The sequence below is a fragment of the Callorhinchus milii genome, unplaced genomic scaffold (genome assembly GCF_018977255.1).
Source record: "Callorhinchus milii isolate IMCB2004 unplaced genomic scaffold, IMCB_Cmil_1.0 Scaffold15, whole genome shotgun sequence".
Lineage (NCBI taxonomy): Eukaryota > Metazoa > Chordata > Chondrichthyes > Chimaeriformes > Callorhinchidae > Callorhinchus > Callorhinchus milii.
This window is the reverse complement of record NW_024704756.1, coordinates 6,992,075-7,064,163: the sequence shown is the minus strand read 5'-3', so window position 1 is coordinate 7,064,163 and position 72,089 is coordinate 6,992,075.

The window sequence follows — 72,089 nt, the reverse complement described above, 5'->3', positions numbered from 1 at the left end:
GCTCTAATGCAATCAGACCACATTTGTAACCAAAACTAATGGTATTGATTTATATTCTAATTAATTGTCCTCACGTGGACATTCTCTTCCACTAATCGTGTACAATCATGTACAAACCACTTCACATTCTGGCATCTCCCTACCTCTCCAACCTGCTTACACCCAACTCCACTACCCGCCTTCTTCATTCAGCTGTCTCCAGCATCCCACAAGTCCCTGGTCTCCTCTGCTCCACCATTTGTGCCTGTGCTTTCAGCTACTAAGCCTCAAACTATGGAACCCTCTTCCTCAGTCCCTCCACCTTGCCACCTCCTTACTTGTCTTGAGATCACATCTGAAGACCTTTCCTTTTCAATCGTGTCTACCATCATCTCCCACCTCTTTGGCTCAGTGTCAAGCTCCGTCACTGTTAAGTTCTCCGAGACACAACTCCATGTGAAGAGTGCTGTATATATACATATACATATACATATACATATACATATACATATACATATACACATACATATACATATACATATACATATACATATACATATACATACATCTATAGGCTTTTAAAATACTAGCTTTGCATCTTCTTTATTTGTTCTCTCTTCTATAGTTTTCATCCTTGGTCCTGTCATGCCCGTAAAGCTTTGGTCTTTCACCAACTTCTTATATATTTTTTAAGAATTGACATTATGGTGCCTGAACATGTATTTCCCTGGTGGTATTTATTGGCTATTAAGGTTGAATCCATGTCCCCCAGTAACACAGTAGGTTAAAAAATATTTGTTCAGTGTACAGGGTACAATTAGCCTGATCGTAGGGAAGGAATATTGCTGATAGCTGCTGGAGTTCAAAAAGCCACAGAATCTATTGGTCTGTGGACATAAGCAATGCAAACTGACGTCTAGGCACAGAGGGAGCTTGGCTGTGCAGTTACAAAGCAAACAACCATTGGGCGGAACAGAAGCAAAAGTATATGTATGGTAGGTAGCATTGATGGAAACAATACATTTGTGTGTCCTGTCAGTTCAGGGACACTCAGACATTAATACATTTGTTTATTTTGCTTTGTAAATACTTACGTTTTAAGACAAAATTGTCTTTGCAGACTAAAGATAAAACAGAGTTTTGGACCTATTGTTAGCCAAGAGTAGTAGAAGCTTTGTTCTGTGTTCTGTGATTTGCTATAGACTGCCTGACCTTTTTTTTAATCGCTCAACTAAAGGCTACAGTATTCAACATCCCAAATATCTTGGGTTAAATTTTTAAAAAAAGTTTATTTCTGTCTTAAATTGGAAATAATCATCAGCCTGGCCCTGATTTGTTTGTGCTTTGATGTTATCATTAAGGCTGCCTTTAAGATAGAAGATTTTCAAACACCATCATTATTTAGGATTTGACAAGAAAAGAACATTAATGCTTTCTTTTCTGGATCATTTAACTGTATACTCTTCAGAGATTGAACTAAAGTCACCTCGTAAAATATAAAAGGAATTGTTACACCTGTGATGAGCAATCCTGCAAGCGATAAAGCCTGCAGAGGTTTGAGTTGTCAAAAACAAAATTATCATTTATCATTTATACAAAGGTCATGAGCATTATGTTTCAAGCCTGTAAAATTACCAGAGAAAAAATGATTAATCTCTCCTGGGCATGCGCAATCATATAAATGAAGTATTTTCTCTCTGGGCTCAAATCTTACTTTTGCTGGTCACTGAGAGGCTTAAGTCATCTTCAAAGCACAGCAGCAATTTCAAAGGAACAGCATTGTAAGTTTTTGCCTAAAAATTCATGTAAGCCTCTACTTTCTTGTTTAAACAAGCAAAGCCCAAAAACTAATATGCAGATTTTCATATATATCTGGCTTCATTCTTACTATAAAAATGTAAATGATTGATTCTTAAAGACCCTAATCTTTTATTTATCATATTACACTAAGCAATTCCATCTGTTACTTGGAATATATATTTTTTTGCAAAGATCTGAAATTAAAGGAGTATTCCTCCCTAGTTCTGCTAAACCACAAATAGATTTAAATCAATCTTCATTGGTATTCTCAATGTATGCGGCTTTGTGAGAGACCTTAACAAAGATCTATAGTTTTTGCTAGAACATAAAATACTCATCACTAAGCTGTTCCAGTGTCTAATAATTTGTGCATTAAAGGATCTGTTTGAAACAGAATGCTCATAATCCAGCAGTAATGGACACAAAACTGGCAGTATTATTCTGAGTGGGCCAGAGGGTAGATTAGGTAAGAAACAGAAATGTGACAGGTACAGGAGGGCTGCTGTATTGAGGTTGTGCTTAAGGAATATTGTTGAAGGCAGAATGGAGGTAGTATAATTCTATCCTTGTGCTAGGAATATGTAGTAGCGGTGAAAATAAATTATATTTTGAAGTGTCTGTGTTCCTTATATTTCCAGCATTTTACTAAAGTTTGAAGCTCTAAGATTTTATTCTCATTGACTTTGTGTTAGAGCTGCTTTTCATCAGTCTTGCAAATGACCACAGACAGACCATGCGTTCTTCTCACAACTCCATGTTGCTTAACACTCTTTGGTTTGTATATAATTGGAAACCTATTATCAGAAACGGTCTTTACCACAAAATCCCTTAGTAAGGAAACAAGATAAATACACTGACAGTAAACCTGCCAAAATGCCACTTTATTTTACAGTAAAAGTAATCCTTGCATTTGATAATTGAGGGGATGTCCCAAAGCATTTCACAGAATATACTTTAAAGAGCAGTAACTGTGTTTTTTGTAAGAATAAGAAAACCAATGTTTTAGTCTATCCTGAGAACACACTCCTAGCAATTAAATATTTTACTGGATATTTGTAAATGTTCCTCTTTTTCCCAATCAAGAGTATTGGTATACATGTTCACTTCTGCTGTTGCTGATTCTATCTCATTATTGTAGGAACCCATATCATAAAAGCTTAATTATAATGTACTGTGGTCATGCCATTGAAATAAATTATGTTGTCAAGACCATAATACAGACTGTATTCATTCGCAGTGGGACACTGCTTGTCTGAAGGACTCTTAGATATTGGTTCAAGCTTCTAAGTTTCTACGTGACCGTCTTTCAGATGACATATTAAACTACAACAACAAGATTTCATTTATAGAGCACCTTTCACATCGGGAGGACATCCCAATGCGCTGACAGTTGGGTCAGGACCCGAGCAGGGGGGAAATGGTCAGGGTGAGGGGAGGAAAGGGAGGGAGCGAGGAGGAGGTAGAGAGTCGAGAGGGGAGCTGAAGGCACGGTCGAAGAGAAAGGTCTTGAGACCGACCTTGAAGGAGGAAAGGGAGGAAGCAAGGTGAAGGCACTGGGGGATGGAGTTCCAAAACTAGGCTGCTTCCTCAGTGGTCGATGTTAAAGATCCCAATGACACACATGAGAATATTTTAGAGATCTGGTCAGCAATCCTCCAGATTAGTTGATTATTCATCTCATAGCTTTTTGTGGAACTTTGCCATGCATATGTTGGTGCATTGGCCTACAAAAGTAATCCCTATATTTGACAGTAATTAGTTCTGAAGCACTTTAAGACTCTTCAATGTGATAAGGTGCTATAAAAATGCAAGCACTTTCTTTGAACAGTTTTGATGAGAGATGCAACAAAACACTGACAGATCACCCCACTTGCACAGTCCTAACTCTCAACAGTACTTGACTCCTTAATTAACTTGCCACTTATCTAATAACTCTCCTCACTGCCTAGTCCACTGTATTTATCCTTCCATCTAATAAATGCAACTTAAACTGCCACCAAGAACATCAGAAATCCAAATTAAATCACTCAAATTATGTTCTACAAAGATCCAGGGAATTCTGGATTTAGATGTGATCCATTCAGCCAGGTACAATTTATTCCCAGAAATGGTGCCAGGCATTTTTTCCTGCCAAACTATAGAAATACAAGTTGTGTGGGTTCCTTCACCCATAAACTGTAATGGCATTTCTGCAACATCAAGCCTAGTAGTATTAATCATACCTGAAAGAGCTTGTGTATTCCACTGAGTGCTCCCTTTTATTTATAGTACAGATTATTTCTTGGGCCATGGAAAACAAGGGAACCTTATCCAATTCATTTAGATTTGTTTGCGGTTGTGATCAATGCCATTAGCATTTGCTTGACAGCGATATTGGGGATCTAACCTGGAGTATTTTTCAATGGGTTCTCCGTAATAAGTATTACTATTTGAATTTCTGTTAGTCCTCTCTGGAAATTCCAATAAATTGGTGTGACTTATTTCCAGTCGTTGGAAGAAACGCCTGTTTGCTCAAATCAGATTCCTTATTAAAAAAGTAAACTCACATTAATTTCTTACAAGAAATGACATTAAGACATGTCGCAAATTAAACCCCAACAGCTAAAACATGATGAATGTCCTAAGTCTCAAACTCTGTCTCTGCCAAAGTCCCTAAGTGTATTTCACTTTCAAAATTAGATATGACATGGCTAATTATTTTCACTGATGTAACCCCATCGATATACTAATAGAATCAGGAAGCACAACATCATCAGCAGTCTTGGTTGCAACTATCTGGGACAAGTGCACTATTGTTGGGATTTGATCCATACTATTAATTAGTAGGCAATCTTATTGGGGAGTTTTAATATAAAATTTTAATCTTTAGAGTTAAACAACAGTATATGGTTACCTTTTAATTTAAATAATTGCCATGGGTATTCTTCCCTCCTTGGAATTGGCCCCTGTAATAATGCATTTTAACATTTTCTTTCTTTGTTTCCAAGGGGATTTATTTTCACATTTCCCCGAGCCACAATGCGGTCATGCTCTCGATGAAGAAATCATCTCTGCTTTATGCAGCAGTAAGACTGAACCCTTGTTCCTCTCTCCTCTCTGAATGCATTATTATTAATATAATTCTAAAATGCTGGGACAATCTCACTTGTTATGTAAACCTGGACTTTGGATAGACGTTTAGCAATTTTTTCAGAAGGATCTTTTATTCTGCTCTGAATTGAGAGCTGACATTTTATAATCAGGTGTGCATTTGGAATAGGAATGATCTTTACGCTGAAACTTATATTGGAAATGTCAATTTGCAAAAGTTAAATGTAATTTTAATGCTCCCGGAAATTAGATTGCGGTCTGTACTAATTCTCTAATTGGTTCCTGAAACAAGAAAGCAGTTAAACTTTACTGTGTCTTTGGAGTGTATAAATGTTTAATAATCAAATTTTTACAGATGATAATATAGGACTAACTAGGCATCCAATTTCTGCGGTGCGCCAGTATCCTACAGCATTTTGATGTCAGTATGGGAGAGGGTCTTGATACATTAAGGAGCTTAATGATAACAAATTTTGTGGGACAAATGATATTACCTTGTGTGCTGGCAGAAGTCAGTGTGGAAATTGGTGGGGAGCTGACTATTATAATGGAAGAATTACTAAACTGGTAAGTTTCCACAAAGCTAGAAGCAAGGTACTTATATTTAAAAAGAGTGATTAACAGGTAAAATAATGTGTGGTTTAGCCCAGAGCCGGGTGAGTATCTGCACAGTAATATACAAGAAGAAAAGAACCAGAGCATTTTTTGAAAAGGAAGATCATGCCTGACAAAATTCCTTGACTTATTTGAGGATGTTAAAGATAAAGTGGATAGTAACATTCCCTGATATATTTTATTTAGACTTTCAGAAAGGCTGTTGAAAAAGTTCCACATAATTAAACTGAAAGCCTCATGAATCCAGGATAGAGAATGAGTCTGGGTAGGAAATTGGTTAAAAATAGGCAACGGAGAGTACTTTTTTGAGGGATATAATATTGAATAGTGGCGAGGTGTTGTTCAAAAGGTTTAGTGTTTGACTCTTGCTTATTGCTTCTAATATACATTGAATTACAGTACTTGGGTACAAAGCATTCCAGAACGCTATCCTGCGTAAAGGGTGCTATATCAATGCAAGTTGTTGATGTACTACAAACTACTGTCAGATGGCCTGATTTGCCAATGATAGAAAACTAATGGGAACAGTATAGGCACGAGATGCAGCAAAAGATTGGCAAAAAGATTTAGATCAGTTATGCTGTCAATTGGGCAGATATATTGGGCAAACTCATGGCTAGTGACGTTTAGCATTGATAAGTGTAATGCATTGTATTAAAATTGTGGAACATAAGTATTCAGTGAATAGTGTCACATTAGAGCAGTGAGATTTGAATAGGGACTAATTAGTGAATATGTGACTTTCAATGTACAGAAAATACGGTGAAGCAATTGAAAAAAGCAACAGTAGAATATCGGTGTAACCAAAGTTATGATAAGCCTTTAAAATGTACTCATCAAGTGATGGTAATACTCGGTTTATACTGCTGGGAGCAATGCAAAGTCACTTCCAGCAGTGGAGTCATTTTGGCCAGAAAGCCTGATTTATATTTTCTGTTCCAAATTGCCTTGGCTGATGCTAAGGCAGGTCTGCACATGTGCTAAACAGCGATAGCTTTGTAATGCGACTAAAAGAGCACAGAAATTGACTGGAAATCTTTAATAACATTAAAAGTGGCCCCTTTCAAATAATAATAATCCTTGCATTTGATATAGCGCCTTATCACGTCTTTGAGACGTCTCAAAGCGCTTCACAGAATATACTGTCAAGTAAATTGACAAAATGTTTTTGCATAATAACTAACTATAAATTGTTAATTTTTTGCTGAGTGAAGGTTGTTCGGATTTGCACCCCTGCCTTTAAGCTGAATAGTTGCAGATGAAAGTCCCAGTGAAACCATCTCCTCAGGTGCTATTGAGCCTGCCTCAAATCCTGTACTGTATTTTTATGGCAACTCCATGTGATTTTCATAGAGAACTTGATGTTTAAGGTATGGTTTCCATGCCATAAAAAGATGGACTTACATTGAAAAAGGTACAAAACATAACATGACTGAGATGCCAAGTCTTGAGGAGGTGAACTACGAAAAAGATTAGAGAAGCTTAAGCACCACAGTTTAGAGAGAAGGCAATTGAAGGAAAAAATATTACTGCAGAATATAAAAAGTAAATAGTGCAGATAAGGTAAGCCCAAACTATTACTTGCAAATAAGCCAAGAAAGCAGGATCAGAGGACACAAATAAAATTAGTGAATAGAACATTTAGATGAGAAATCCAGTAATAATTTGGGAATTAACCAGCAAGGCCAAATTGGAAGCCAAACATTAAGTTTTTTTCAAAGTACAATTAGATGATATGATGGGAAAGTTAATGTACTTGAGGGATGAGTGAATGTATGAATGAGTTAATGGATGAATGGGCAACTGGTGAATTGTGTATGGGTGAATGGTCTTTTCTCATTCTATCGCTGCTTATGTTTTCAAAGGCAGTTTTCAGTTGTCAATATTTCAATTTAATGTGCACATACACAGGGAACCTTAATGGGTTTGCTATCTTATAAAACAAATTACTGAGTAACATTCATTCCTTAACTCAGAAGATTGAGAAGTGATTGAATTGTTGAAGACCATACCCTTGACAACAGTTTCATGGGTAAATTATTTTCTGCAACATAATAATCATTGATATTATCCATGGTCAACAGTGATTTGACCATACTCAGACCATTGTCAATAGACAATTCATTTATACAACACAAATCATGGTATTGAGAACATAGAAAAACACATTGAAATATTTTACAATACAAATTACAATACAAATTTATATTGATAAAGTGCCTTCCAGGTCAGGAGGATGTACTAAGTAGTTGTTTTCTGAGCTTGTGTATGGTGAGCCTTCATTAATGGTGTCAGTCTTGCTCTGCTGGAGTCTGAAGGTTGTGGGTTCAAACCCCACATTGGGACTTTGAGCTGGGCTGATACTGCAATACAGGGCTAGGGGAGTGTTGCATTGCCAGAAGTGCCATCCTTCAGATGAGATGACCTGGGCCCCGCCTGTCTGTTCAAGTGGATGTTAGAGATCCCAACGGTACTATTCAAAAAGGAAGAGAGATTGTCCCAGTGTTCTGGCTAACAATGCTTCAATAAAATTGATCATTCACTTCATGAGTTTTTGCAGGACACAAATAAACTGCGCTGTGCACCAACAAATATGTAGTTACTACATTTCACAGCAATTGCTGTGAATGTTTTGAGGTGCTTCAACGATAAGATACAGTACTATATCAAATGCAAGGATTATTAATGTAGCAGTGCCCATCTGCAGTAGTCAATATTCACCCTAATATTCATGCAGAGATTGAAATAAATAGTGATAAAATAAATACTGTAGGTTTATTTCGGAGGTGAAATCAGTGAAGCTAAATTTAAGTTGATACCAAATTAACAAGTTACCAGTCTAATTAGTTATCAAAGCCTTTATGGCAAACAAGCTAAAGTCAATGTGAGAGAACTATAGAAAAAATGATTCACTTATTCAAAAGGTAAGGTGTTTTGATCCAAAATCAAACTTTGTTTACATATGGTAACATAAGCCAAAGTGGTCAACAGTGGTTAAGCAGAGGCACAAAGATGGACAAATCATTGTAGACTACAAATAGAACTCCTTCACGCAATTGTGGTTAACTTTCAGAATGACATAGGTTACTCATTCACATTTAATTCCAGAGAGACTCCACATGGTAATAACAGAATTACGACTGTGTCAGATTAGCTCTGTTAGCAACAAATTGCACAAAGATGAATTAGACATGATTCAAACTGGGCACGATGGATGGAATTGCATCCTCTCTACCCATGATGGAACAGCTTGCTAATGCATGACATGTCAAGGAATGAGCAGAATGAAAACTAACTGCGGTATCAAGCTTCATATATATAAAAAAGACTAACTGTGTGACAAAAATAAATCACTTAATGAGGACAACAAGGAAAATATAGTTTACATTTGTTTTTCACTTTGTGCATTATGTTCTCAATTTACCAATGATAATATGTTATTTATTCATTTATTGATCTAAGTCTAGTCAGTACAAATGTAACACATCATGTTGTAGAAATAATCTTAAATTATACTGTTATTATAAACATAAAAGAGCACTTTTAAATAAATTACTGGGATACAGAATACACCATTTTACAGCTGCTTCAATTCTGTAGCCACTCCTGATATGAGTACAAGATCACTTGAAAACTATATATATAATAGGAGTGTGAAAAACAAACTATTCAAAGTCTCATCATAACAACTGAACATTTTCAGTGTTATTTTACAGATTGAATTAAATAAGTAGAAAAGTTCACATGTGCATTGGAAAATATTAAATGACATATCTTTCAAAACTGATCTAATAAATAAAACGCAAAAAACTGCAGATGCTGGAAATCTGAAACAAAAACAGAAGTTGCTGGGAACACTCATCAGGTAAGGCAGCATCTTTGGAGAAAGGGAAGTGAGTCAACGTTTCGGGTCCACTACCCTTCGTCAGATAAATAAACCATTTCTAATATTGAGTTAGTAGTAAACTCTGCATGATTTATTCAAGTGGTATTTGATCTGATATAGTGTTTTCCAAAGGTTTGTCTGTATTGTGGTCAGATATGCAGTTGTGACTTCTGAGACAATACATGTAATGTTTACACTATCCAAAGCAAAGTACACACTGTCCAAAACAAGGTATATTAAAAGTATAAACTGCCCAAATCGTCCTCAATGCAATATGATACCACTTTGCCTCAATAGAATAGCAAAGAATATTTGAGGTGGCTTATATTGCTTTCATGTTGTTGGAGGTGAATCTGTTGCTTGGAAAGTACCTCCTATACTGTTCAGAGTTTGTGAGCTGAGGCAAAGTGTCAGGGTGATGCCAACAACGAGTTGGGTTTGAGCAATCACAGAATCATAGAATTGTACAGCACAGATGGAGGCTGTTCGGCCCATCGTACCTGTGACGGTTCTTTGAAAGAGCTAACGACTGGTCCCACTACCCTACTCTTACCTCATAGCCCTGCATGTTTTTCCTTTTTAAGTACCTATCTAATTCCCCATTGAAAGCTATTATGAAATCTGCTTCCACCACTCTTTCAGACAATGAATTCCACACCGTAACAACTCTCTGGGTAAAAAAAAATGTTTAATCTCCCCTCTGGTTCTTTTGCCAATTATCTTAAATCTGTGTTCTCTGGTGTTCACCTGCCCACCAGAGGAAACAGTTTCTCCCTATCTGCTCTCCTCCTTTGAATATGTCATTAAAGGGGCTGAAGGGGTGTGAGTTAATGATTAGGTGATCAAATCTGTCAGCCAGTGTGGAAAATTAGTCAGTTAATGTGAAAGCAAGTTTGATCCAGAGACTAAAGCTGAATGCAGAGCTGAGTCAGGTGGCTAATATGAGTGAAACTTGGACAAGTGAATTATATTGATAGTTCAAGATGAAGGAACAGTGTGAGAGGACAGGAGCAGCAGCAATAAGTTGAATTCTTGCCAGCATCAGACGAATAGTCCAGATGGATAAATACAACCATTTTCCTATTTATTGCCCACATATGATGCAGAGATAAGGCTATGCAGATTGCGTGCAATATCACCAACTCCCAACTACCACAACAACAACAACAACAACAAGATTCCATTTATAAAGCGCCTTTCACGTCAGGAGGACATCCCAAGGCGCTGCACAGTTGGGTCATGACCCGAGCAGGAGGAAATGGTCAGGGTGAGGGGAGGGAAGGGAGGGAGCGAGGAGGGGGAAATGGTCAGGGTGAGGGGAGGGAAGGGAGGGAGCGAGGAGGGGGAAAAGAGTCGAGAGGGGAGCTGAAGGCTCGGTCAAAGAGAAAGGTTTTGAGACCGGCCTTGAAGGAGGAAAGGGAGGAGGCAAGGCGAAGGCACTGGGGGATAGAGTTCCAGAGCCTCGGGGCTGAGAGGCTGAAGGCCCGACCACCGATGGTAGGGCGGTTGGGGCGGGGGACGTGGAGCAGACCGGAGCCGGAGGAACGGAGGGTACGGGCAGGTAGGTAGGGGGATAGTTGGTTGGAGAGGTAGGAGGGAGCAAGGCCGTGAATGGCCTTGTAGGTGAGGATGAGGATCTTGAAATCAATCCTCTGGGGGATGGGAAGCCAGTGGAGGTGAGCGAGGGTGGGAGTGATGTGGTCGTGAAGCCTGGTACGGGACAGTACACGAGCTGCAGAGTTCTGAATGACCTGCAGCTTGTGGAGGGAGGTGGCGGGAAGGCCGGCGAGGAGAGAGTTCCCATAGTCCAGCCTTGAGGTGACAAAGGCGTGGACCAGGGTTTCAGCAGCGTGAGGGGTGAGGTAGTGCCGTAGTCTGGCGATGTTCCGGAGGTGATGGAAGGCGGTGCCAGTTGTGGTGCGGATGTGAGGGAGAAAGGACAGCTCAGGGTCGAACAAAACGCCGAGGTTCCTGACTGGCTTTGAGAGGTGGAGAGTGCAGCCTTGGATGCTGATGGTGTCAGCGCCTGAGGTGCGGAGGCGCTGACGTGAGCCAATCAGGAGGGCCTCGGTTTTTCGCACGTTGAGCTGAAGAAAGTTGTCTCTCGTCCAGGACTCCATGTCGGACAGGCAGCTGTCAGGTCATCGGGGGTCGTGGAGTTGAGAGTAGAGGAGGAAAGGTAGAGTTGGGTGTCATCCGCATACATGCGGAAGTTAACTCCATGTCTGCGGATGATGTCACCGAGGGGGAGCATGTAGAGGGTGAAGAGGAGGGGACCGAGGACAGAGCCCTGAGGGACACCACATGAGACAGTGCGGGGGGTAGAGGAGAAGCCATTTATCGAGACAAAGTGAAGACGGTGAGAAAGGTACGACCTAAACCACTCAAGGACAGTGCCTTGAAGGTCATTTGAGTGACATTAGGAAACTATCACTACAGAAATATTAATAACATCAATGCTGACAGTCTGTTCCTTTTCATTTCAGTGGGAATTGTTCACGTTATTGACAGCTAAACTGTGTCTAGACATTAATAATATATAAAAATGGGAATACGAGTGAGTAAAATTAAATCATTTCTTTTTATTGAAAGGAATAAAAAGGAGAGACTTGTAAGTAACAGCAAATTTGTGTATGATGCCAATTGATATTATAGCAAATACAATTTCTAATGTATGGTGGGCACAGACAAGGAGATTGACTCTTGCAGCTGTGTGTATTCATTCTTATGTATCGTTGATCAGTTTAAGAAAAACAACAACAACAACAACAAGATTCCACTTATAGAGCGCCTTTCACGTCAGGAGGACGTCCCAAGGCGCTGCACAGTTGGGTCATGACCCGAGCAGGGGGGAAATGGTCAGGGTGAGGGGAGGGAAGGGAGGGAGAGAGGAGGGGGGAAATGGTCAGGGTGAGGGGAGGGAAGGGAGGGAGCGAGGAGGAGGAAGAGAGTCGAGAGGGGAGCTGAAGGCTCGGTGTAAAACACCAGTGTAAAACAAACTTTGATTACATATGACCTTTGTGTAAATAAACTGCATGCCTAACCAGTTCTTGTATCATGTATACATTACACAGAAATGAAGCAAAATTGAATGGTTCTTCTGAATCACTGTGCACCATCTCTTGGGAGCGTGATATATTGTGATGCTTGCGACAGAACAAGTTGGTGCCCTTTTGGTATCTGCCAGCAAATAGTAAATGACATGTATTGTTTGTTGGTCTTAGTGATCCTCAAAGTCATTGACTTCATCAGTTTGTCCACATCAGTTTGTATACTCATATGAAAAAAAACCTCACACAGCCATTCAGAAAGACAAATCTCTCGATAATAAGATATTGATTTAATATGGATTAAGCAGCATGAGGACAGAGTGCAGTAGGACTGAGCAGGCTGAACAGAGTTGATGATGGGCTCACAAAGCATAACGTAAGATATTCTTTCCAAATATGTACGGCCATTTGTTGCATTCAATCAACCTAATTATAATCTTGCTGTATGCATCAGGCATTTCTCCTCTTGTATCTGCTAGTTGCATTGCCTTTAAGATTCACGTTGAGTTACAAATATGGCAGAAGGGCAAGATGTGCCTGATAATAAAAGAAAACTTTGCAAACCGTAGAGTAAGTGGATCAATGATGGGTCTCTGCCCTGGTTAGGTGCACTTTGATGTCTGTAAAACATATTTTTTTAATATGGCACAGTACAATAAAAGTGTTGCGTTAAACATTGATCACTCATAAATTTGTAACACTAATGCACAGTCCCTGTTTGAGCATTGCAGGTGCTGTCAGACTTCTCAAGCTGTAATTGTCTAAGCTCCTGCACTAATGGAAACCAAAATGTTCACAATTGACCCCAGTGGTCTGCAGCTTCTGGGAACCATGTAGATGACTAGGATTTCTGAAATAAAATGGTAAAACTTGGTCCTCAATTTCTTCTTTCTGCTAACTCTTTTTTTCTTATTTTTCATCATCTCCTATGTTTATATCAACTTCAAGGGGTTACCAGTGCTGACGAGCTAACACGTGACTCACCGATGCCAACATAATGGACTAAAATCTTGCTCTCTGTAAGCATAAAGAATCTTTTGCCCGTAACTAAACAAACCATTAGTGTGGCATTCTGTGTATTTCGTCACGGTGGTATATTGCCAGCACTGAGTTTAGCCATCCAATGAAATAAAGCATAATAATGCAAATTAAATAACGTAACTACTAAAAATAACCCACTTGACCTTTGTTAATCAGTGTGAAAGTGGTGTGCGAAAAACAAACTAATATGTAATCCACGCCTTTTTTATATTCAATGCCAACAATCTCGCAACAGACAAGGGGCTGAAATCAAAAAAAATCTTTGATCAGAAGGTATTTATCATATCGTCCTAATGGCTTAATCAATTCACAGGATTCACCGTAAAATGTAGTGACTGTACTCCTAGACTGTGAGCACAGTGCCAAACTGTTTGAAAATGAAGCTCCATTAACAATCCGTTTTCTACATAGGAAACAAACCTCATCCATGTAGCTCAGAAGTGTCTCAAATGTGATGATAATCATGTTGGGTGCATTGTGAAACACCTGCAATTTCCCCATACGTTCACAGCCCCAAAATTAACCACTAACTGAGTTTTATGCAGTCCTGTCAAAATAGCATTTTTTCTCACTTTTTATTTGTGAACCTATTAAGCAAATCAGTTATGCATCTAAGCACTTAGTGGTGAGAAAGCTTGTGACCTTTTAAACTGGAATTAGCAAAAAGTAGCACATGTCATAAAATATCCTAAAATTTGACAGGCAAATGCTTTATACCTTTACCACCGAAACTGACGGACTGACTCCCCAAAAGGGCTCGGGATTTTCATGGAAGAAAGGGGATATGTCGCCTGCTCCCGGGTGGAAGAGCCCCAGTTAGTGGTTATGCCCATAAGGCTGATGTGTGGCTGTGGGAAGGGTAAATGATGGCTCCTTACTCTGCAGGTAGATTGGGGGCAGGGGGGGGGGGGAGTTGAGCCTCTCTAGCCCTAGCCATGAGGGGACCAATTCATGAGGGATTTGTGTGCATTTTAAAACAAATCTTCAACAAGTGGCACATTTCCTAAATAGCCAGTCCAATTTCCCAAATAATTTCCTGAATGATGATTTCCCAAATAGCCAGTCCGGTCCTGACCACCCACATCATGAGTTCCTTGTTGCATAAAACAACCCTCAAATTCCGAGCTGTCTTAGCCTGTAATATTATTTTATCTTAAGATTTGAAAACATGACAAATTCTTAAATTGACTCTTAATTGGGACACAAGTTTCTACAGTCCTTAACTATGGACTTTGACATTAAGATTGAACTTGAGAATTTTTCACGATTTTGCTTGATCTTAAACTTTAAGACAAAATAGTCTTGCAGGCAAAGACTGTGTGAAATTTCAGGCCTCTAAAAGGCAGCTTGGATTTCACTATAACCCATAATAAATCTCCACAGTTCTATAAATCACTGCAGTTGTATATATTTAGCAGAATACCTATGGGAGATTTGGGACTATTCATTAGTCTTAACAGTAGATGATGCATTGAACCTTAATTCAATTGTGACATTTAGTGGACTTGTTTAACACATACAGACACAAACACACAAACACTTGCAGAAAATAGGAGCTTGGCGTATTTTAATAAAGTTCAACCCTTAATGGTTTGATTAATGTTTTATTCATGTCTCCTAAATCCATTCAATTTTGGGTTCACCTCAACGCAACTTGTAATTGTATCAAGTATGATTCATATGAAAATAGCCATAGCACTATAACTGGAAATAACATTACTGGGACAGGACTTTAACCATGGTGGTTAGTATAGAAATGATTCCAGTAAATATGAATGATTTCTTCCTTTTAACACATGGTAGAAGTTTTTTCAATACTTTGAGAGAATCACTTAGAGGAGGATTTTTACTTGCCCTGTGGGCTTATGATGTGAGATGCTCGGCAATTATTGTACAATACAATTTACGTGTATAAAGTACCTTTCATGTCGGGGGGACATCTCAAAGTGTTTGACACTGTTTTCTACAATACTTGCGTTCGTTCCCTTTTCCTCTCCTTTCCTTTGGTTCCCTTTTCTCCCTGAATATTTTTGGAGTCCCATAGCGTAGTGGTTAGCATCCTTTGGTCGACGCTTTCCGGGGGCAATGAACCCTTAGAACGGTCATTGAATCCATGACTGTTTATGAGACACTGCTGTGTGCAATTGGCTGCACTTTTATGAATAGTCAATTCACTTTACAATATATTCTGTGCAACGCCTTGAGACGTCTCAATGATGTGATAAGCCGCTATATCAAATGCAGGGATTATTATTATTATATTCTACATTAATAGTCTACAGAAAAAGATTCCATTCAGTTTTAATCATGGCAGAGACAACAGACTTGTTTATATATAATTTACACATACCAGCATCCAATATCCCTTATTCGCCTCCTTCTAATGCGCATACAGTCCTACGGTGCAAGATTACTACAGCAACAACACATCATTAAATGTAAAACATAATAGCTGCACTCTAAGATCACTGAAGGTTGTGGCACTAACACTGACTGTGGGGCGGGGTGTTAAAGAATGGGTTAAGGAACGATATTAATTATTAGACTAGTTTAGTGATCAGGTATTTAGGTATCCCCTGCATTTGTTTGATTTCAAGAATCACTATGATTAAATATCTATGGTAGATTTGTCCATGATATAAGAGCAATTTTACACAGTATATTGTTCTTTTCTCATCTCTTTACAACCTCCTCCCAGGAACTCTGTAAATGATGATCTGGTTTGCGAGGATGTATCATAGAATGGCACAGGGAATATCTTTTCACCCCCCCCCCAACTCACCCTCTCATCATTGCTCCTGTAACCAAGCATGAGGTGGTACTATCAGGACAAAAATGGGAGAGAAAAGGGGAGGAAAAACAGACTGTCCCTTGCAGCACTTTCATCCCAATGGTATTGTGCGCAAGAGACGCAGGGAATCATTTTGAGATGAATGACTTTATTGCTTTTGTATGTTTCCAAAAATGTAACAATGTTTGCTAATTGCTTCACTTGAATAGTGTCTCCACAACAGTTTTAACCTGACCTCTGAAATAAGACTGTCAAGTAACACATTTGTGGTAAAAATAAGCCTGAGAGCAGATTTTCCGCCTCTGAGTAGATTTTCTAGTTTGTAGTTTCTTGTGTGGTTGCCAAGGAATAGGCAGGACCATCAATTCCTCTTCAATTGGTGATTGGGTGAATCTATCATAGTTTCCATATGATACATTCAGATTGATGATAGATTTAAATCCTCATAGAACTTCCATTGAGTGTAACGTAAAGCATTACTTATCTTGCACGAGCTATGCTATTACTTTGCACAATGCTGCTCCTGACGTTATAATATTATAATGGGGATACTCTGATGGTCTATGGCACTATGGCACGAGACCAGGTCAGATAGAATAGATGAGGAAGGATATATATTCTGGAGCTTTTTCTTGGTGACCTTTGGAGATTGAGGAGTATTCACCCAGAACCTTCCCTCTGGCAATTAAATTAAAGTTCATGATAAGGGAGATAGTATGAAACCTGAAAGCTCGCTTGGAGACTGAGGTTAAACAGTCCAAACTGTGAGCTGTACCCAGACCTCCAGCAATGCATCCTCAATGCTCCACCTCTAGAACTATTGCTAGGCTGTCCGCCAAGATTTTGTTGTAAAAAAAATATTAGTTATATTTCTCTCTTTTTTGCTGTATATTTTAGAATAAAAAAGGGTTGTCTAAATGATTGGTTTATTTACATTGCTGCCTGAAAAGGGGAGGCAGAGGCAGAGTGAAAGAAGGAAATAAGCATAATACTGCTTTGGCTTATAAAGTCTGCGTTAGATGCGAGTGTTTGAATACTGCTCTATTCCAACTGGTAGTGAACGGGGAATTGTAAAACAGATTGCAGCATGGTTTCCCTATTCTATCTCCCTATCATTTGTTTGTTTGTTTGTTTATTTATTTATTTATTATAATTCTATATTTGTTTCCGTACAGTTGCACACACATCACGACTTATGAAAAGATCACAAGGCCAATCGGGTATCTGATATGTGCGGAATCCCATCAGCATGCATAAGAGTATCCAAACCAGAATGAGAGTTGTATATATGTATGCCACCAATACTTGGAAGTTTCTATGTGTCTGGATTAGAATGTGCCCTCTCGCCCTGGAGGGATGCACAATGCTTACCTGATTCTGGAGCGCATCCGGCATAAATTGGTGAGAGCCAATGCTTGGAGGCGCCAGAGTGTGTAGAACTTAATTTTGTTTGGATACTCTTAAGTATGTTGATGGATTTCTGCATATGTCAGTTACCTGGCTGAGCCCCCCCAAAAACTGTTAATTACTATCTGGATAAAGAAATTGCTCTTCGTAATCCCGAACCTTCTCCCTCTTGTTCTGTTGATTTCTGTTGTATCAAACAGTAACGACAGAGACAATGAAAATCTGACAATTCTTCAGAACCTTTGTTCAATGGTTACCTGCTGAAACTAAAAGCCTGAGGGTAATGTATGCATGGAAAATCCCTCATTAACAACAGATTTGCAATGTTTTAAACAAGATTACAATTCATGGCATAGGTCTGCGATGGCTTTGCTGCCAAGGCATAAATGAAATTGCAGTTGTGCCAATTCTAAATAGTTGATTCTTTGTCACTAAATTATGTTGAAACAACATTGCCTCCTCTTCCAGATTCTCCTTCTTCACTGTTCCCTCTGCTTGCTCCAAGGCATGGGTTGCCAAAACAAGCACTCCACCTCCATGACTAGCAAGGCTAAAAGTGATTGTGAACATCCAGTGGTTAAGGTTAGTTCAGTATTGCCTGTTGCACACTGAAATTGAACTGGATTTGATGCTGAACATAGTTGTTCAGATTTCCTCTGTAATAGGAACCAGCTGCTTATTGGTTTATATTGTTTATCTTTATTAGTAGTATTAGTTAATTTCATGTTTTTTTTTCTGTCATAACCTATCACCACGGCATTCAATTATGTGTAGAAATTTTTCAGTTTTATTACATCAAAGCAACCTTAACGCTGGCTTCCTACATACAGCTGGCAGGATTATTTCACTCAAAATGAACTCTTCCTGAGTAAATGCATTTGCATAGTATCAGTCCTAAAAACATTCACTGTTAACAGTTAATAAAATATTCTGTGTTGCTCTAAAGGGAAATTTAACTGGTTAAGCTGAGAGCACAAAGCAGCAGCTCACTCTCCTGCTCACAGTAACCCTTTACTGTTCTTTTGTAGTTTCTGGTGGGTGCACTTTATAATTTTTCTATGAAAATAATTAATTGTATTTAATCCGCAGCAGTGAAAGCCCATTTGGTTGCAGTGATGGCAGCACACTGCGTTGAGGACTCATCAGAAAAACCCTACTGTGCATTGTCTTAAAATTGCCTATTCCCAAGCCTGATGGCTCCAATATAGCCCATAACTGTAATAGCTTACACAGAGCCATTATTGCATGACTACAAAAGTATCCCAATCAGGAACATCATTGCATGGTTATTGCCTTAACACATACTACAGCACATAGCTTAAAATTCTCTCTTTGCACACATTTAAATGAGGATATACTCGATGAAACATGAAATTAAAAGCAGGAAGATGATTGCATTGCTGTATCCTTAACACAAAAGAATACATAAGTCAAACTAAGAAAACACAGTTTCATATTCAGCAAGCCAAAGAGGCGTCATATGGAGGGAAATTGTTGTGTTCTTACGCTCCTCCAGGATTGAAGAAGGTGGGAGATTACATTCCTCTGATACATCTACGAACAAGATTTGCCTCATGGCCCATTTTCAAACAGTGCCAACACCAAGCCATTTTCAGGAAATACTGTGGCAACTCATTAACGACATTTATCTCATGCTCATTGGCCACTACCCCTTTTTTTTGCCAATGTTGGCACCAAAGTTGCTTTGCCCTCAATTACCTCCACTTGGATACCAACAGCAGAACAACGGTCTTACCTGTGAGAACAGCTGGGAGACTCCAATAGAATTTAATGCCCTCTTCCCACCTATATGATCGTCACAATCTGAAAATCTATCCAAACCTCCCACCTTCAGCATTCGGAGATATAAAAATAATAAAATTGAGCATTATTAACATGTTAACATTTTAAAATATTAGAAGGTACATTACAGCAATAAATTAATATAATGTTATGCAAGATATGGCATTGCAGAGGGTTGTGGTTATGGCTCATTAGTCCGTACTCACCACTAAGCTAAAACATAAAAGGGACGGTAAATATTATACGTCTTTTGTTTTGTGTCACATCTGGGCATAACTCAAAAATGCTGGATAATATACAATACAATACAAAATTACATTACATTAGTATGCAATATTTCTTAATTGGTTCCTTAATAAAAAACTCTCTTCCATAATGTGTCTGGCAGGAATTTCCATTTATGCGATTCGGATTCCTTATTAAGAAATACCTCAAATTTAACATAATTGTATTTACTTACGTTTTTAAAGAATGCATAATATTATAAATTTGTGGCATTTTTTAACGTTCCTTGTGATATTTCACAAGGAACACAATTTGAAAGACTGAAAATTTGAGCACTTTATTCTTGGCTGGGAATAAACCAAAAATCCTATCCCAGCAACCTTTATCCTCAATTCCCATATCCACTAAACCACACTGGCAATTGTCATGTGTTTTGTGTTCTCCCTTTGGACCTGCTTCTCATAGTGAAGAAGGATTAATTCATGTTTTGAACATGAGTTGTCATTGCAATGTGGAAATCTTTATTTTGAGCTTCACTGTAACCATACAGAACTAGGATTTTATGCTCAGGCAAAACAATCATATTCCAATTCGTACACTATCAGAATTCTGATATGAGGAAGACTGTTCTCAGTGTATAGTGTACTGAAACCATCACTGTGTAGTGTATGAATATTTCTAATTTAAATTTTAACACGATTTATATCTGTATTGATTTCAGTAGACCATGCGCATAACCCATGGATTTCATGCAGCATGAATTCCTCACATGTGTTTCTCCAGAGTTAATTTTTTTTTAGCTTCCTGAAAGCTCCTTAGAATTCTTTCAATTGCCATCCTCCCTGTTTCCCCTTGTGACTATTTTACAAAAGGTCAAAAACATTTTAATCCACTTTGCAACAAGGCTCATTTATAATGGGGAAAACTATCCTGGAAATAGCACATGAGGGAGGAGATACAAGACAACTTGTAGGTCAATGTCTCCAGAGATCTGACAAAAACGTGTTTCTGTTAAAAGCTTTGGAAATGAGTACAGTCATCAACCTGACACAGCAAATAGCAAATTGCGGAGAAAAAAAATCAAAGTCACAAGCGTATTTGAAATATTGCATTTTAAAATAAAGAGTCAGCTTTAAATTTCACTCATATTCAGAAAAAAAATGGATTAATTGTTCATTCATGTCACTGTCTGTGTGGGATGTTGCTGGTGAAGATTAAGTTGACCTGCTTGCCTGCTTGCATGCTACTCTCCAAAGCAAGTCATTATATGAACTGTGTGAGGTGTGTTGACATGATAAGCTGCTGCACTAAAGGTAAGGTTATATGGGATGAAAGTTGCGACCAGCGAAGTGTTAACTGCACATTATTGNAAAAAATGTATTGACTGGTCTCAATGTGAATGCGACTCCCTGACTCCATCTCAATCGATGGGCTCATTGGGCAGCTGGATGGAATCGAGTAGCTATATGCTTAATTCAACAAAAAGTAGAGTTAAATTGGGGTTCCTCTTAAGTTAAGTGCATGGTACGTCATCTAACACGTCACAAATCACGGTTTTCACTCTTCTATAAGAATATTTTTTGAAACTGAAATAACTGAAAGAGTTGAGGTGCAGTTTAACAATTTTAAAACAAATATTAATCTTTGCATTTGATAATGTCTTATTGCATCGTTGAGTCATCTCAAACCGTTTCACAGAATATACTGTAAAGCACTGTGTATTTACTGTGTAATATGTACTGTGTATTTACATCAGGGGTTTTAGGGGTTATTATCCCCAGAAAAGCGATCTGTCAATCGACTAACAACCGGGTTCCTACTTACTGCTAGATAAGCAGAGGAGTGTGGAGCATGGAAACTTGCCCAACATTTCGCCCTGCTGGGAATAGAACCCAGGTCTCTTGCTTGCAAGGCGAGTTATCTAACTACTTTTATAGTAATAAAATAGGTAGCACTTATCACATTGTTGCTTATAGAACAGAGATGGCACAGGTTAGATGCGACATTTGCCTATATAGCAATGTTCACTTCACTTTTAATCAACTCAATTTTGTAAAGTGCTTTGGGATGTCCATTTTACATGAAAGATGTATATAAATGCAAGTTATTATTTTGATTATAAAATAACTCATATGAACTTTCTACATTCAACATTTTTGCTATTTAACTAAATTACATGGACTCTCTTCAAACACTGCGCATATTATACCACATCACTAGTCTATTGCCGCCCAAGACGTTGTAGTGACCAGAAATTGGGGTGAAAGTGTCAACAGTTAATGCAGACATTTGAGCGGTTACATCTAGATGTTAACACACATTTTCAGAGAGGCTACATGTTGGAGCGATTGAACTTAAAAGTGTTTTAATATTTTAAAAAACAAGAAAATGTAGAGTTCACAATACTAACCTGAGGCTGGATTGGTGGTTCAGTCAAACAGTTGACTACAAAGTAATGTAAAGTCATGGATCCAGTAGCCAAAATCAAATTGCTAATTGCTTTTATCAAAATGAAATAGGGAAAAACAAAAACAATTGTGTATAACATTGATTTACTTAAAATATATATTCAACTGCCTGCATTAATATGATAAATATAGGGCTGATTTTACTGCTGTCAACTACCCACAGGATTTAATGTTCATCTCACTACCCTAAAGCATACTTAGATTTATTGGAATAAACTGACTACTGGGATGGACTTTGTTGGGTAGTGCATTTACTGACTTGAGGAAAGAAGTGTTCAGTACAAGGGAGGAATCATGTCTCGGGATGTGAAAGTGTACATGAGGATATGTTGTTCAATTTTAATTTCCAGTTGACAATGCACTGTAGAGAATTGTTCCCTTGGTACCTTATGCTGCTGCTCATGTGTCTGAAACACAGATCAAATGTAATCAACAGTTACAAAAAGAAAAATAGAATTCGCCAACACAGGCATAATGTCAAATTTCTCCAGCCTTATTTCCCTAATTGACGCTTCCTACTCTTCTGCTCTGGCTAGGTATCGTTGACTGGATAGAGAGACATATCTGTTCCTATACATCCAGCGAACCACTTTAGGTTTGGCACAGAGAGGTTTGGATAAAGAAAACTTCAAACAATTTCAGCTCTTCCTCCCAGAATATCAGAACTTCTTCACATTACGACATAAAGCAGTTTCTTAAGTCCATTCTCAATTGGTCTTGTCTCCTTTTGTGGTAACTCATTCACTCTTTTCTCTGACATGATCTAAAGTCTGAGGGCATTCTTGCTCCTCACATTTATGTCTCAGTTTTTGATAGTTTTTTATGAGCAGTGTTTTTCTTCTCACCTTTCTCATTTCCCCAGCCACGGATGAAATATTGATTTCTTTTCAGTATTGTCTTAAGCAAAGGTTTAATTGAAGGTCAGCAAGTGCCTTCCTGCCAGATACACTGTCTACAATACATTATCTTTGTTTAACAGAGGTTACCCAATAAACTCATACAATTGTGGTTTGAGCCTTACTGTAGGGATTACAGTTACAGAATTTAGCAAGTAATCCTTGAGAAGCTTGACCTGTAGGTATAGGGCACAAGGATCATACAGTTTTACTCAGATTGTATTGAGCGTTTTGGATGCAGAAGAAACTATTGGTGTTTGAAGATCAAAATTAATTTCATTTACTGTTGTGAGAATTATAATCCTTTATTCGTGATCATGTAGAAATAGACCAAGGGGTGACATACCCATTAATATTTACATTTTTCCAATAAGCCTTTTTTTAATAAGTATTTAGCACTTGTACCATCAAGTATGTTACTAATAAAAAGCTGCTATTTGATGAATGTTGTGCTTACATAAAGGAAGAATGATTGCATTGTTTCATGAAGTGAATTGAAGAGAGTGGGAAAAAAATGAGAATATGTGTTGAGTGGACTTAACTGGTGTTTAAACCCGTCATGTTGGTCCATTTGACATCTCTCTTTATCTCTGTCATTTTTCCTTCTAATATAATTTTAGATGAGGTTCTACATTGCTTTGCACACAATATTAATCAATGCAGCTTTTTGCCTTGTCCTGCTATCATCCAAAAGGAACCATCTATCTTGCACTTAATTATCATCAATATACAATACACACAAGCCCATTAACTCAAATAGCTTCTGTGACTGTGATGTTACATTAAGTGTCATATCCCTATACTTTGACAGAATAGATCCCAGACTTCCATGTGACATTATTTAACTGTGGGAAACAATCTTCGAAAATATATTTGATCCATAATTATCCAATGTGCTCTGAGACATCCTCTTCACGTGAAATTTCCACCTTTTTTTGTTTTAACACAGTATATGGATAGACTAAAACTCCTTTTAACAGATCACTAAAATCTAAAAGATTCTGTTAATAAAACATCCGTGAAATCTGCTGTTTGTCCAACATGATGCTGTTAGGTTTTTATAAGACACTGCAATGTGTTAGCACTAAGCCAATCAGACCAAAGGCTCCAGGTTAGCCAATTTTAACGCTGGCAACAGTTGGGTTGTTATAATTGGCTTTAATGCCCTTGGGCTAGCAAAGGAAAATATCAGCCAAGATTCCTGCTCCTTATCACTATTCAATGGCCCCTGCTGAAAAAATGTGTACGTGTGGGTGTCAGGTGAGATCACATTCAGGGCTTGGCTGTCATTTCTTCTACAGCTTGATGATACTTGCATCCCAGCTCACACATGAATAATGATCATGTGGGCAACGTACCAGAGGCTGACAATGGCCTGCAACACAACCATCCCAGAACATGAGTCAGCACCTTCTGGAAAATAGGAGAAAAAATATAGAAGTATCTTTTATAGGGTATACAAATTGCATATTCTGTAGCAAAATTCTTCTTGCTGTCTTCAATAAAATCCAGCCAAGTCTCTTTGGAGAGCAAGATGATCTGATATTACTTGGTCACTTTTATTCTTTTTTTTTGGCATTCGTTGATCAACAAAGAAAAGTTCCACATCTCTTGAATGTACGTGAAATTCACATCATCTTTAACTCTGCAGTTTGATCCAATCGGAGTGCGTAGAAATTATCAGTGAATGTGGGGAAAAGTGATGCATTTAAATTCAAAAGCACTTTTAACACTCTTCAGTACCTAAATTCAATTCCATTTATACTGGTACTCAGAGCAAAAGTGCCACAGGCCAGTTTGGACACAGTTATAAATCATACAGAATTGCCAATATTTACTCTGCTCTTCAAGGGGAAATTCTACTCAGATATAAAAATGAATGAGTTCACTGGGCATATCACTTGTTTTAAGTGCAGATCGAATTGACTAAAATTACGTTTGAACATTGTTATATATATATTGCATAATAGAGAGAAAACATACATATTTGGATTTGTAAGAGAATACAAAATTTAGCAAGGAACATTTAAAGAGTTATTTAACTTGCTATTTAGGAAGTTTAGGGGGGGAGCTTTGCTTACACATAACTCGATAATGATACCATAGAATTCTTTAAATTCATCAAATAATGAGGCTTTATTTAATTATGTTGGTGTTCAAATCATTTATCGAAAGTCAAAGAACTTTGTTAAGAATAAAATATGATCTATAACAGTCATTACTTAACCAGTGTCATATTTTTAATTGTGATTTTGCTATTGGCGCTGTTCCAAATAACAAATTTGATACCATTGAAATGATTTGAGAAATTAAATTAATGAAAATAAATGCATTAGGCTTTTCAGGAGATATTGGTTTATACCTTAATGAAAATCAAATTAGTGCAGTGGAATAGATACAACCCGAATAGAACAAGAAAAATGATTTAGACCAATGCTCATTCACTATGTTCACACACTGTGCCACCTTTATAAATACTCCTTCAATCATGTAGTCTGTTTGTGATTGTGAGCCTCTTCCTCTTTTCTCTCTCTGTATTGCCAAATCAACACAGTCCGCTTCACAGAAAGCTAGAAAGCTATCTTAACTTACATTGAATTAAAGCAGTATCCTGCGAAGTGGCACTCCACAGCCAGCAATCACAATGATGACACTGAAACCTTTCGGCTGGACAACCATTCCCATTGCACTAAAGTCAGTGGGGGTGGTGATGACACTGGGTGAGGGGTGTGGCAGGTGGGTAAGAAATGAAACAGCCTTTTTTGGGGTCAGCTGGGTGTCTAACACGTTCAGAAACCCATCATTGGGCTTAAACCATGCTTAAAAATATGCACACCAAGCTGAGAATTCCATGCATCCAATCTACACATGGGAATCCCAGAGATAGATTGTTGGCATGGAATGCACACTCTCTTCCTGGAAAGACGCATCCTGCTTATAATAATAATCCTTTCTTTTGATATAGCGCTTTTTCACGTCTTCTAGACGTCTCAAAGCGCTTCACAGAATATACTGTAAAGTGAATTGACTGTATATTTGTGGGCGAAGTGCAGCAGTCAATTGCGCACAGCAGTGTCCCACAAACAGTCATGGATTGAAGTGACCAATTTATTATTGTTTTTTTTCTTGGGGGATTATTATTAGGCATGTGGAATAAGGAAACTTGCCCAAGATTCGCCCTGCCGGGAATTGAACCCGGGTCTCTCGCTTGCAAGGCGAGTGCTCTAAGCACTGAGCTACAGGACTCCACCGCTTACCTAATTCTGGAAAGTATTAGGCGCAGGTTAGCAAAAAACAAGGCCTGGAGACTACAAAATATGCATTGAAGTACTGCTAGAGTCTAACCAGCTAAAATTGCATAGCTTGCTATTATTGGTGCTGTCCACTAAGCTTTCCCACTGCTTTGTCCAGCTAGGACCACCCAATCCATAAAGGCTTTGCCTTGCAGCGTTAACGAGGGCTGAGTGGGATGACTTCCCGCCCCCAGTGGCTAGTCTCCCTTACAGGTTGTGCCAATGAGCCAGGCTGTGCTGTCATCAGCAGTGCCCTGGAATACAGTGGACCCGCCTGGCTCAGGAACCGGACTAGTAACCACCACAGAGGGCTGGCTGGATTCCGACATTCCATTGCCAGGCATGTCACCTTGGAGCTAGTTCAGCTCCAAGGAGACCCTGCTTACTTCACCCCCCCCTCCCCCAGGAGGATAGTCAACCTTTCATTATTGACTGGTAATTGCCATGTTTCTTAATAGATATGAAAAATAACACATTCCGAATATGTTAAGAAACATTGCAACTTTTACCCCAATGTCACTTTAAATAACCCATGAGTGTTATCGATTTACTGCTGATGCCACCCACTATTAAATTGCTTTTTTTGGAACTCTTCACTCACTGACATATTCTGATTACATTTATGCTGCACTTTTTTTGGTAAAGGCGCATCATATGTGAATTGAAGTATTTTAATGACCTTGCAGAATGACATTTTTGCTCTCCCAATAAACCTCTCTGAAGGAGATTTCCTTTTGGGCTAAAAAACGAACTTATCAGAATGCAAACTTTAACAGGTTCAGACAAAGCAAAGAAAAATCTAGTCGGGTCTGTTCAATGACTTTGACCCAAGTGACTCGCATTCAGAGACTGTCTGCTTCTAAGGTGTACAGAGTGGCATCTTCATTGTTTCCTTATCATTCTTCAGCAATGGCTTGAAATGAGTACGTTGAATGAAATGCAGGCACCGGTCAATGGACTTGACTTTTCTCAATGACATTCTATTGTTGCCAAGAATTGTCAACTGCAAAGAAAGAACAGGGTTGGTAGGTGTGAGAGGATAGCAATTAAAATAAATCAGGAGCAGAACAGAAGAGCGTGAGAGACATCTTGAAAAGGATGTAAAATGCAAGTGTGACTGTCACATCTGGTTGTTGACTGACTAAGATTTTATATAAGATGTTGTACCATTTAATGAACTGAATAAACATGGATTCATAGTACCGTAACAACGTTATAATAATAATAATAATAATAATCCTTGCATTTGATATAGCACTTTTCATGTCAGGAGGACATCCCAAAGCGCTTCACAGAACACACTGTAAAGTGAATTGACTGTATATTTGTGGGCGAACGCGGCAGCCAATTGCGCACAGCAATGTCCCACAAACAGTCGTAGAATGAAAATGACCAATTTATTATTGTTTTTGGTTTTGGAGGGATTATTATTAGGCGTGTGGAGTAAGGAAACCTGCCCAAGGTTTCGCCCTGACTTGCCTGGAATTGAACTCAGGTCTCTCGCTTGCAAAGCGAGTGCTCTAACCACTGAGCTACAGGACTCCGACCACTGAGCTACAGGACTCCAGGAGCTACGTTAACACTTTACTGGGTAAAGGTAATTCTTCAAAGATACTAGTATTGATCTATATATACAGTGCTCATTACACGCTTTCAATTCAATGCAAAGCATCAGTCACCACAAATTAACTTCAGGTATTGAAGAGAAACCGAAGAGCAATTTTGAAAGCAGAAATTTTAAAAGTGTTACAGAAAATGTTCGAGAATACTTGGTTATTCCCAACGCCCTGGAATGTCTCTTCGACGTGAAGGACACTATGCAAGTGTAATTTGTTGTTGTTATTGCTGTAGTCAGAAGATTGTACGTTCATGTCGAGACTTTGAGTTCATAGTCTAGATTGATTCTCCAGTGCAAAGCTGGAGTTGGGCTGCATTGTGGGAGCTACTGTCTTTCAGATGGGATGCTAAACTGAGGTCGTGTCTTCTGCTCAGGTGGTCGTTAAAGATCCCATGGCACAACTTGAAATTGGAAGGGAGTTTCTCCCATTATTTGTTGCAAATTGGCTGCCAGGTTGTATTTGTATCATCCAGACATTGCTTATGGTGTACGTGGCTTGTATTTCAAATGTAATGTAGCTAAAGATGGTAAAATGTCATAAGTACAGTATGTGGAGATCATCATCACATGAAATTTAAAACCACAATTGTTAAGTCACTTGGGATGATGATTGTAGGTGAAATTCAGTCCATCGAAATGACTAAAATTGACAGAAGACACAGCCATCAATTGGCATTTAATCTCTCAATCTTTCTCTTTCTCCTCCCATCAAAGCAATGTGTAATTCATCTTTGAAATGCTAATATTGCTAATTGCCACAAGTACAACACATCAAGATATCTAGGAGAGAATTCCCCAGGTACCTTAAATCACCACCCTTAAGTATTGAGTCATGCAAGCCTTCATCTGTGGTTGCCAACGCTGCCTTGATAATATCGCTTTAATTTGTGCTCATTGTAGACACCTTGAAAGTTGTTCTCTTTCAAATTTTGTGATTCAGGCTTACCTTAATGGATCCCCAGGTTGATCAGTTGAGATTCCAAGCTTCATTAATTCCATGTACTCAGGTATGCTCATTTTTCTTCCATAATGGATGATCTATGTCATTTCAATTTAAGTCAGTTCAGAATTAACAATAACACACTTCCAAATCTAAGCTTATTTTCTTATCCATACCCAGTTTGCAGTTGCACTCTGAAACACTATAAGGTTGTTAAGAATGGCACAATATTGTGGGGAGAATACTTTTTATTATCTCACTCAGGCACTATTTGAATATTGTTTCTACAATCTTCTGTACACATGTTAGTTTTAGAAATGTATTGGAAACTGAGAAAGGATGGACAGTGTCAGTGCAGGTTGAGGGCACCGTGAAGCCTATTTGTATCATTGGATTATTTATTGGAATTTACTGGTAGAGCAAACATGTGAGATGGGTAACCAGATATTGTATTAGTTAATGGAAGGCTAAGCAGTTGAACTGTGTCAAAAAGCATTGGCTTTAGTCAGGAGTGGGTGAAGAATGAGTGCATGTTCTTACTTGCAGAAGAAGAAACTGCAACCCAGACTCTTGGCTTTGGTAAGTGAACTTATCTGGAAAGGAATTGTGAAGTGTAATTTGTTTGCTAATGGCAGCTGAGGTACAAGCAATTTAAGAGATGCGGAGTATTTTCATAATACTAATAAAATAATAATCCTCATATTTAACATAGCGCCTTTCACATCAAGAGGATGTCTCAAAGTGCTTTACAGGACATGCTGTAAAATTGCTGTGCCTATGTGTTTTGTAGACAAACGCGGCAGTTAGTTTGCATAGAACAATTTCCCACAGACAGCTATGAAGTGAGTGATCAGTTTAATTCTGGGGGAGGATCATTGGCCATTCTTGTCAAACAGTTGATCAGGATATTGTTGCAGATTAACAGGCCATTCTGTACCATGTTGTTTGTACCCGCCTGTCCATTGAACATGGTTGAGTGGAGTACACATGTGGAGCCATTGCCATAAGATTGAGTTAGTTGATCAGCTGGAGAAAAAGGCCAGATAAGTTAGCCACCTCAAGCCAGGTCATCTAGGGACTAAGCTCTTTCTTAAGAGCAAGATAAAGAGTGATTAAATTAGATAGAGATGTAAGCGAAAAAGATATCCGTGGTGAATTCTTTGAATTTGTACTGGTTTTTGACCAGGGTCATACCTGACATGGAAATCAGCATTTAAATTGAAATTTCAAAGAAAATGTGAGGAAGTGTGGGAAATTGTATATGAGAAGAGAAGGGTGGAACTGTATTACCAAGCTTCCATCCCGACTTAATTATTCCCTCAGAATTAACTGTCACTGGGAGGAAAGAAGCTAAGTATTCAAATGCCCCATCAATCTTATTTCTCTGTCAGCTTTAGACACATCATATAAAAACAGTCGCAGAAAATCTACTTATTTGTGGCTCGTGGTGTTAAAATGGGAAAGGATAACAGAAGATTTTTGATTGTGAATAAAATGAGTAGCTGCTGCTGCTGCAAAAGTGCAATTCTACTAATAAATCTAGAAAATAAACCTAACAACAAAACTCTAAACCTAACCTTACTTTTCTTCAGGTGAAATACAAAAGCACCAAAATGAAAAATCATTAGAAATTTAGCAGATCCCCTTCCAGCTCCCCAAAATAAGAATGCACAGATGATAGAAATCATTAATGCCCTGAGTAAATATGAAACATTTAAACTGTTCTTAAGAGATAACTAACAGAAAAATGAGGCTTCAGAAATCTATAATTTGTTTTAAGTTTTCTCTGAAGGATGACTACCTGCTTTATTGCATTTGCGATTTAATTCTCTTGCCATCAGATATTTTTTTGAATTGTTTTTATTGTACACAAATTGACAGAATCGTAATAGATTTTGTGGTAACTATTGCTAAGTTTGCTACATATTGTTTAGTCCTTTATTTTCATTGTGTTCACCAAAGCAATGATCGAATGCCATTCCCATATGTAGCTACTTCTGTTTTAGATCCATGGAACTTGAAAAGCAGAATATCTTTGCATTCAAACATGTAAATAAAAGTTGGCAGCAGTCCAATCTCCTTTTGTGCTTCAAGCTTCAACAGTGATGCAATTAAAACCCTTTCTTTAGTTTACATTCATAGATAATATGAATATTACCCATCTCTATAATTCTTTATAAGTAATCTCTACAGTAAGAGAGCAGGAAGTTTCAAAGCAAAATGCAGCATCTAACTTGACCACTCAAACTTCATAATGAACATTAAGCATTGTTTGTTGATTCTTTTGCTATAAAATTCATAACAACCGTCTTCCCTTATCGCTGCTGCAGCATTCATGAGACTAATTCCAAATCTTATTCAATGTTTATGACTCAAACTAGCTAAACCTTTATGTGTACAATCTGTCATGGAGTTCAGATCTGAGTACAGTTAAGTGTGATTTGGATGAATGGTGGCAAAGCATAGTCCTGGAACTTTTACAAAACAAAGATGAAAAATGAATTCCCATTATAAATAACCGTCATCGCTGATTGACTGCTGCACATTTTGGGAGCTGTTCCAATTATATGGCCATGGATTTCACAAGAACACAAGAGAGATTTGGATAAAGAAAGCTCTTCAGTCCATTTGATCTGATCCTTTCAGAAAAGCAGCCATCCCTTCTTCCTGTTACAGTATCAAGATGCTTCTCAAATAAGCCCAGCGTCCTGGTTCACCTACCCTTCCTGGTGACTTGAAGGCAGCAATCAATTTGCGCACAGCAATGTCCTACAAACAGCCATGAAGTGAATGACCAATTGTATCTGAGGGATTGATGGCTTGAACACCAGAAGAAGCTTCCCTTTCTTTTAAAATAGTGCCATGGGAGCTCAAGGTCCCAATTTGGGGCTAGAACCCAAAAACCTTCTGACTCAGAGTCGAGAATGCTATCAACTGAAATAGGCTGACACCTGATGGCTGACACAAGACATCTAGTTAGCCGAAAGATAAAACCTCAAAACTTTGAACTCACTGTCTAGACTGAACTCGTATTGTCTCATCTGTATAACACAGTCTATGCAGATAAAGCCCTGTTATTAAATGCCCCAGAAATCGTTTCACTAGATATGTTAAATCTAAGCGACTTTCCTACACATTAAGTAGACATTTGTTCCCAATTTACCCTGGGTACCTACTGAACGCTAATTCGATTATTTGTTACTGCTTTGAAATTTAGGCTTTGTTCAGGCCAATGGCTAAATTATCTCACTATAGCTTTGACTTTCGAGGCCGAACAGCATTAAAATCATCAAGTCAATTTTAATTTTAACTGGAAAATGTATTGTTCTTTTCAAATCTCGGTTTGCATTTTTACAGTGAACACATTTCACGGACAATCTATGTTAGTTACTTTGTTATTTGTAGACTACTGTAGCTCAGTGGTTAAGAGCACTTGCCTCACAAGTGAGAAACCTGGGTTTGATCCCCGGACAGGACGAAACGTTGGGCAAGTTTCCTTACTCCACACGCCTGTTTACCTAGCAGTACCCGAACCCAAGAACCCAGTTGTTAGTCGACTGGTGGATCTCTTTTCCGGGGGTAATAATTCCTTCAAAAAAAATGAATAACAACAAATTGATCACTTCAATCCACAACTGTTTGTGGAACACTGCTGTGCGCAATTGGCTGCTGCGTTTTGCCCACAAAATATACAGTTAATTCACTTTACAGTATATTCAGTGAAATGCTTTGAGACATCTTGAAGACGTGATAAGGCACTATATCAAATGCAAGGATTATTATTATTATTATTACCAGCATGTTTAATTGCCTGTTTAAAAAAAAGTAGTTTTGTGCTCAGAGGAAATTGAAGGTAAATACTAAAATAGGAACAAGCGATACAGTATGCAGACCCTTTTTACTTTTGGATGTAATTTGTTTCTGCTTTTCTCCCCTGCTACCTCAATGCCTTTGAACATAACACTTATTGCAATAAATTAAGAACGAGAACATATTACGTGAAAACCTTGGTGCTATTTTGAAATGGTTTTGAAAAAAAGAAACAGCTGTTAAATGTTTTTTTTGGAGGATTCAGTGAATAAACACTTTTGCCTCTATTCTGCTCCTGTTTCGGTTTTATGAGTAAGAAATGAGAAATGAAAATTTCTATAACTAACATGAAAATGCGTAGCTCTGTTAGTTTCAGATTTACTAACTGCAGACCATTTTGAACTACGCATTACTGGTCAGTGAATAATTTTTTTGTTCAGATTATACCATTTGCCTTTCTTTAAAGTCCAAATTGTTTGTTGTGAAATTCTACATAATTTCCCACATTTTCATGTAGCAAATATTTTATCCTGTTGTCAATGAAGACACAGCAGGTTAGCAGTAAGATAGATTGACTGCGGAACTTGATATCCGTTTATATATTTTGACCCTTGCAAGGCTGAATCATTAAACGCACGCTGCTACTGTTTGGGGTGCCATAAGAAACATAGACTCTGGTCCAAATTATATGCATGTGTAGATGAATGTATTGATTTATTTCTCACTTGATCAGTAAATATCAGATTGAAACTATAATGTCAACAACTTGCAATTTTATAGCACTGTTCATGTTGGATGAATGTGTGAAGTGTTTCAACAATATGATAGCGGCTACTGAGCAAGGAGAAATAGATTTACATGACTAGTTACACAGTTGCTTCCAATATTTGATTAATAAGCTGAATGAATTTGAATGATGTAGTACTGTATGGATTTAAGGATGGGCTGGATGAGTGAGGAAGGAGTTTGGCAGCTGTCTGGTACTTTATGTGCATATTTTATTGCTTGATTAGAAACATATGTTACCTTATTTTCAAAAGGGGATGCAAAATGAAATATTAATCAGAATAAATACGATTAACTTGACGTTAATGGCACAAGTTCCAGCAAAATATGGTAAGACTGCAATTTAAATAGACTACAACCTTTGTGTCCCTAGGTTAGACGTGGAAGCACTTGCTGTTTGACAACACTGTGTCGCACCAGGCTTCATCACACATACGCTCTGATTCATCTGCTCACACCTTCTGAGAAAAATAACATGAGAAATGTATTTGGCACCAAATCAACTTACATTAGAAGAAGGATAGAAAACTTTTTATTCTTTCATAAAGACATTAATTAGCCAGCATTGTGACAAGCGGCTATCAAAGCTAGGAAGATAACTGCGTTTAAAAAGGGAATTGGATCAGTATTTAAAGAGAAATAATGTAAAGGGTGCAGCAGTCCAAAATCTATTGGTGTGGATGTCAGGTGAGGACAAGTTCTGGCTTGGTTGCAATGCCCTCTGCAAGCAAAATCAAGCACTCACTGCCTAGGCTCACACATGAATAATGGCCAAGTGGGCAAGATACTGCAGCAACTCACTAAGTTTCAAAGACTGAAGCACCCACTGTGTGCCACCTGCTTCATTTGGCTCTTTACACTTGATTACTGGCTTACGTTTACCAGCCCAAGGGGTTGAGTCAGACAAGTTCTCTCTTTTTCACAATGAGGGGGATGGGGTGAAGGGGGTGGTGAGGAATGGTCTGAAATGTGGTAGCAGCATTTGATGTGTTAATTGCCAAATTGCAGTTTGCAGATATCACTTGGTAAAATTCATAGCAGGCAAATTGTGAATCTCAAATTCACGAAAAGGCTGGTGAGCAAAAAGCAGTCGCAAATTTCATTGTGAATAACACAGTCTGATATTCACAAACTGGAAGTGGTAATTAATGCCATGAGTCAGTTACTTTGTGAATGTCACGTTTTAGATCCCACCAGTGGTATTATTTTGATTTGCGTCTCAGGCACAGTGATGTGCTCCAGCAATTGTACTGGACTTGTACAGAAGAGCTACAGATAGGTTAAAAACGCAAAGGTCTAACTTCAGTCAAGATGCACTGGAATTTAGATTGACAGTTTTTGAATTACTGCCAATGTGTTGCTGATATTGCAGTGAATTCAGCACCAAATTTATAAATTGATAGTGTAACAACACCATCATTTGTCTCCTCTCTTGAAAGGAATTACAGTATGTGTTAAGTGCAGGGAAACTCTCTTCTAGAACAAATCCAGCATTTATCTTACCTGCAAGTACAATATGACTGGCAATGAATATGATAGAAAATTTGTTACACGCCTGTATCAAAACGCAGGGGTTTTAGATGAGGTTGCCAACCATGAAAGTGAGTGAGCCCTTGATTATGTTATGTTATAAGCTGAAAATGTTCTCATGGCTCTGTTGACTTTTTTCAGATGCAAAAGGTTTATACTGTAATACACACACTGAATTCAAACAATTCATTTTCAGACTTTTCTTTGCACAACTTCAACACAGTTTGCAAACAGACATTTAGCTCCAAACAACACAAGGTTCATACAAGTATAAGTAAGGACTTGGGCTGATCTCAACATTACTGAATGCCCACAAGACAAAAGGTACCTGACTAATCCTCTGAAACCCATCGCCAGGCTTAAAAGTATCCAAGCTAAGTGAGATTTCGATGCATCCCACCTACACATGGAAATACCAGAGATAGATTGTTGGAATGGAATGCGCGCTCTCTCTCTGGAGGGACGCATTCTGCTTACCTAATTCCTGAAAGAATTAGGTGCAGGTTGGCAAGAGCCAAGGCTTGGGGACCCCAGAGTGCAGTAAAGCTAAACCTGCATAGCTTGTCATTGATATTGCTATTTGGCAAACTTTGCCACTACTTGTCCACCCTACCCTTTAGGGCTTTGGCTTCCAGAGTTTACAGGAGCTGAATGGGACGACTGACTGCCCCCAGTGACTGGTCTGCTCTTCCAGGTCCTGCTGATGAGCTGGGCTGCTTGTGCTGCCATCACTGTATCCCAATTATAAGTTTATATAATATATATATTATATATATATACGTATATATAATTGGATTCCTTTCAGGACATTTTGAATGTTGCACCAATATGTTTTTTTCCTGTGTGACTATGGCATGTGACCCATTTGTGTAGTTATTTGAAGTTACCATGTTACAACAAAGAAAATAAAGTGAGATGGCATCATATGACGAGAGGAACAATTCCATCATTAAAAATGAAAGTATCAAGTTTTAGTCCTTCTATGACTGAAGTGAATGATTTTAGATACAGCTGTTGTTAATTTTGGAACAAGGAAACTTTACTCTTTTTCTTTAGTGCTTTCACGATTGGACATAATGCCCAATAATTTAGGATACCTATGTGAAGTTGTATTGGTAATTACAGCTCTGAATTCTTAATAATAAATTTTGCATCTGATATAGTGCCTGTTTCCTTGGGAAGGTGTCTCTGCTTCACAAGCTTTAATACCTATTTTGTAGCAGAACACCTACAAAATGCCTTTCCATCACTTATAGAATTGATACAAAGGCGGATGTGGTATGTTTCATATTACATACACCATTTCCTCCTCCATTATTAGAAAAGTTACCAGATATCAATCACATTTTACTTACAATTAATCATCCAGTGTATAGCTGGTTCTTTTCACATATTGCAATACTTGGCATCGTCCAAACTGTACTTTGAATCCACTTTTTTGAATGACAGCTATCTGTAGATCATAAGAATATTGACCAGACAATGGACACTTCCAAACATTGATTTGGAGTCCTGTAGCTCAGTGGTTAGAGCACTCGCCTTGCAAGCAAGACACCTGGGTTCAATTCCAGGTAGGGCGAAACCTTGGGCAAGTTTCCTCACTCCACACACCTAATAATATTCCCTCCAAAACAACAAAAAATAATAAATTGGTCATTTTCAATCCACGACTTTTTGTGGGACACTGCTGTGTGCAATTGGCTGCTGCGTTTCGCCCACAAATATACGGTCAATTCACTTTACAGCATATTCTGTGAAGCGCTTTGAGATGTCTAGAAGACGTGAAAAGTGCTATATCAAATGCAAGAATTATACTATGTGGACTTCATTAAATAGTTTGACACATCTGCTGTCAATCAGATTACTTTACTTCTGACAATCTGCAGGCTGTGTTAGATGTGAAAGATATTTTGGGGCTATTTATTTTTAATAAAATGCTAATGAGCATCATCATATGGACTTAGAAAGGCATAGAAAATTTACAAATGTGGTACAATGTTTACCTTTACATTTTAAGAAGATTTTTAAAATGTCAAAATTCTGGGAGTAAGAGCTGCAAGTTTATGTTGGTTCGGATGGTGTATGTTGGTGATCTGACAGGGTATTCCAGGTGTCAATAGCACATTGGAAGCACTAGCAATAATGAGTTGATTATCCATCCCCTGGGAAGCTACAGTGAAATGTCCCAGAAAAATCTCTTAGGAAAGACAAAAAAACACACGAGAAGTTTCCCAAGAATGCTGCCTTTCTGGCGAAGATCTGCTGAATGTATATTGTGTATTATTAAGTCATGAACTAATGGTAACTTGACGATTCATGTCCTATGGGGCAAGTGGCAAATCTCACTGGAAGGCAGAACTGGTGGTTGGTAAATCTGCTAATCATTGGAGAATCAACACCACTGAAACATCTATACTGCACATTATGACCCGATATCGGTTGGGCATGACCAAAGCATAATGTTTTTGCACAATCAAATGATAGAAAGCGAGAAGTTTTTTTTTAATTGTTTATTCTAAGGTTGAATGTAAACTCAACACTGCAGACATGCTGGCATCCACCCTTCAAACAAATCCATTATTTAGCACTGGAATCCTTCTCCAAAATTTCTGAGGTGATCAGTGAAGCAATGCAACCAATGTTAGCGAATAATGTACATGTTTTTTTTCATAAATGTTTCACACAAAAAAATTACATCAAGTGGGATTTAAACTGGCAATGAACCAGCATACAATAAGATTTTTTTTGCATTATGATTTTGGGGAGAAATAACACTACTTTGTAAAGGGGTCTATTGTTTAGTTATTGTTCAAAGAACCTTTTGGAAGACTGGGTACAGTGGGTGGTACTGTCAATTCAGGGTATCTAGAAACATCTATGACTTTGGATCAAGATCTACACCGTATGAAGCCATGTCAACTGTCATTTGTTAGGTATTTTCACTCAACCATCCTTCCATTTTCCTAGTGGTTGATCTAAAAATGTACGATGTGGGTAGATTGCTTCCCTGCAGTCTTCAAAGAGAACATTAGCATTCTAAGATAAATATTTTGCCTCAATTCCCCTTACAATATTGAGCAATCAATAGTAGGCCACTCACCACTGGCATCTAAGAAAAGAGAAGTTGTGATCATGTGCATCTGCCTGCAATAACAATTCAACGTTTTAAACATCAATTAACTGATAAGCATTTATGACCATCAAATAGTTGACTTCAACATGTTTACAATCAATACACTTGCTCCACCAGTCAAGGCTGCAATTAGGTTGATTGTCTGCAATCTGCCATCAATATGCTGCTGAAATATTATATTGCTAACTTGCTTGCTCAAAACTTCTTAGTGTCTTCCCTCGTTTTTCAATAGGAAATGCAATTGGTTCAAAACACATCCCATCACATGCCCAGAGAGCTTCTGCCATCAATTGTGGCAGCGGCTTGACCCTGTTACGTGTTGACATGACCACAGATTAGTTGAATGAATAAACAAAAGTCCTCCAATAAAAATAAGACGTTTCCATCCCTCCCCTAACAGCAAATCTGTTTTCTGTGTCTTGGTGGATTGAGCACAAGGTCTAGCAGGCAGGTCTGATGGCTTCACAGTACAAGTGTAGCACTGTACATTTGGGTCGTGGTAGGGTTTGTCAGTAAATGTTGAAGCTCGAGATCATTTCTGCAGGCTCCTTGCTGTTCTCCTGTGTGTACCTTGTGTGTTTTTTTGTATTCAATTAGCATCAATGCTATAGTACAATCAGGTTTGAATCTCAGTGCTTGATGTTGGAGATGGGTGACGGGACTACTTTGAGGAGATGGTTTCATTGGGAAATTGGTTCCTCCTGTTGCCCTATAAGTGGGGGCAGTGAAAATCAATCCAACCTGTGCTCTATTTCGTACCCTTAACAGTTCCATGGAAAGTTGAACTGGCCACATTCCTGACTCTTGAATAACATTAATCGCTGGCTACAGTTTGGCGCTGGTAAGCAGAACTCTGTGCATGCAGCCCGCAGCAAGAATGGATAGCAGTAAGCAAAGTGCTTCTGGTGAGCATTCAGACTTCCCACTCTAAATCGACCTATTGTTGAATCCATTACAATTCCATCCCAGCATTATAAACGGGACATTTAACTGCACAGGAACTTGTTCAGATTGCAGAATTAGGATGGAGTCTGAGGAGCATTTTTCTCAGAGTGCTCGTCTCACAATCAATTTTCTATTTATCAGTTTAACATTAAGGTTTGATGCTGGAAATTCCTCTGCAAATAGCCATTTTTTTCCCTCAAATTGCTCGTTCCCTATTCTGCATTTCCAATTTACATTAAAATACAAACAGAAAAAACGTTCATGCATTTGACTTTGCTGGCAAATATTTGTTTTTGCTATCATAGGTTTTGAAAACAAATAGCTCCACGTTATAGTGTTCAGAGGCATTTGTGCTCAGTGATTACATTTGAGGACAAGCAGCCAGGTTAATTACTATTATACTTAGCTTTTGACTGCATCTAACCCATCATGCAGATTCCAGAAAATGTACAACTCTCCACAGTCGATAAATCGGTTCTATTTGTCCCAATTTTAGGCACCAAAACCTGTTTGGGCTTTGATATTCTCATGTAATACATTTTGATGTTTCAAACTACTGTTATTTTATAGAATGCACAGTTATCACTGATGTGATTGATGCAAAGCACTTTGGGTTATAGATGAAACCATCTCCTCAAAGTAGTCTCGTCACCCATCTTCAACATCAAGCACTGAGATTCAAACCTGATTTGTACTATGGCATTGATACCAATTGAGTACAAAAAAACACACAAGGTACACACAGGAGAACAGCAAGGAGCCTGCAGAAATGATCTCCAGCCTCAGCATTTACTGACAAACCCTACCACGAAACAAATGTACAGTGCAAGACTTGTACTGTGAAGCCATCAGACCTGCCTGCTCGACCTTGTGTTCAATCCACCAAGACACAGAGAACAGGTTGCCTTGTTTGCTGTTAGGGAAGGGATGGAATCTTCCTGTTTTTATTGGAGGACTTTTGCTCATACATTCAACTAATCTATGGTCATGTCAACGACAGGGACAGAAATAGCCCATTTACAAAGGGGAAAGGTCACCACTTCAAGGAGTTGAATGTTATGGTCATTCCTGGAACAGCGAGGAGAATCTTGCTGCTTTGCTCAGCATAACAATTATGAGCTGCAGCCACTTGCACAAACCTTTTTCATATTCGTAGTCTCAGTTATTAGCTGCGTCTTGAAATGGTACATTATTTTTCACGACCTTAATTCAGTTTCTCTACCTTCCCTTTTCCCTTTTGTCTGTCTTTTCGTTCCTCTGTGTTTCACTGCAGGGTGATAACAATAAAAAAAAACCTCGCATTTGTTACAGCACCTTTCACATTGGGAGGGTGTCTCAAAGCGTTTCACAGGATTTACTGTAAAGCGTAGTGACTGTGTGTTTTGTAGGTGTATGATGAAGATAAGATATGGGCATGTATAAGAATAAGGAAATGTGCTTTACATTGATTGTTTAAGCACAGCAAGAAGCGACAAAATCCATTAATTACTCTGAGGACACTTTGCCTCCAATGTTCAGATGAACACCTGAAGGTACGATACCCAATTTGAGGCATGAGATGATGAATAGTAAGGGACACTGGGGGGTCATAGGAATCTACCAAACAGAAGGAGGCCACTTGTAATAGCCATTGTATTGCTGTCAGTGTAACTGGTAAGAATGACAACACCAGCAACTTGCATATATATTCACGTGGGGTAATATCCCAGAGGAACCTCAAGAAGGGGGTTGGCAATGTCGGGGATAGGATTTGATGCAAGGAGTTACGTTGGACAGCAGTGCAGCTCGGAGAAACTAGGATCTGCTTTTTCTTTGTTTTTGATACCAATAGCTTTGCAGTAACTGAGCACAACGAAACAACCCTGTTATAATTATTATCCTTTCAGCTGATCTGCAATTGTAATTACAGTGCATTTGCGCTTTACAACTTTTAATCTCCCTGTTCGAATTAAATGAACTGAAAACGGGCAGACTAGTATTGTAACAACAAACCAACACAGAGCACAAAAAGGGCTCACTGTAGCAACAACCGACTGACGTCTTTAGATACAAGCTGTCCACAACAACATTGTTGGGCGTTTCAATATTGCGTTAATAATAGGTCTTCAGCAGTCGAACAGCGCTATCTTATTTGTTTCCCTCTTGTGAGATGCAATGCAATTCATTTGCATGTGAAAGTGTTTTACCTTTAAACCAATATCAGTATGGAAGCCGTATTTTCAGTTTGCGGTGAAGAGTAAAATATACTGGAGTGTATCAAATATACATTGGATTTTTTCTAAAAGTACCTGCTAACCTCATTACTAAGGTAGTGTAATGCAATTTTAATAAGGCTTGCTAAAACAGAGTAAATGAGCTGCTGCCAAAATCAAGCTTTGAGAGTAGACAAGCAGCAATTCTGAAACAAAGCTGGGTTTTCTGGTATCCAACTCTCTTTCCTCAGTCAAATGATATCTGATCACAGCAGTGAAATGGCCAGTTAACAGCAGCATAAAATTTTTTTTCAAAAAGAAGATAAGAGACTTCACTTCCACATGGTGAGAAATGCACAATTCCGGTTTGCACATGGCTAAGTGAATTCTGAAGCATGTAAAATAATGAACACGCCCAATTTTGGCCGTGCGTTCTCGGTCATATTATTGTCAATTCAAATTTCATCGTACTATGTATGATGCTTTTTGTGCAATACCAATGCACTAATTAAGGAGTTTAAGCACAAATGTTGCACGCCGTGTGCAATTTTCCTGCCAATTTCATATACAAATTGTGATTACTATCAAATTGGATAGGGCCAGTTCTTAAGTGGCCAATGAATAGACAAGCTGCCGCACTGAGCTACAGAGAGGAAAGCATTATTGGTGAGGATAAGCAACATCTCCAGAGATATTGATCGTCAAAGAGAATTTCTTTTGTCTCTGGCCGGAGTCAAGGACTATATTAGAAACATACTTAATTTCCAGTAACAATTATTCAGCTGCTTTTAACTTCTATACTGGTGACATCTTATAGGCAATATTGCAAGTTTTGGCAAAACGACTATTTTCTACTATTATTTAAGCTTTCCCTAGGAAGTAGCAAATTGACACGTTGTGCCTTCTGACGCAATGGAAAACACAAACAATTTGTGTGTCTGTACATGAGCTGGTGTAGTATCCCTTCTTTGTTATCCTAAGCAACTTGATGTGCCGCAGTCCAAATCACATACCAGTCCTTACTCTTCAATTCCCGACCTTGATTTCATAGGACACCAATTCCAGATGTGTTAGACAATGGATCAAACTGTGCTGGGAGGAAGGTTGTGAGGGCATTCTGGAAAGATTAGATCAAATCGACCAAAAGCCCTTCTTCATCTGCACCTCTCTTGTGAAATACTAAATCACAGAAGCCATCCAGCCTCTTACAGATCCCAGTGCACAACAAACTCATTTGGGGCTTTTGCTACGCATAATAAAACATCTTATAAATAGTGGGGCTGCACAAACTCACTCAGTTGATACAAAAACGTCACCTAACGTCCTTCAATAAAGCTGTAAACTTTGAAAATTAAAACCTGTGTGTGTGTTCATTGAGAGAGGAGGAATAATCTGTTTCACTCAGTTGAAAGCAGGAGATGGTATCACAGCAGACGAGTATGTTGTAAGCCCAGTGAGTATGTTGGCTCAGTGGTTAGCGCACTCGCTTTGCAAGTGAGAGACCTGAGTTCAGTTCCAGGCAGGGCGAAACCTTGGGCAAGTTTCCTTACTCCACACAGCCTAATAATAATCCCTCCAAAACAAAAAACAATAATAAATTGGTCATTTTCAATCTACGACTGTTTGTGGGACATTGCTGTGCGCAATTGGCTGCCGCGTTCGCCCACAAATATACAGTCAATTCACTTTACAGTGTGTTCTGTGAAGCGCTTTGGGACATCCTCCCGACGTGAAAAGCGCTATATCAAATGCAAGGATTATTATTATTATTATTATGTTCACTGAGTAGTTGAGTTTGTGCAGAGAATAGCTGCTAAATGTTATTTTGCCTGACAATTTGTTGACTTTTAAATAGATTTCACAAACTAATGAATCAAAATGTTTTCCAGTAGTTCATGAATGGAACTGAGAGAAAAATAATGATGATGCCAGTGGGGAATTTGCTTGGGTTAGGCCTACAATAGATTATGAGCAACCCATCACTCTAAGGATTGTTAACACTTGAATCAGACCCCTGACTTTAGACTGCCTATTGCAGATGATACTCAGCATTCAGTATGAATCCAGAAATTCTGCACAGAATAACAGCAGGGAATCAAAGATTAAAAGTTTGAATGCTGGATCTCTGAAATATAAACAGATCCTGCTGGAAATACACAGCAGGTGGATCAGCATTTGACAAAGAAAGATAAGTTAATGTTTTAGGTGTGACTCTCCATCAGAACTGGAGAGGATTATACCAGCAGAGAAATGTTATGCATCACTTCTCCCAGACAGTATTTTTTGTTTGGATCTGTTCCTTTCACGTAGACATTTGAGAAAAATAATATGAAAGGGCATGGGGAAAGAACAGGTGAATGGGATTAGAGTAGATAGTTCCAGTGGGGAGCTAGCACCATCACAACAGGATGGGCTGAATCATCTTCTGTGTTATAAAAGTCTATAATTCTATGAAATTGAAATGCTAAGTTAATTGGCAATTATTGAACTGAGTTGATGTTGTATATGCATTCAGCTGCGATATTTTTCTGACTTGCTTCATGGAACCCAAGCACAATTCCTTCAAGTCTTTCTGTGCCTCTGACAACCACTGAAGTCAGACCTGTAAAATATTATGATGATCTCACTGAATTACCTCAAGCCACACAATAAAGTCAACTCCAGTGAAGGACAAGAACATACAGCTGATGCAACTGCCTCTAGCTCACCCTGGAGGTCACTTACACTCAAGTGCACCTAAACATCTGTCCCTTCCTTCTGTTGATCGAATACATGTTGGATGCGGGTCAGTTTGAATAAACAGAAAAACAACAATAACAACTTGCATTTACATAGCACGCAGAGCTGTACAGAGGCCAGCGATGAACACTGAGCAAGAGAGAAGGGGAATCAGGAGATGACCATAAGCGTGGTCGAATAAGTAAGTCATCAGGTGATATTTAAAGACTGATAAAGAGAGGTTGAATCATAGAAAAATTCTAAATAGGAAATTTTGATTGGTTAGGAATAAGTAACTTGCCATCTCACGATGACATCTCACCCATGAAAAGTAATACTTGGATCCAGGTATTAAAATAAAATATTAAGAATAAAGTAGGAAACTTAGCATAAATCATTTTTAGAAGCAGACAGTAGAGTAGGGTTCTGGAGGGATCAAATCAGATGTGCCGAAGACCAGACCAGTTTTGTGATTTTGTGAGGTAAGCTGCAAAAATAAGATATATAACCATTCTGTATCTTTTTTTCCATTGAGCATCCTCTCTAAAGGTCCCTGAGATATCAGGATCCACCAACAGTGACCCTGTACCATCCTACAAGGGAGGCACTGTTATATTTGGAACTCTAGTCTTTGTTATTCAAAATCAAATGACCAGTGTTGAAGAGACCTGGACATTTAAATTGCACAGATTTCTGTATTTCAGAATTTCGAACTTCATCCTGGATAGATTCACCAACAAACATTCCAGTTTAAATCATTTGGCAGGCTTAATGGCATTTCTGGATCAAATCACCAAAAGCAAAAAAGGTTTACATTTTGCCTGCTGTTCAGGGAAAGCAATTAATTTTATTCTTATGTTTATACCTCACCTTATTCCTTTTAGAATATTATGTATTTAATCTGTATAAATTAACATTAGAGGCTGAAAGATGAAAGTGAGTTGCTATTTTGCAAAGTAGAACTATAATTCAGGTTAAAGCAGCTCATTTTCCAGGCACTTTTCCAAATGCCAGTATTGCTTAAGATTAAAGTTGTTGATAGTATAATTCACCAAATTGTTTCCTATTTGGTGAGGGTGACTCCTTAGAGTACCTCTTCACAGGCTCATTGTGTGCCTATGACCAGACTGTTGAGCAACCTGGAGTAATTTCAAGTTTTATTTATCTTTCATCAATTAACTAAATTTTGTTTTAATTTCATGCCCCACACACCTCTTCCCCAGGTACTCAAATAAGAAACAGTGCTAAAAAGTTCCTGTAAAGTTATTTTATTATTAATAGTATTAATAATGATCAAGCAACTTTCACACCAGGAGGATGCCTCAAAAGCGATTCAGAGGATGTAATGTGAAGTGCAATGGCAACTTTGGAGACTAACAATAGCAGCCAATTTGCACACATCAATTTCCCACAAACAACCATGAAGTGAATGACCAACTTTTATTTGGGGGATTGTTGGTCAGGACACCAGGAGAAACTCCCTCCTGTTTTCGAATGGTGCCATAAGATCTATAACATTCATCTGTACAGGACCTTGGTTTAACATTTCAACTAAAGGAAGGCATCTGCAACAATGCTTCACAACTCCAGCATTGCATTGGTAGGTCAGCCTGGAGTATAGGTTTCAAACTCTCAACTTGGGGTTTGATCGCACACCCTTCTAGCTCATAGGCAAAAATACTACTGACTGAGCCAGCTCTTATTGAAAGCAATTGATACCATGCTGCTACAGCTCCAAACATGCGTTTTAAGGCCAAATACAAATATGTAAGCAGCCTGAAAAAATACGTGTCAGCCTGGTTGAGTTCTATTTGCGTCAAATGCTGCTCCACAAAAAAGTGCAAAAATCTACTATCAAAAAGTGCAGCTATCGTTGCCTGGTTATACTCGAGCAGAGAGATTTGTAATTAGGCTAATCTCTCAGAACTTTTGGAATTCCCAATAGAGGGAAGAACTCATGACAAAATTCCGGTACCTGACCTGGAGGTTTCTAGTAGGAAACAGTAATGCTGAATAGAAGCCTACAATTATAATAATAATAATAATAATCCTTGCATTTGATATAGCGCTTTTTACGTCTTCTAGACGTCCCAAAGCGCTTCACAGAATATACTGTAAAGTGAATTGACTGTATATTTGTGGGCGAACACGGCAGCCAATTGCACACAACAATGTCCCACAAACAGTCATGGATTGAAAATGACCAATTTATTATTTTTTTTTTGGAGAGATTATTATTAGGCGTGTGGAGTAAGGAAACTTGCCCAAGGTTTTGCCCTGCCTGGAATTGAACTCAGGTCTCTCGCTTGCAAAGCGAGTGGTCTAACCACTGAGCTACAGGACTCCACATTGCAGAGGGAAGGCCTATTAACCAATGTGGAAGGTAGGAGAGTAAGTTAACAAACTGATGTGCAATCTCAGACACAGTGCAAAATGTTTGGATCAGTTCGGAATGTTATCCATATCCAATTTACAGGTTAGATAGCATTGAATCCAATGGATTTTGCACTTGCTTCAGGGGAAAACACTGTTGAAGATTTCAGCAGGTATTTGCTGAGTTGCAACTGGAATCTGACAAGGTATAAAAATCAGTCAGAGCATTAGGAGTGAAACTGCTCTACTTGCAGAATCCAGTGTAGCTTCAACCTTTTAATCACCCCTTGATTCGCAAACATCAATAATCCATTCAGATCCCAAACTCTTTATCTACTGTCCTTTATTTGTAACTAATAGCAGGTTGGCACAGTTAATCAGAGTGAGGAATACTAAATGTACGTTTCTTATGGTTCATTTTCAAATGACCATCTCCTAAAGGTTAATTTTACATTTGTCAAAGTCATGAATCTATTTCCATAATGATCCAACTAGCAATAATTTGTTCCCTGGTCCATTGCAAGTTATATTATTGCAGTACTTTGCTTAATCTAGTGTCATGCTAATGAATTTGGTAACTCATTAATAATCCCAATAAAATTTGCTCTTTCAATATCAAGGTTTTCCTTTTCTCTCGGAACCATATTGTGGATGTATTAGGATCATTTAAAAATCCCAAGTTCCACCTCTAGTTATGGATAATTGCTGTCGTTGTGATATGTCCAGACGGTGACAGAAAGGTTTTGTTCGTGACTTGTTAAACTGTGTGGCAAAGCAGGCACAGTGGGAAACCATTGAATTCAAAATTTATATTCGACATCATTACGTCTAATTGCCAGGGGAAAAGCCTGGAGCTGTTCCTTCAAGCTCTCAGTTGACATTTTACTGAATTGAGCTGGTAATCACTCATTGGGGAAAAACTGAGGATGCATGAACAACACTTTCCCTTTTGTTGTTGGCTTCAGAAGTTACGGCTTTTTCCTGTTTTTTTAAAAAAATCAAAAATCAATACGTTTGCAAATTTACTTTGATTTATCAACGTGGCTGTCAAAAAACGTCTTTGCTTAATATTTAAGATGCTATCATTTTAATTGGTCTAAACAGAAATGCATCATGACATTTACAACAACAACTTGGATTTATATAGCGCCCTCCACGCCGGATGGCGTCTCAGAGCGCTTCACACTAACAAATCCCGGGGCGGAGCCAGGGGGAGGGGTGTGAAGGTAACCAAAGGCGCGGTCGAAAAGAAAGGTCTTCAGCAGAGACCTGAAAATAGGAAGAGAGGGTATGAGGCAAAGGGAGGGAGGGAGTTCCAGAGCCTCGAGGCGTAGTGACTGAAGGTACAGCTGCTGATGATGGAACGGAGGATTCGGGGGATAAGGAGGAGGCCAGACCTGGTGGAGCGAAGGCAACGGGCACTGTTGTGAGGAGAGAGGAGGTCAGAGAGGTAGGGGGGGTGCAGAGGAGTGGAGGTATTTGAAGACAAGGGTGAGGATCTTGAAGTCAATCCTCTCTGGGACAAGCAGCCAGTGTAGTCTGGCAAGGACTGGGGTGATCGGGGAGCGGAGTTTGGTGTGGGTGAGAATGCGGGCGGCAGAGTTTTGTATAATCTGGATTTTATGGATGGTAGTGGAGGGGAGGCCAGCGAGGAGGGCATTTGAATAGTCCAGCCGAGAGGTGACAAAGGTTTCAGCGCCTTTTGGAATGAGGTATTGGCAGAGATGGGTGTTGCGTAGGAGGTGGAAGAAAGTGGTGCTGATGAGGGACTGGATGTGGGGGAGGAAGGATAATTGGGGGTCGAACCTGGCGCCTAGGTTACGTACGGGTTCTGGGAGTTTTAGGGGGAGGTCGTGTAGGTGAAGGAGGTGAGAACCATACGATTTAACTTGAATTGCGAATGAGATTTTTTTTCTGAGTAATGTGTAGATACGATTTTTGATTGAAATGCAGCCTAAGGTTAATGTAAAGGAATCTATCTGCAGAAGTGCATCTTACCCTAAGGTGTATAGCTGGAGAATGACAGGAAATAATCAACACAGGAATTTTGACACAGAGATTGTGAATTATCTTTCCCTGATTAATAATGAATTGAAGAAAATTGTACTTTTTCCCCACTGGTACTGACTGCACCACAGCTGTGTCTATCCTTTGATAAGTCATTAGAAGAGATGACATGTGTATCTTTGCAGAATTGGATCCCAGGGAAAAGCAGACAGATGTTACAGCATAAATCAGATCTTAATCGTAATGCGGCATCTCAAGAGGTGCTGGCACATCTTTTGTTAAAGGTTATTGAGGCAATATACCTAAAAATATATGCAAGCTTAAGAAAGGTTCTGAAGTAGAAGTTGTTTTTTTTGTATCTTGAAAATCGATAGCATTGCATAATGTATCATTGCATCATTACAAGAGTGAAATGGAAATGAGATTGATTTTAACTTTATTTTAGTAAATAGGTCAGGGTGAACAAGCTTCTTGACATGAGCAACTTTGTCAGGACTGTATGTAAAATTTATGATACAAGACATATGGATAAATGAAACACCAGGACAAGAATATGATTGGACTAAAAACATTGAAAGAAAATGAATCATGTACAGATCACAAGAACCTAGAAGCAAAAATGTTAGATCCATTTTAAAAATGCGCAACACATTCTCCATACTTTGGGAACTTTGTGGAAAGCATAAAACGGTGGGAGACAGATTTATATAGTTTTTGATATTGCAAAACTACTTTTATGTTGCACGGTTGAACACAAATGTGATTTATTAACATCACATTAGTATATTTTCTTTCCTTTAGATAGATGTGTCATTTCTGTCATTTTCTGCTTTGGTGCATATAAATACTTTGTGGTACGTTATTTGTTTTTTTTTGCAATGCCTGGCTCAGTTGGCAGCACTCGCTTCTGAGTCAGAAGGTTGTGGGTCCAAACTCCATGTCGGGACTTAGTCAAGGCTGATGCTCCAATGTAATGATGGTGGTGTACTGTTTATTGGAGGTATCATTCTTCAGATGTGACGTTAAACCAGGGTCCTGTCTTAGATGGACATTAAAGATCCTGTGGCATTATTTCAAAAGAGAAGGGAGTTCCTCCCTTCTGTCCAACAATCCCCCAAATAAAATTGATCCTTCACTTCATAGCTGTTTGTGGGAGATTTGAGTGTGCAAAGTGGCTATTTATGTTCTCCCACAAAATACTGAATATAGTCCACAAAACATAGACAGTGGTGCCCCATAACCCCTCTCCCCGCAAACTATTAGATAAGGAGATATATGGAGGAGGAAATCTAAAGAGAAAGCTGTAAAAATAAACCTCTTGAAAAGCTAATTGATTTTTTTTTGAAAACCGTGTTAGAGAATCTAGGGGTAGGCAGAGACTGAAATGATCAGAATCTCCATGGATTACAGTGATTTCAATGCTGCTGGGCTTGGGAGAGAGAAATGCTGTCTATGGAGGGAAGAAGGCCAAGGTTGAATAGTGGAAATTAATATTCTGTTGCTTTTGCTTGATTACCTTTGGGTTCAGGGAGTATCTCTGCAGCACTTTCGCCCAAGAGATCGAGATCAAGATAGATGGATGTTAGATATTCACTTCTGACAAAGGGTTCTCTCTGAATCTTTGATCTATGTTTCTCTTTCAGAGGCTGAAACAATTCCAGGATGCTCTGTTGAAATATCACTGCTAACAAACAAATATATCAAGACAAACAGTGAAATACTCTGTAACTGGATGTTTTAATTGCTCAATTGTTTAGCTATGTAACTCCTGACAAGGGGGTTGCAAAATTGGGTCCGACCTTTGCCTTTTTCAGCTGTAATTGGACACGTTTCATGAATTCTCATCCATGTCACCAGGTTAAATGTCGCCAGAAACAACATGCTCTCTTGTGGGGAAGGAAAAATGCATATTGTATTATTGGCAGCTGACTCGTGTCTCTTGCCAGAGTGGAATGCTACTGGCAGCAACTGCGAGGCTTCCATAGCCCAAATCATTCCTCCCTTCCATCTGGAGATCTACGCTTGATAAACGAGGGTGCTTGGCATGGAGAAAATGGGCAGAAATAAAACTCAAACTATATCACAAGACTACCACATATCTCACATCATTTGTGACTCTCCCACCATCAGAGAACCCACATAACAAGTACACTTCATTGTAGAAGTGTTTTTCACATCTCCTAAAGTCCACAATAAACAAGAGTCCTATTGGAAGACGCTTCATAAAAAATGTGATGCTTCATAACAAATTCAATGTTGACATCAAATCTGTTTTGAAATGTAGGATTTTTTTTTAAATTCCAGATTTAAATGCTTCTAAGAGATAAAAAAGGATCAAAAACAAAAGTCAAAATAAATGAGCTGGAACCAAAACAAAACAATGATGTATTGTATTTGATTGCAGATGGAGGTGCATTTGATGGTTATGGTGTCAAATGACCAATGCTATAATAACAATAATTCTTGCATTTGGTATAGCGGCTTATCATGTCTTCCAGATGTCCCAAAGCGCTTCACAGAATATACTGTAAAGTGTATATTTGTGGGCAAAACACACCAGCCAATTGCACACAACAGTGTCTCACAAACAGTTGTTGATTTTTTTTTGGAGGGTTTATTATCCCCGAAAAAGCGATCTGCCAATCGACTAGGTTTCTACTTACTGCTAGGTAAAAAGAGAAAGTAAGGAAACTTGCCCAATATTTCTCCCTGCCAGGAATCAAACCCAGTTCCTCTCGCTTGCGAGTAGAGAGCTCTAACCACAGCTACAGGACTCCACTATACTTTAGGCTTACTCTCTTGACTCCTCTTATAGCATTCTCAACAATCGGATGGTATCACGGGTTCAAGTACCAAGCACAGAGGGAGCAAAATTGGAAGCCTAATTGTCTCAGGCAGTTGATGTGTAGCTTACTAAATGGCATTGGCAGGCTCTTGTCCCCATATGTGGAACATAGTGTGACCTGGGGAGCTGAAATGTGGAAAGAAAATTATTTAAAAAAAAACAGGGTTAGATTGATAACCTCATGGCTCAAGTTTAACATGTACAGGAAAGTTATGAGTTAGCGTTCTCGAGAGATAATTTGCTCAATTCAGATGGGTAAATGTTCTTCGCTATCCGATGGACCACTAAGGAAGAAAGAGGGATTTCATTCTATTTTCACAAATAATTTAAACTGGCATCTAAAATGTCAAAGCAAAGAATTGAGTGACATTCCTGTGCCCAGACACTTTTTATACCACTCAATCCCAAATCATTAATACAAGAGAACATTCATTTGCACAGTAATGAAGATATCCATATTTTAAGCAGCCCAAAAATAAAAGCAGTAGGTATTTACCTTCCTTTATGAGACTTCTTTGCTCACTATGCAAGCCAGCACTGCTCAGGTAATGCACAAAACCCCAAGAGCTACTGTGAGCAGGGATAGAGGATCTAATATTAGAGCTTCAGACTTATAAAACGCTATTCAAAATATTGAATACTATTACAGTAAATCATTCTGAAAAGAATCCTTTTTGGATGAATTGTATGACCGCCTGAAATCAAGCTATTAAAACTGAGATAAAGATGCATGAGGCATAAGCCAGGTGTGAGTAGGTGTCACACTCAGCAAGACGTGCTGTATGTATATTTCATTTCGGTTCCATAATAAAAATAAATATTCTATGCATCATTCGTCTGTGATTGAGTAGCACTGAGGCACTCACTGGACAAGAGAATCATCTCATTCCATTCATTGCCTTGAAAGGGAAGCACAACATTCATGGATTTACAATATCCTGTCCCCCTTTCTCAAATTATACACAGGAATGCCTTTTTTAAAAAAAATCCTCTTACAATTTGGAAAACATGTTTTAAAAGAACACAGAATGCATGAGACTGTTCATTGCTAACTAAAAATTGCTAACTGTATCAACAAGAGAAAGGTTTTTTAGCTAAACATGCATAGGATTCATAAATTGAGCTCCTTTATTTTGCTATTGATATTTTAGAGCGTTGTAACAGGCAGTGGGCATAGCAGGCACACTGTGGGCAGTGTGCAAGGCTGCCTGATCAAAACCATTGCTCCAAGAAGCTGCTGAGTTAATTTCCAAATTGGCCATAGTCATGGCCATAGGCTTTTTCAAATGGCAGTNAAAAAAGCTCTTATCTACAGGACCCAGAAATAACTGTCATGAATTATGAAAGTTACCATGTGAATGAATGACTCATCAACTTCTCCCAAGCTTGGCAAGGCTTCCAGCGAGGGACACAGTACATCATATGAGGCAGATCTTCAGGACTATATTGAAGTTGCCAAATGGGTGTATCACTGAGTCAAACGTTTACTGGACAGTGTGAAAGGCATGTGGTCTAAATTACAAAATTGTACTGTGAGATTACTCCTCTTCATAAACCTAATGGCCAATAAAAGCTGGGGCAGAGGATTTCAGAGTTGTGTTATGCAAAGAAAATCCAAGGCTGGCAACTGAGCTGGCAACAGAGGCGTGTGGAGTAAGGAAACTTGCCCAACGTTTCGCCCTGTCGGGAATCAAACCTAGGTCCTCTCACTTGCGAGACCATAGAACTCCACAATGCTTCAAGTATATATTTCTTTTAAATGGAATCAGTTTGCCTAGAGTAGCAAAGTTGAAAAGTACAAACCACTTGAGGAGATAGAAGATAATTACTAATGCTATAATCCATATATTCGGTATAGTGCCTTTCATGTCGGGAGCACGTTCCAAAAGCACTTCACAGGATTTACTGTAAAGTAGTGACAAGACATGCTTGTGAAAGGATGCAGTCCTTACTTCTTCCCAGCAAATGCAATGCATTGCACCAGCTGTGCTACTTTGCCACCTTTTCACAAGGGTGAGAATGCTGTCACGAACAAATGAGTCACGATGGTCATGCTTAGGAGTGTAAAACTCGCTGAAACAATGCCGTTCGTGCAAAATGTTAATTATTTTATCACACTTTTAACATTCGGAATAATGCCACAGACCACGGAGCGATAATTCATTCATGTGAACTAATGTTTTAACTGCTGGTTATATCATATCAGGAGCACTTAAAAATCACATTGATTGAAGACTTCAATTAAACCTGTGGGTAGTCAAATTTGATAATAAAAAAAACACTATTTGTGTTCACAATCCGACTGGATCATTTGAATATTGAAGACCACTAACTTTAAAGAGGAAATTTGACCAGTGATCAATGAAGTCTTCGATTCAGAACTATTGATAAGAGAATTAGAATAAAAACTAACACAAGATACAGGCTTCCCTGTGACTTAGTGGGTAATGTGATAATGAGCTATAAGATAGAGGGAGGAAAGTATTTCCGAATTGCTTGCCAATAGAGCAGAATCTGTCCTTCGGATGAGACGTTAAACTAAGTTTCTGTGTGTCTCTTCAGGTGGATGTCAAAGATCCCATGGTACTATTCGAAAAGATACAGGAGTTTCTCCCGAAGTCCTGGCCAATAATTCCCCAGATAATTAAAAAAAGGTCTTTCATTTCATGGCTGTTTGTGGGACATTGCTGTGTGTAAATTGGCTAAAAAATATCATCAATATATTGTAAATTCTGTGAAAAACTTTGTGGCATCTTGAGAATGTGTTAAAGCACTATATCAAATGCAAGGATGAATATTATTAGAATAACCAATCAGATAAAATAATAATAATAATACTTGCATTTTATATAGCGCTTTTCACGTCTTCTAGACGTCTCAAAGTGCTACACAGAATATACTGTGAAGTGATTTGCCTGTAGTTGTGGGCGACACACGGCAGCTGATTGCGCACAGCAGTGTCCCACAAACAGTCGTGGATTGAAGTGATCAATTTATTATTTTTTTCTTGAAGGATTATTATCAGGCGTGTAGAGTAAGGAAACTTGCCCAAGGTTTCGCCCTGCTGGGAATCGAACCTAGGTCTCTCGCTTGCGAGGCGAGTGCTCTAACCACTGAGCTACAGGACTCCACTTCATTGACTTGACTTAACGCAACTCAGCTCGGGCAAGTATCAAGGTGCTGCACACGGTTTAGGAAGGGAAAGGGCATTGCTTCTGATGTAACAAAAATGCAAAATATTAGAAATTAGGTGGGGGGAATTCAGTCAAGTCTAGTGTTTGTACAATTAATCGATTTGTCTGTACAGACATCTTCATGTAATTGGCTGCAAAGAGAAGAATTCAACCTCATTTTAATTTAGAAAAAACTGAATTACCTAGGACCAGCGTGAAGCCGGAGGCAATGGTAATCAAGGCAGCTGTTTCATGAAATTAATCTCATGGCTTGTTAGAACACAAACGCCTGGAGAAGTGAATTGCCAGTGGCCAAGTTCAGATCTTTCTGGTGTCAGTCTTGCTCAGTTCTGTTGGCAGTATTCTTGCTTCTGAGCCAGAAGGTTGTTGGTTCAAGCCCCACATCGGGATTTCATATTCATGTCCATGCTGATCCTTCTGTGCAATGTTGGAGGAGAACTGTATTCCCCAGAGGTGCTGTCCTTTGAATAAAACACTAGATAGAGGTTTCCTTCTGCCTGTTCAGGTGGGGTTTAAAATATCTCATGACACTACAACAACAAGATTTCATTTATAGAGCGCCTTTCAGGTGAGGGGAGGGAAGGGAGGGAGCGAGGAGGGGGTAGAGAGTCGAGAGGGGAGCTGAAGGCACGGTCAAAGAGAAAGGTCTTGAGACCGGCCTTGAAGGTGGAAAGGGAGGAAGTAAGGCGAAGGCACTGGGGGATGGAGTTTCCAGAGCCTCGGGGCTGAGAGGCTGAAGGCCCGGTCACCGATTGTAGGGCGGTTGTGGCGGGGGATTTGGAGCAGACCGGAGCCAGAGGAACGGAGGGTACGGGCAGGTAAGTAGAGGGATAGTAGGTTGGAGAGGTAGGAGGGAGCAAGGCCGTGAATGGCCTTGTAGGTGAGGATGAGGATCTTGAATTCAATTTTCCTGGCCAATAATGCCCCATATAAAATTGTTCATTCACTTCATGGCTATTGATGGGTTATTGCTGTCATGGTTCGCCTATAAATACACAGTCACTGCACTTTAGCATAAATCCTCCAAAGCACTTGGAGACATTTTACCAATACAATGCATTATTTCAAAAGCAATTATTATTATTATTTGTGACTCCATACATGTTCCAACAATCCTGATTGCTGATTAATTGAGAACACAAATCGTGGCAGTCAATTTGCAGACATCACAAACAGTCGTGAACAATTTTACATGTGGAATTTTTGGCCAGAGCAATTGAATAGTGTCTGCACTCAAGGGTGGAGTTTCAGGGGATAATGGAATTTGGGTAAGTATACAACATGCAGAAAAAGCACTGCTTAAATATTTGTTAATACTCTATATGGGGCTTTTGGAATTGATATTACATGTTAACGTGCATCTGTAGCAGCTGTCCTGTTTCTGGAACAAGCTCCTGAATGCTACTTATTATAAAGTAGTGAAATTTGTGATAATTATAATCGCTTTATTAGCTGGAGTAAGATTAGAAGATCAGCCATGATTGAATGGCGGGGCAGGCTCGAAGGGCCGAATGGCCTACTCCTGCTCCTACATGTTATGTTATGTTATAATGTTTTATAATCGGTTTGGAAACGTCGCAAAGCTTCACCCCAAAATGTTATGAATAATCAGTGATCCTGCCACCATTATACTATTAATGCCTTTGCACATTTGAATAGCTTCAAATAGTAGTTCCAAGATAAGGACAAATGGTGAAGGAGAGGACTAAAGAAATAAAGAACATGCATTTACATGACGCAACTCAAAATACTCTGCAGATAATGACTGTCAAGTGTAGTGACTGTTATTGTCTTTTCACATTTCCTTGTGAAACTGGAATGTAGGTTCCAGCATCATGACCGCTTACTGCATGTCTAACAAAAATTCTCACAGATTCTAGTCTGATTCTCTCTGCGTAATTCCAAAGCTCTCATCATCAGTTCAGATGGAATGCTAGATGGATTTTGGATTTAAAAAAATGAAGTCGTTGTTAAAACATAAAAAAATGTAGGTTATTTATCAATCAGTTCAACCAGGCCACATGACATACCAGAAGCAATCTCAAGCACACTTATAATTAGGTTTGTTCTGCAGGCTTCACAACAAATACAGTTACATGTAGTCCAGGAATCGATGTTAATGCCAAGCATGCTGCTTCTACAGAAGCTGCACATAGCTTAAGTGAGTAACAAGGCGTTTGCAAAGGGGCATTGCTGACAATTTTAGATATAAAAAAAACCTTTGCAGAAATGTTGAGGCTCTAAACACAGGAAAGGAGCTTCATTCGCACCTGTGTGAGCACAATATTAGTACCAGCTGGTGCAATTATAATGCAGGCCTCAGATCCAGTCATACTTCTCAGTCTGTTTTTGTTTGGAAACAAATGAAATAGACTGAGTGGGTGAACTGCAATAACAGCCCTGGCCCCTCTGCTCAGGTTCCACCTTTGCACAAACTTTGACTCAACTTTTCCCTCATTAAAAGTGCATATTTTCAAAATAACTATGAGAAACGTAGAAATCTGCCACACAGCGGCACACCCTTCAGCCCATCATATCTTTGAAACTATACCTGGAGCAAGAGGAATGTGTCACTCAGGGGGGAATTCTTAGATTGAAGACAAACTTGCGTGCATTAGGCTTCACATCTAGTTACTTTTCCATTAACCTTTTCCATTCCAGTGGTCATGCTCACAAGAGTGAGAAAGGTAGTAATTAAACAACCCAGACATTTCTGTCAACCAAATGACACCATCCATGCATTCTGACTTCTTTACCTCTATTGTTAGATATAAAGCTTCTCCCTTGCTTAATGGAGTATTTAATAGTCTATTTGGAAAAGTAATTTATTATCTGCCCGATTTAGACCTCTACTCAATTGAAATATCCGGTTTCTCAAAATTTCCTTTTTTTCCCTAAACTATTATAAAATTTTCAAAAGGGTAAGATGATCTCTTATAAGTAAAAGAAGTCCTATTTTTTTCCAGCCTAATTTGCACATGTAAATTCGTTTTAATTAGTACAGAGCATTAATATATTATCCCAATAGTATTATTACAAATCTAGTTTCAAAAATAGAATTTGCGCGTTATTACATTATGGAGGAAAGATTTCTTTCCAGTTAACCTATTCTGTATATGTAAATTAGGTCCAAATTAGCATATCAATTATTATGCAATTTATATTAGAATAATGAATATAGCCTCTGGACTTTCATGAAGATAGGACGTGTGTTTTCTGTCAGACGGGGCTAAAATGACTTAGTATTTATGTTTAAAATTAAAATAACACTCCCAGGTATCCCATGGGTACTCAGTCTTGTGTCAAATGTAACCCTTTACAGGTTGGCATCAGGCATGTTTGGACCTATGAATTTCCACACATCAACTATGGACAAACCAACACCCGTTAGACATCGGTGGAGCGACAGTGATTCAGTCACTCTTGCCCATTTGATGAGAGCCAGTAAATGTGCTGCTTAGTCACAGGTTGATGTCTAGAAGGAGGTCATCTGTCTTTTCCTTCTCAAGCTGGAAGACATTTTTAGGGTAAAGGGCTTGAAAGATATTGTCTTTCAAGTATATCTTGTGATTACACTTCACAGTATATTCTGTGACGTGCTTTGAGACTTCTTGAAGACAATGATAAGGTGTTATATCAAATACAAGGATTATTTTTATTATTATTATTGTGTGAGAATGTAATACGACCCTAAAGGAAATTGTGTCTCCATCTTTTAATATCCTCTGATCTTTTAGAATCATTTTATTAGATGGTGGCCTTTTATCCATATCCCTAGCTTCCTTTACTTCCCAAGGATCTGCACATCTCTCTTTTAATCAACTCTGCATCTACAGACTCCTGAGGCAGTGCATTTGACATTCTTACAACCTTCTGTGTGAGGAAATATGTTCCCTGGCTAGCTCTAATTTTAAGACTATAGTACACCTGCTTTTTCTGGATTTCTTATCAGACAGAAGTCCGACTCCTTACCTCCCTTGCTAATTCCCTGAATGTTTCGAAAACCTCAGTCAGTTTAACAGTGTTCCATAATTTAGCATTTTTGCAAGCCTGAATGAACTGCTAGCGTATAAGTTTTTCTCTTGGGTTCATACACGAGTAATAAAGTGAAATAGGATTCCGCTGCATTATTGCATCAGGACTGATGGCATTGCATGGGTTTTTGGGCCCGTGCTTCTGCAGTCACAAACTGAACTATGGGAATCAAGTGCAGAATTTTTTGTTTCTATTTTGTTTGAATCATAGTTGCCATTGAGTATTCAACACAGTTGTTCTTTTGAACAGATTTTGGTGTTTGGGGACTCATTTATGAAGGATACTCCTTTCAGAGCGATAGACCTCACTGTAGAAATAAATTGCAGTTGATCAATGATTGTAATTGACACTAAACTTCACAAGCAAATGGTTTATAGTGCCTAGTAATTCGCACCTACTTAGTCCCTAATTGATTATGCTGCTTTATTCAGATTTAACTTAATCATAAGATCAGTGTGTCCACATGTATATGCATAACATGTAGGAGCAGGAGTAGGCCATTTGGCCCTTCATGCACATGTAGTCAGTTAAATAATTCTTAGCAGATAGGTATTATCTCACAATGTCTCTGGTCCAAAGAAAAGAGAGTCAGCTCAGTATTAGATATTTTATATATTCATATTCCTTCAAATTCATGAGAATGCGTCTGCACACACGGGATGCTTTAAGCTTCTACCAACTCACTTTACAGGTTTTAAACATATTAAACCTGTTAAATCTCACTTATTTCCAGTAACAGTCATTGTTTCCAATAAAACAATGTAACCTGTTTCTATCTGATTCAATGGGAAAAGGAATCAATTGGCTTTTCTATTATTTTAGTACTGACAATGTTACGTTTCCAAATGGTCTGCCAACATTGATGTGATAAATGCTGTAAATGATGTGCTATGATACTTATCACTGGTTGATTGTTGTAAAACTGTTGACCTGATTTTAGGAAATAAAAAAGGAATAACTGGGAGAGAAAACCCTTTCAATGCTAAATTGGCAATTTTTGACTTGAGTGCACTTTATTCTGAATCTAGTGAAGCACTTTGTTTCAACAACACGACAAGGCAGTATATGAAATGCAAAGATTATATTATTATAATGTGCATTAGAAGTGGAAACTCCCCTTTTCGGCCAAAATGTTCTCAGTGCAGGTTTACACTTTATGCTTTAAGGGTGGGTAGGATTCCAGCCACTCTATTTATTGCAAAAGGGGGAAATATTCATGCAGAATGGCTATATCAAATATTGATGATGACAGTGATGTTTCCCTTCAGACCACTTCAACACTCTTTTAGTGCTCTTCCGAAAATGTGAGCAAACCTAGTGTGTCTCACGACAGGACTGCACTTCACACAATCTTGTGTTGTGAGTTCACAATAGTAAGGCACCTGACAAAACATAAATTGTGCTCTTCAGGAAGCCCTTGATGCTGTCCTTTAAACAAATGTCCTCAGGAACATCTTCAGGCAGCTCTTTATTTGCCTTCTAAACCAACAGAGACCAAGATTAAAACTAAGCAGTATATCCAGCCAGGGAATAAAGAGCCAAGCAGTAAAGTTTTTTTAAAAAAAGATATGTTTTTTGTTTTGCTCTCTGGAAGTAAATAATGTCCAGCAGAAATTGATTCATTGCATCATGCAGTATTTGAAACACCACAAACATAAAGAGTACGGATTACAAAGGAATCCAGTTCTTGAAAGGCAAAGCAGTAGTTGGTAGACATAGAAACTAATGATGCATTTTAGTGCACACATTGACTGTATCTGCATTCAAAAAAAATACTAAAACAAATGACCAAACCAGCAGAGTAATTTAGTACCATTCTTCAATCTGATCAGAATCAACGATTGTGAAATTAAGGTGCGACAGCATTTTAAAGTCAACTGTGCTGATTTTTTTTTAGCTGTACTCACAGAGTTAGTAATTTATAAGTCAGTTATATAAGCAAAGTATTACTGTTACATGATGGATTGCTAATAAAGACTATAATCCTTGCAATTCTATAGACCACTTTATTACTGCCTTAGAACGTCTCAAAGCGCTTCACAGGATTTACTGTAAAGTGTAGACTGTGAATTTGAGGCAAACGCATCAGCAAACAGAAATAGCCATGAATTGAACGACTGATTTTATATGGGGGATTGCTGACGAGAACATCAGAAGAAACTCCTTTCTCTTTTTGAATATCATCATAAGATCTTCAATGTCCACCTGAACCAGCAGATGCAATTTACCCATGACCCGTATGCTTTAATTCACTGACCATGATGTCCTTTTTTAAGCACTATCAAGAGAACAGTTTTATAGTCAAAATGTTTTATTTATTTTCCTGCACTTGTCTATGTGTACAGCATATGCACATACAAGAAAAATTGCACTTCAGAGCAGGAAATGAAATTACTGTAAAAAAAAATTTAGTGCTGGTGTATTCCCTAAGATTTGATTTCCTGAATACATATGAAACAAATCACCAGACCCCTGTAGATGGAGTTAATGATTTCTGATATCAATCAACATTTTAGCTAGGTGTACTGTGAGAGAGTTTGGACCGAAAATAAATACTGAGTAGATGGAGCCTATCATCTATGCATAAATCCGGACTATGGATGGGAATTGTGAGATAAAAGGACATGAATCAGGGCTAGTTATTGCAACGTGTCTTGACTAGCATGATCTTATTATTGCATAGTTAAAATACATGGTCAGAATTCCACTGGTTATGGTGGTACTTTCAGTAGTTGGGTCTGTCTGGTCAACCTGTGTCAAAGATTTAAAAATTATTTTGAATTGACACATGGAACAATTTGATATAATTTTCTTTGGGGGAGGAGAAGGGAGATAGACAGATAGAAAGACATCTGAGCAACAGCAAGAAATAATGATTACAAAACAAGAACTGCAAGACCATTAATGATAATTAAGAAGAGTGAATAAAGGAGACTGAAAGGAGGGAATTGTGAGATAAAAGGAGAATGAGAAGGAGAAAATGGTGGGAGAAAAAGATAAAAGAAGTAGTTCAACAACAACAACAACAAGATTCCATTTATAGAGCGCCTTTCACGTCGGGAGGACATCCCAAGGCGCTGTACAATTGGGTCAGGACCCAAGCAGGTGGGAAATGGTCAGGGGGAGGGAAGGGAGGGAGCGAGAAGGGGGTAGAGAGGCGAGAGGGGAGCTGAAGGCACGGTCAAAGAGAAAGGTCTTGAGACCGGCCTTGAAGGAGGAAAGGGAGGAGGCAAGGCAAAGGCACTGGGGGATAAGAGTTCCAGAGCCTAGAGGCTGAGAGGCTGAAGGCCCGGCCACCGATGGTAGGACGGTTGGGGCGGGGGATGTGGAGTAGTTCAGGTTAGAATACTCACCTCGCAAGCCTGGGCTTGATTCCCAGCAGGGTGAAATGTTGGACAAGTTTTGTTACTCCACATGCCTGTTTACCTAGCAGTAAGTAGGAACCTGGTTGTCAGTTGATTGGAGGATCACTGTTCAGGGGGTAATAATTCCTTCAAAAAAAATTGGTCACTCAATCCACGACTGTTTGTGGGACACTGATGTGTGCAATTGGCCCACATAAAATACAGTCAATTCACTTTACAGTATATTCTATGAAGTGCTTTGAGACGTCTCGAAGATGTGATAAGGTGCTATATCAAATGTAAGGATTATTATTATTATTATAGGGCACTAAGAGACTGAATCTGAAAGTATGTTCTGTATCCAAACCTGTATACCATACTGTTTCAAGCAACACAAACCACAAAAGCTTCACGAAAGCTATCTTGTATATTTACAATGGATTCCCATTTTGTCTTGTCTAAGTGTCCCACATTGACACAAACAGAGATAAAAATATGTTTGTCATCAGGGAAAGAGAGATGAAACAAAAACATACAGAAATCTTGGGCAGGGAAAGCACAAAATGGCTTTTTCCCAAAATCTTCACGGGACTGTCAATATTTTTCTTTTTAATTAGAACATTTAAGAATTCCTAGTGTGCTTAACCTCACTTCCAAACCAGTGATATGATACGGGGCTTTAATTATAATGGAAACATTAATGATGGGATTGCAATAGGTTATTTTAAATGCAAAAGAGCTAGTGGTGTTCTTTTCTCCCTGTGGCATTGAATTGTTATGTAACAGTTATTGAATGTTTGTTAATAAGCTCTGGTACTCAAAAGATGCATTAACCTTGCAATGAATTGGACACAAGTGTAACTATTTCAAATCTCCACTCATCTCTACTTTAGTCTGCGAGCAGAGCATTCATNAAAAAAGACCATTATTTCTTCTGATTTCAAACATCTATGGAAAATAACATTTTGTTTTTACAATTCACGTGCCATGCATATTAATTCATTGTTCTCAGAAGATTATTTGATTTCACTATATATGCCAGCTGTTCAGATTATTTCAGTTTCCTTGAGGAATATATTCCTGTTATTTATTTTGGGGGCTTTTATTTGCATTCATTCCAGACAGGAAATGAGTAATGATAATACTGCTCTTGTGCATAATTAAAAATACACTCCGAGGAATGTAAAGGGAGTCCTAGAAAAAAAAGGAATATGACTGGATGCCAGTTATAGGGTTTCATTAGCCTTGTATTGTACTTCTTTGTAATTATTGTGACCTAGAGTACCGTATGATTTGGTTTTCAGGTGATTACGGAGTAATTATAAATAGAGCTGAGTGAATTTTGCTTTGGGAGATGAAAGAGAAGAGGTATTAAATGGACTTTAAGTAAGCTTCCCATGTACTGTACTTATACCACATGACATGCAGGTTGAGCATCAAGCCATAGATAAGTCAATCTTACTAACATTGCGTGGAATAGCAAGACCTTTTCACCTCATTATTTTTGATTCTACAATCCGGCCAGATTTGTTCTAATGCATGTAAAGACAGCTGCTGGTGAATCTGAAAGACAAAACTTTTATGTTGTACTTTTACATTTGACAAGTTCCAAACTTTGGTGAGATGCTGCACTACATTATTCATTGGTCATCAAAATGGAGAATTGCCTCTGAATGGCATTTCAGGGAATAGAGTAGCCCGAAACAAGCAGATATAGGTTCAGAAATGCAGTTTAAAGATGGAAAATGAATTCCTGTAACTCACATCCGTTTGATTTTTGAGGCCGTTGTAATTACATTTTTCTCATTGAGGTCAGGTTTAATCTTAAAAACGTGAAGATTTTGGGAAAAGCTAGAACTGATAATTGTGCCCTCTTCATAGAGGATTCTAATGTCACCAACATTTTAAGCTTGCACTGGAAATACTCCCTTGCCTAATTCAAGGCCCGACTCAAGACCTTGCTCTTTGGTCATCCTTCCACTTCTATACCCATTGTCCTCCACCCCTCTTGACTTTAACTCAACAACAATTTGGATTTATATAGCACTCTCCACTCTGGACGGCGTCTCAGAGCGCTTTACAGTAACGGATCCCGGGACCGAGCCAGGCGGAGGGGGGTGAAGGTGACCAAAAGCACGGTCGAAAAGAAAGGTCTTCAGCAGAGACCTGAAAATGGGAAGGGAGGGAGCGAGACGAAGGGAGTGAGGAAGGGAGTTTCAGAGCCTCAGGACATAGTGGCTGAAGGCACGGCCGCTGAGGGTGGAGCGGAGGACTCGGGAGTCGAGGAGGAGGCCAGACTCGGAAAAATGAAGGCATGGGAAAGGAGCTATATAAACTCAATTTGTTCTTGCTGTTTTTTAGTGGAATGATATTACAGATGCTAGTTTGACTGCTGACTGACTCTAAGTCATTTTGTTTTGATATTAAGGCAAATAAGTTCAAAAAGGCAATAATGGCTATTGCCTTTTTGAAACCTTTTTGATGGCTAATCCGCAGACACAAAAGGATATCATTGGAATGCAAAGATATGTTCTGACAGCTATTGCATTCTATTCATATTCATTAGAACATAATTATAATGTAATGTCCGGTGGCTCTTGATTCCTGGTACTGTAGATGCAAGTGGTTTAATCTGAAAGACTAAGGTTATCTCTAAGGCTATTGTATGGGCAGGAGGCTCAAATTAATGTTATCCCTGTTATCACTCAAATTAATGGAAACATTGTGCCTTTATTGATTGGGTGAATATTTTTACTTAAGAGTTAGGTTTACTGATCTATTACTGCACAATATACTAATTAGGTGATAGATTGTTGGGAACTTACCAATATTACAGACCATTCTGCTGAGCAGTTTGTTGTAACTGGTGACATTTTGAAAATCACTTTTTCCTGCGTGTAATTTGGTGAACTATTTAAGCTATGAAGTCCATTAGGAAGTAATGTATTATTCTGAGGGCCTATTAGCCACCTGCAACGGATGAATCAGAATTTAACCTAAAGCCATTGATATTGTAACAGAGGATGCTGTTACATTGAATGCATTAAGGTTCGTACGGGAATTCATTACGTTCACTAATATGTTACTGTAGGTGCCAGCCTGGCCCAGTTGGTGGCACTGTCACCTTTGAGTCAGAAGGTTGTAGGTTCAAAACCCCACAATTGAGTTCATAGTTCATAGTCTAGGCTGACACTCCAATCCAGTACTGGGGCATCAATGCATTGCCATTCACTTCACAGCTATTTGTGGGATGTTGCTGTGGAAATTTGCTGTAAGTGTTCACTTACAATTACACAGTCACTACACTTTACGGTAAATCCTGTAAAGGCTTTGAGACATTTCAATGATGTGGTGAAGTGCTACATTAAATGCAAGGATTATTAGAGCTTCATTGTAAAAGTAAATTACTGAAATGAGGGGAAAATCACTTTACCAGTTTGAATACAACACATACTTAGCCCAGCAAGTGATAATAACCTTAACGGCAACCAGAAGGCTCTAAATCATAGCACTGAAAAGTGTTGGTGACACAAGGTCCATGTTATAAAAGATTATGACTCACTCTTCACACTGTCCTTGTACATTGATTCTTTTAAATGCAACTTTGTTCTGTTCACTCTCTCGGAGACCATTTCTCTTTTGTGCAACAGCCACCGAATGATCAGAAGTTGATGTTCAAAGTTTACACGTGTTCTTCTGGACTGGTTCTTATGAAGGGAGCAAAAAAAACTTTCTGTCCTGTTCAGTAATCAGGTTACGCTACAGTGAAAAAAATCAGAGAAACAGAGAACAAGTGACTTCAAGCCACAATACAAAAACATTAGAAAATGAACTTAATAATTAAATACTATTCTCTCTGATGATTAGTTCCTTTCATGTTCACATGACTATCGTCTGTGTTACATACTCTGAATTTAGATTACACTTTATGTTAACTATAAATTAAGATAACATTACATTTTTATGAAAATCTTCAGAAACTGGACAGTGTGACTTACTTTGCTGGCATTATTCTGAAAGTGATAATACAATCCTTTTAGGCACGACAACAATTATTGAAGTAATTCCTTCACACCACTGTAAGGATAGTAGCTTATTATTGACAGCTTCATTACTACAAATCAATGCCGAATGTCTGAAACAATATTGCACATTAACAATACAAATGCAATGCGCCTCCATTTAGAGTGAAAATGACAATGTCCTAATTCATACAATATTCAATTGAGCACAAAAACAACCATTCCGCTCATTATTATTAACCATCTGCTAAAGCATCTCAGCTAACACATCTTAGTCAAAGAGGCAGAGCAGAACAATAATAATAGTCCTCATGGGGTCTAAACCGCATTATTACAATATAATACATTACCTTTATATTGCGCCTTTCATGTCGGGACAATGTCCCAAGTCAATTCACTTCACAGCATATTCTGTGAAGTGCTTTGAGACGTCTTGAAGACTTGAAAAGCGTTATATCAAATGCAAGGATTATTACTGATTATTATTAAGGCATTCCAGTTTATTCGCAAACTGGAGTTGTTGTGTTAATTCCCATTTCCACTTTGCAAATATTGGACTGCAAACATTGGAAACAGCAAATTGTCAGTTAAGGCTGGTGAACGTTAGCCAGTGATTTGCTCACCTTACTCTATTGGGGGAGATTAAAATGTTGAAAAGCTGTTTTAAGAACAGAGAAAACTGAGAAGCCCTGTAGATCAATCAGCATCTGAAAGAAAAAGATACATTTAGGTGAGCCTCGTTATTGGAGCTCTTATCCGTTGCTCCATCTCAAAGCTGTCAGTAATGCTCAGCGACCCGATTCCTAATGGACTGATAATTCTTGATACAAAGGCATTTTGTCACGGCAAACAAGATTTTACTGTTACAGGATTCCTGCTGCAATCAAAAAATTACTTACAATAGACAATTACTGCAGGTTCAGCAGCACTAGAATTTAATAGAGTGGAAACAGACTGCAGTTGATGTGCTTGTTACATAAAGATTGTCGTCTGCTTTGCAGGAGGCTAGGTGCAAAAAACTGAAATCAACTGACAAACTACACTGCTTGTATATTGGAGACTTCAAGATGAGAACTGCTTACTTTGGAGAGACATTATTCATAAATTGGCGTATATCATTGGTAATTTTTACAGGACTGAAACAAAACCCTGTTTCTTTGAAGCTGCTTCAAAGGCAATTTTCTTCCACCATGCTTTTGATGTTGACATTGCAGAAGGTGAGATCTGAGTGGGAAAGGTGCTGATGATAAGTAAAGGAATTTAAAAACTGTCAAGAACAAAGAGAGAGGGGGAAAATGAAGCGTATGAAGTAAACATGGGAGTTCTCATAATCACAATTTTCAATCAACACTTTTATCTAAAACTCTGTTGGTTCAAAATTATTTCTGTAGTAGCCTGTTTATAAACTATTTATTCCTGTGTACATTAAAAAAGATGACAGCAGCAGCACAGCTTCTTAGTGCAGAAACATGCTGCGCTGCTTCTCTCCAGTTTGTATCTGAAATACCCCACACTGTTTCGTCCTGACACACACACTGAGTAGAACCAAAGCACTTTTCTCAGAGACGGATAACATCAGAAGACAAAGGTGGTCTGTGACATTCACACCACTTTTCCATCCAGCAACCACTTAATGGAAGCTGATCACTCCTCATTCACTGATTACCCCTCAGTCACATCTAATAAAGTGATTTGCACAGAGGCATTAGTAGATATGGAGCAAAAAATATATTAGAAAGAGCTGACTAAACACAGAGCTGACTAGCTCTGGCTGACCCAGGGTGCACAGAACACAGTATCTGGACTCATGGTACTCCAATTCATAGATTCAGGGATTTCTGCCCTTGCTGTACTCAGCGAATGCATCACTTAATACACTTATTAAAATAAGATCTTCAGCATTTGTTCTTGTGCATATTTTTAAAACTCTTCAGTCATTAACAACCATTGAGTCAGCTAAGAATTGGGACTTTAGAAGGATGAATTAAACTGTGGTAAGAAAGTACTATTTAAAGAGATTTTGTGGGACACGTTAAAGCAGTGGTGAAGTCAGTAACTCACATAATAGTTCCTCATATTGAATCCATACCAGCACATCTATTGTTATTCCATCTCTTGTTTTGATAAGGCAGTCAGGTGGTTGCAGAATCCATTGGCCCTTAAACTTTATATTGATGAGCACAACAAAAAGCGAAAACCTTTCCTTCCGTGCGCACTCATCCTGTAAGTCTGATCATGAATTGACACCTTGTTGAGTGGTCTCTCAAAAGAAAGGGCAATGGGTCAATGCCTCACTGTTATATCAATAGGAGGATGAAACTGCAGCAATTACTGTTAAACTATATTTTTTAATGGATAAGGTGAATATGGCTGATAGAAGAAGATCTTTGACAATAGATTCAGAAGACAGCATTATCCAAAAGGTGGGGAGTCCATGGAAATTGCTAGTCAAGAGGGTCAGGGGGCAGCACATTGGCTTTATTTGAACTATGCAGAGGTGATAAACATCTGGTAGGTCAACCCAATGGCCGAAAGATAGCAGCGATAAGAAGCTCAACATGCTTCTTGCAATGTCATCGGGAATGAAATGGGTTGACACAGTTTGGTGAGCTAAGCTGCTTGGCTGTCTCATCAGTCAGCGTGACTGGTTCCTCTGAGTAATTCCCATTCCCCAAACATCGAAGCCACTGGTGTTTATTTTTAAAGGTCATTAAAATGCAGAATTGATATAAGGCTCTTATAGACTGCAGTCAGAAAGTCTTGAATCATGCACATTAGCAAACAGTCTATATACTGACCAAGCGATACCAAGGTCTATTATATTGCAATATCCTGTTTGCTTTAATTATATAGGCATTATTTTGTAATTATTGCAAGCTTCCTGGGAAACTGAAGTCTTATTTTAAAGGTTGATGAGGCTTTAATAAAATTCAATCTCATATTTTGACTGCCAACCATTTTTTCCTTTCAGTCACAGATGTATTAAAAAAATCCCCAAAGTGAAAAGAACACACATTACAGCACTAGATATGGGTACTGTCAATAAGGCGATGAATTAAATTTCTCTGCAGAGAGCAGAAGAAAAAATACAGAGGCTGGCATTGTATAATCTTCAGCAGTATTCCTTTTCCTTCTTGTCATATTTTAAAGCTAAAGATTAAATGCATTAACATTTTTATGGCAGGCAATGATTTTATTGATCTATATAAAACTGGAGCTCAGCTGCTTCGATAGAAGGAGCATTTTGAATTTAAATTGAGAATATAACAAATACATAGTATGAATTAATCTTTCGTGGTCAAGCTTTTAATCTTGTGGGGAAAGGATACTTGGCCATTATTGTATCATACTAAAATTATTGTCACAGCCTGACCTAACGGAACTCCCTTAGCCAGAGTGGATAAGCTTACCACTGATACAAAACCTTTAACACAAATTATTTCAGTTTAAAGCTCAAATGCTCAAATTCCATAAATTCTGTCCTAAGATGAATTAAAATCTACTGTTGTCAAGGCTACCTTTAAATTATGTCTCTTGCTATTATTCTTAGCCCAATACAATAAACAACAACAACAAATTACACTTGGAGAGCGCCTTTCCCATCAGGAGGACGTCCCAAGGCGCTGCTGAAGTTCTGTTGACTCAACCCCGGCTTAACTTGTCAGTACCATTTACGTCAACATGCTGTCAATATCTTGGCAGCTTCCCATGCAAAAGGTTAATGAGGGATTCCCTTTTACCTTTCACTCCATTAAACATGTAATTGGTTGCATTCTAAAAATTGTTGTAAGTACTTAGAATGTAAAATTGATTGAATAACTTGTCCAATAAGATGGTGTCTTGACATCGCAGAGGCCTCCTAACCCATCCTGATGCTACCCTGTGTGAGGGGTGCAATATAAATGCAAGTTGTTGTTGTTGTTGAGACTGACGCGGGTGCTTGGTGGAGGTTGGACACGTGCTCAATTGCATCGCAAAGGCCTCTGGTCTATTGGAAGGCCGGGCTGTGTTCTCCTGCCCTGCCTCCCATCCTGTGCAACTGTATCAAGATAGCTTGCAGTGCTTGCCTGCAGATACAGTCATCACACTTTACAGTAGATCCTGTGAAACCCTTTGAGATGTTTTGATGACAAATAAGGTGCAATATCAAATGTAAGGATTATTATTCATTTTTATCTTGAATTCCTTTAAAATAGATGAATCTATCTTGTGTGTATTAGGTTGGCAGTTTAAAAGCACCTTACCTTTTTGAAGCTATTTTTTTCATCATTCAGACTAACTTCACTTTTGCCATGCCTAGAAACCTAATCCTTCACTTAGGCAAATCTGCATCCTCTTCTCCTGTAATGCTAGATTTAAAGAAACCATTTCATAGTCTGTTATTTACTTATTCCCCATTTCAATTCCTCCCTTTCATTTTGAAGTAGATTAATGCTCTTGATAAAGTTGTAAGCAAATAACACTGCAAGCTATCTTGATACAGTATATATATTAAATTCTGGTGCCAATGATAATGTTTCTTCAAATCCGTGTCTGCAAAGTAACAGAACATTTTGCACTTTTGTGCATTTTAGTGTTTCACACAAGAGCAACTTTGCCCACAAAGCACACATAGATTTTCAACAAAGAAATGATTCTTTGGATTTATGCCATTTGTTCCAAATGACTTTACTGTTTCAGTTTCTACATCTTTTTATTGGCATTTCCGCTATTAATATTTGTCTTATCAACCACTGCTCAAGTGCCTAGCTATCTTGTTTGTGATAAAAAATTTTGAACAATCTTTTGTCAAGAATATTTCAGCAAAGAATCTACTTCAAAATTTCCAGTGATCTTTTACGAGTAATATTCAGTTTTAGCCTTGAAGAGTTTCCACCTAAACCAGTGCTTATAATGAATAAAGCTCAAGTGTTCTTCTTATTCCCCTTTCTTCTGACAGCCTTTTTTTTACATTTTCAGATCTCTTCCCTAATTTTCATTATACAGCACAGGTTCTTGCCAATCTCTCATATTCAGCCGTATCCTTTTGTTAGAATATACACTTTTTGTATACTGCTAGAATCATAATAGATGTTGTGAATGGGTTAACTTTTAAGTTAAGTGCGGGGGACAACTGGACTGACAGTCATGGGATAGGATACATCTGGTTTTCTCTGTTTTTGAAAGAATAATGGACAGGGGCAGGGGGTCACCTCTTATCAGTAAATGACAACAAGCCACAGAGGTAACGGTCCAAGGTACCGGTCGACACAGGATCTCGACTGAGCAATAAGTTGCTAGATTCTGACAGGGTCTGCCAACCAACAGAAGGCAACCCTCAAGAATAGCAATTAATGAGCAAGTTGCTTAAACTAGTGGACCTTGGTACCATCCCGGGATACTGATAAGAAATAACCAGTCACTTAAAAGGAATGTCACGTGAACCCAGCATGATTTCGACCGGGTGATCTAACATCCACACCATGATTGGATGAATATTGGTATAAGAGTTCCGATAACTTTGTGTACGGGGCCGTCCCGGGTCGCGGAGACAAGGGTACGGGAGATGGAGCTGTCCCGGGTCGTGGAGACAAGGATACAGAGATGGAAGACTGAGAGCTGGAAACACTAAGACTGAGGATATCAGATGGAAGATTGAAAGCTGTAAGCAAGAAGACTGAAAGCATGAAGAATCAAACTTGTGTGCTGTAAAGACACAGTGTTGAACTCTTGAACTCGAGATAACTATAGTGGTATTATTCTGTTATAAGATCTGTTGATTGTACCGGCCTTTGGTCTGACCCATCGGGATATTGGGGAATAACGAACGAATAATAATAAAACAGTTTGATATCTGGTTAGAGGAATTAGCGTTATTTCCTTACAGATTTGGCTGATTTTATTTTCTAACACTTTTCATTACAAGGTTACATATCCTTAGCCATTATGTCTGCCTTTAACTCGCTATTCAGCCATTTTCTCTTAGATCCAGACATTATCCATGTTTCTTCTCAAAAGCATATACTGTATCTCAATTGAAACTCTGCTCTTAAAAATGTATTGTTTTCCTGCAGTTGTCTTACCTTCCAGTGCACTCTACTAAGTAATCTTATTTTACCACTCCTCCTTCTGCCCCTGTGTAAACCAGATGAGCCAAGTAAATGGGTGAGTTGATCTGAGCTGCTGATTGAGTTCCTTGTAATCTTTCGCTGTACAATTTCAAACTCCACAGCTTCTTAAATGAAGCTAATGAATAGCCCAGGAGGTGGGACAA